Source organism: Miscanthus floridulus, chromosome 17 (assembly GCF_019320115.1).
Source record: "Miscanthus floridulus cultivar M001 chromosome 17, ASM1932011v1, whole genome shotgun sequence".
Classification (NCBI taxonomy): domain Eukaryota; kingdom Viridiplantae; phylum Streptophyta; class Magnoliopsida; order Poales; family Poaceae; genus Miscanthus; species Miscanthus floridulus.
The window spans coordinates 22,811,603-22,883,691 of record NC_089596.1 but is presented as its reverse complement, the minus strand read 5'-3'; the positions used below and the strand labels follow the sequence as shown (position 1 = coordinate 22,883,691).

Sequence of the window (72,089 nt, the reverse complement as noted above, 5' to 3'; positions counted from 1 at the left end):
TCTTTAGGCAACATCCCTTTACGTTCTTTTTCTTCTACGACAAAACCTTTTGAGTTATGCCATGTAAACTTTTCCATACAAATCCCCGTTGAGGAATGTGTCTTTACATCCTTTTGATGTAACTATAAATCATAATGTGCCACTAACACCATTATGATTCTAAAAGAATCATTGCATGCTTATTATAATCTATTCCTTCTCTTTGTGTAAATCATTTCACCACAAGTGACGCTTTATAGCTTTCAATATTCCCTTTTGATATCTTTCTATATTCCCTTTGGAGTCATCTTTGTCTTGTAGACCCATTACAGCCTACTGTTTTGGCTCCATTGGGAATTTTTCTTAGTCCCAAACATCGTTGGTATTTCATCTTCCTTTACTTCTTGCCATTTAGATGAGTGAACGCCCTCTCATGGCTTTTCAAATGAGGTGGAATTATCCTCCATTTGAATTTCTTTCTTATTCTTTGAGACCTTCTTGGGCCTCGTGGCACTTCTTTCGTATGGGGCTATTGTTGCTCTTTATTGCCAAAAGGCAAATGTTCTATAGCCTCCCGTATCATAAGATCTTTGTTTACTTATTCATCTTCTTTAAGAGCTAACATCTGGTGTTGTATATGTCATACAACATCAGCATGTATAAAGCAATTTGTTGCTCTAATAAACACTGTAGTGGATATGTAATCCCATTTCTATTCAAGCCTTAGGTATCTACATACCATGCTCCCCCAGATTTCTCCATCTTCAGTAAAGATGGTGTATCTTCAAATTTCTTATTTTGGGTTTAATCAGCTAAAAATTCATATGGCGTCATCCAGTATAAATACTAGCTGACTATGCTATCTTCCTATCGGAGCTATAAAAAGGTCCAGGAATTTAGCTATTTCTTTACTTTAGGGGTATCGTTATTATGACCGTCTTACTCCCTCAACGATCACAATCATCTTTTATAGATCACTTTTACCTTCAATGCATAGTATGCATTGCATTATTTGAAGTATGGGGAAGTATCTTTCTTAATTGTTTTTCTTAATTAATCTTACATTTCTCCCCCTCGAAATGTGGTATGAACTTTTCTACCATAATTTTGAAACATTCAGAACTCTTGTGAATGAGGAAACTTTGATTACTTACTTCATCCACATGATTACAGCATGCAAACAAAATTTGTATGGGAGTATATTTTCCTCATTACACTTCAAAACTCAATATAGTCTATTATTATCAATACTTCTGCAAGTCACACTTGCATATCATTCTTATCTCTTGGTTCACATGCAACTTTCTTTTGTTCTCAAACTCATTGAGTACTTATGACCATGACACAATCAGAGTGTACGGTAAATACTAGAATAGCATAAGAGCTATCCCAAACTTCTCTCCATGTACCCCGTCATGCGGGTATTTTCTCAAACTTTTCCCGCCATGCGGGTACTATTCCTTTGAACGGACATAATTGCCAGGATTGGCTCGTGTTCAATCATCAAATTTAGAAATAAATCCGAATATTCTTTTAACACACATGTTTAATGTATATGACTTTTACAACTCTCATAAGTGAAACAAAAAAAAAATTCTTCTCCACAGAGAGTACATAAAAGACATTTCTCAATGAAGACTCTCATTGATCTATCTCTTTTCTTGGATCAATATCCTAGAATTCTTTTCTTTTGAAGCCATTCTTTAAAGAGAACACAGTCCCTTAACCAATGGCATTCTTTCATACATAACTTGCCCTTAGGCATTTCATCATCTGAGTTACAAGTACCCAGCTCATTTCTCTTTCTGCCTTCAAGAATGAAAGCATGTAGGTCTTTTGTCTGAAAAATATTCAACAATAATGCTCATTAAACTTTGAAAACTTTATGTTCTATTCTATATCACCGTTGGGCAGAAATAGAATAAAACATCATTCTTCTACATTAATTCCACATCACCGTTGGGCAGAAATGAAATTAACGTATAGAAATTCAATAATCTTGTAAACATAGAACTGCTCCTCAAAATTAAATTCTCCCGTTGGTTCGAATTTAATTAGAAGACAATTAACTTCATTGCAGCGGAAACATGAAAATACATTTATCTAGTTTAAGAGCATTCCTTGAACTTTATCTATTCTCTGAAAATTGGTCACTTTGATGCAAAATTCATCAGAGATTTAAACTTTAAACATAAAACACATAGAATTATAATATTGTTATCATCAACGTTGGTCAGAAAATAACAATACCATAATTTAACTTTAAACTTAAACTCATAAATAAACTTATAATATTGTTATCATCAACGTTGGTCAGAAAATAACAATATTATAATTTATCTTAACTATCAACCGACTATTCTTCCAATTAAAAAATTTCTAGTTGGTTCTAATTTTAACTGGAGGATAAACTTTTCATCATTTACTGAATAACTATAACTGCTCTTCAAATTAGAAGACAATTAACCTTTAACTTTGCAGCGGAAACTTGACAAAATTTCTTTTCCTACTTTTCAGAAGCATTTTACTTTACTCATCTGTTCTCTAAACAAATTATCACGTTGGATCAAATTTGAGTAGAGATAAAACATTTAAACTTAACTTTATTCATTCAAAATAGCTTCTGAAAAAAATAAAATAATAAACTGAAAAATTCTCCTTCTTGTTCATTTGGCCCGGAGGCCTGCTTGGCCCGAAGGCCTGATCTCTTGTTCGGCTCAGCAGCCGCTCGCGCAGCGCGCACCCGCGCCCAGGCCGCAACCTAGGCCTGGGCCGGGAAAGTGGCATCCCGCCTGGGCTCTATTCGGCCCGACCGTGCTCAGCCGTCGATGGAGATCGGACGGCCGTCCGCGCCCAGCGGAGGATCAAAAGGCACCCGCGGCCGCCGTTCCCCTAAAAACCCTAGTTCATTCCTTCCCTCCCCTTCTCTCTCTCGCGCCGCACGCGACAGCGGCGGCAGCCGTGGTGTCCGTCGGCGCCGATGAGGGGTGGTGCCGACCGAGCTTGTCCGGCTCCCCTTCCTTTCTTTCTCGTGCGTCTCTCTCTCTCAGCAGCGCGACACATCTCGAGCAACAGCGAGCCGCGCCGGAGGAGAAGACGAAGATGGCGCCACCGCAGGCCCTCTTGCCGGCGAGCGCGCTCCCCATCGGGAGAGCGCGCCGCCGTCAAGCGGCTCTGTGTCGGCTCCCTGTACCCGTACCCGCGCGGATGCATCTCGGCGACGAACACCGGCGCGGTCCGGTCTTTCCCGCACGACGGCGGAGATGGCAGCGGTGAGGTAAGCCACCGGCCTTGCTTTTCTTTTCCCCCTTCTGTGTTTCTCCTTTTCTACTCGGATCCAATCCGATTTGGGGACGGGGATTGGAATTAGGGTTAGGGTTTCGGCAAGTTAGGGTTAGGGCCGATTTGATTCACTGTTCTTCTTCCCCATGAGTTTTCACGGATTTAGGGAAAAACCTAGTCTGTATGCTCAGATCCGAAAGGATCTAATCCATCTCTTCCCGCGCGTCAGCAAACCGGCGGCGGGTGCTCCATCCCGCGTGAGGCGGTAATGACGGTGGTGGGGAAAACTTCCCCAGACCGTACAATATCTTTAGGGTTTCATTTTCTCCTCCGAACCGAAGTTCGTTTCTTTTTCTTTTCCTTCTTCTTTTCTTTGCCCCGATCCGGATCCACATACTAGAGAACCAAGCTCTGATGCCATTGTTAACTTCTTTAGATCGTCTAGGTGTGGATCCAGTGGGTGAGTTCTTTTCTATTTAGGATAATCAGTGACTTTGAGATTCAGAGGGAGTAGATAACAGAGAGAGAGGGAGATGTAGGAGCATCTGACCGTCGGAGGAGCTCCCTGCCTTCAATGGTTTGTTGGTGAAGCTCTGCACTAGGCAGCGACGGTCGGAGTAGCGGTGGAGACCGGCGGTGGTGGTGGAGGCAGTGGCGCTTCCCGCCGCTGGCAGTGCCACCCTCTGGATCGGATTAGGGTTAGGACAGTGGGGCTGTGGCGGCGGTGAACCTCGTACCATGTGCCGTTTGCCCCACCTCCTCTTTATAGGCACTGTGCGACGGGGGCCCACTAGCCACGAGATGGCTGGACGTCCCCGATCAGGACGCGGTCAAGGGGTCCGTCTCGACCGTTGGGTCAAGACGGATGAGATCAATTCTAACAAAATGATGCCGGTCATTGCAGCACCAAAACACCAAAACATCGAGTCTCATCCCATTGTGAGGCCATTGATGATGGTCATCCCGACAGTCTTGACGGACCTGCCGCCCTGCTCCAACACACGGAGGAGGCTGAGGAACACACGAGCCCGCAGCATATGAACGCGACGGAGCCTGCGTCGCTCGTCACACGGAGGATGGTGTGACGATATCTGAAAATGTTATCTATTTTTGGAGTCCGCTTCACTTTTTGCCAGCCTCTGTTAATCAGGACGCTTGTCTTCTAAAATCTTTTTTGTGGTAGTGGGAAATGAGGGAGAGAGAGAGAGAGAGAGGTGCCTAGAATAGGGGGTAGAGATGGATGAGTATACCACGTGCAAACATTCTAATCCGTTGGGCGTCGCACGGATCAGAGGGGGCGGAGCAAAGGTGTGGACGACCTCTTCTGTTTTTATTAGTAGTGTAGAGAAACTATGCAAAGTTCCGTGCTTGCTCCAATACGTTTTGCCTCTCCCACGTTACGCTCCTCTCTCCCACTCTTGTTTTAGTTACCTCCTCTCTCCCTCTAGTTTTCCTCCCCATCCAAATTTTGTCCCATCTCAATTATTTCCGTAAACCAAAAACCCCGTGATATTCTCACTTCCTTAGCCTAGAGATGGCAAGCATATTGTTTCCTTGATTTATTTCTTCTTGGATTCTTTCCTTTCAGCATGTTCCTAGTTTTCCTCCACACATCATTAACGTGATACTAATGATCCATCCCAAAGTCATAAAGCGTGGTTGATTGCTTTTTAGATATTAGAAACTTAGTGAGTACGCAAGGTTTCCTATTCATTCCTCTTCATTTCACCCCTCTCATTTCGCTCCATCAACAAGCTCCTCCACAATTTGCCATTTGCTCGTCCTAGAGTAAAGTTTTAGGGCTAAGGTAAAGATCATGACCTTATTGATATGAAGCTAGCATATAAGTTATTCGACGACATACCTAAAGATGTGAACTTTTTATAGTGTCTAGCCTTTTCAACTCCTCAAATGGTTCTCTCGAATCGCTCAAAGATGTATCACCCCTTACCAAGGCATATTTGTATTGCCTCTTCTTGATCCTACCATCTAAAAGGTTGTGGAGTTCAATGTATGGAATCATGAGGCGTACTTGCATCACATGTTTTGCAAAGTAAAAAAAATAGATTCTGTTGGAGAAAAACTAGTCATACAATCAAATCTAGATATACAAGTGTGTGGATAAGTGGGTGGTGCATGAAGACTATATGAAATACTTCTTTTTGGGTATGATCTTCCCCTCTTTTTATTTTGGAGAGAGTGGCCATCTTTTCTCATTCTTTCTTCTCTTTTTTTAATGCTGAAAGGAATGTTTTTCCTTGTTTTGATTGGAGCATGTTACTTTAACCTATTTTGCATAGCTTATGCCTTTCTCCCTTTTGAATACATATTTGGAGGGTAATCAACTGGCATCATGGGGTATTTTATTTATTGAATGTATAGTAGATGGACGGATGGCATGTTTTGCTTACTTTCAGTGTAGAAGTATAGCTTATTTTTGGTGGAGTATTCATGATCTCAATTTTAAAAACAAGAAAAGAATCTAGCAAGGGTCACAACAATTGGACAAAGCTCAATGCAGAAACAAGTAGCATATGTAGGGGTTTATAGCATGCAGATCACATGGCTTTGGTATGTGGTTTCTCACCATCGAGGAGTTGTCTAACTATATATTTGTTTTTAAGCTTTTCAAATTAAAATCCCCAAGTGCTTACTTAGAAATGAATTAGCCTTCTCTTGTGTGTTTTTTTTTTGAACTGCTCTTATCATGTCATATCTCGAGACTCAACAACTTAGATGTCATGATTTTCCTAGTGAATGTGTTCATAAGCAACGGGCAAATATGCTAGGAATAAACAATATGCAGACCAATAATGTAAGTTCATGTTTCAAGAGAGCAGGGGAGTTGTCTTTGTTTATAAAGGAGCTCAAATTTTAAGATTGTTTAAATCTGAACAGTTTTGAGCTCGGGATTTAGGGAGATTATTAAGCAAGAGTGAGCACTGATCATCACGTCTTCAACGCAGTTGCCATGGATCTGGCTCTGGCCTTGCTATATTTAATTCTTGTAATGTTGTTCTACTTTGCCATGTAAAATTACATGCCACATGACCTAGAAATTACATGTTACAATTGAATTCTACTGGATAGGTTGACATAGATTAATGTTTACTTTGCCTACATGACCTAGAAATTGCATGGCACATGGTATATTTAATTCTTGTAACAATGTGCTCCATTGCCAAGTAAAATTTCCCTGATTACATTATCAGTCTTTTCATGAGGGAGCAACAATCCTTCAAGGATGGTGGAGGAGTTGAGTCACTTTATGTTTCCTATGATAATGATATTAGAGATGTCTGAGCACCCTGTTAAACATGCTTTAATGAAGTATATAGAGGTGAGACTGTAGGACAGACGGTAGTGAAGGTGAGAATAATTCCAATTGCTTAGTAAGCTTATAACAATGTTTCCATTTACAATTAATTTACAGTCTCTAGATAAACTCATCAACTAAGAAATGATAACATACCGCCTGAAATGTTAAATAACTTTTAACTGGATATATTTGGGTAATCCCTGGATAAATTCACGAGCTCATTTGAAAGCGCAAATGTTAAAACAATGAAGGTGTTGAAACATTAGAATAGGTTGAGTTCTGCATGATATGATATATGTCAACAATGTAGACCTTTTTTTGTCTAGATAAGTTAGCAAAGAATTTGGATCAGAGATAAAGCAAATTATCAGCAAACTCATTAGCTGCATGTGGTACACTATACAGAGCATACATCACACACAATATATAACCTCAACTAACTGGCATAATGAAAACAGTGTTTTGACATATACAAACAATTAAGTGATTGTAAATCAGAATTCCACTATCATGCCATCATGGCTATCAACTAGAACCAAGAATCTCATGCTGAATGGATAATCAAAGAAAATACAAAAAAAAACTATCAGAAAAGAAGAGTAGAAGAGAAAACTGATCAATGAGATACTACTTAAAACTTAGTTAAAATAAACAAAACGAAGGAGCCAAAAAGAACAATTGGTTACTAAATGCCTTTAAGGTCTGACTATGTTCTAAGCAATTCCGTGTGATCTGTGATGCTCTGCCTCTCTTTCTTATAGGGTATATCTGGAGCACAATTTCCAAATTTATCATGTAAAAAACGATTTGTCATTTCAAATTGTGAGCCTATCTTTTTTTAATACAAGAATTCTTATAAACACCCAAACTAACCAACATGCTAGCCTACTATACTAGCAAAGTAGCAACCAAATCAGAATTGTGAAATATATCCAACATGCTAGCCTGCTATACTAGCAACCAAATCAGAATTGTGAAATATATTTATTGCCTCTTATCTTCAGATTATGTGATCATTTAGCCCTTAATAAAAAATATTTACTCAGAACTATTTTTTTTAAACCAACTCAAAACTAATTTAATGAACCTATCGTTAATCATTGGATCAAAGACGAAAATTAACAACATACCACACTGTCAGTCCCTGCTAGCCTTCTTGGTCTTGGCATTCTTCTTATCAATCAAAGACCGGATATGAGCAATGTAGTCATCCCAGTCAACGTCACTATCATACAGACACTGGCACTCTTCCTCGGTCCAGTCCGCGGTATGGTTTGTGACGAAGACCGCTCCACCCTGTGCGGTTGCCTTGTCCACCATATTCGCAAAAGCCTTAAACAATTCATAGCGCCGAGCCTTCTCCTCCTTGCTTTTGTATCTCTTTCCATACTCTCTGATCCATTCCTCGAACCGTGCCTTCATGGCCGCCTCGTCCCTGATGGCTACGCTGTTTGTCACCTCCTTGACAGCCTTCTTGCAAGACCTTTCGTAACGAGCCTTCTTCTGCGCAGCAGCTATCTTCGTCATCTCAGCAAGGTACTCCTCCAAGGAGAAGTCGTTACCATTGTGCTCTTTGGTTTCTGCCTCTGATATGGCCCCTTGCTTCCTGGCTTCCACCCCAGCCAACTGTCTCTTTGCTTCCTCCCCAGCCACTAACTCCTTAGTCACCTCGCCGGCTATAGGTAATAGGTACGCACAGATATAGGTATGAACAACGGGCGAAATTTAAACAAAAGGCGAGGAATTTGAAGACTATTTCATAACTGACTCATCTACACCTTTCGTGAGATACAGAATTCCAACCAATCCAGCTAACGCAGCCGCGGCTACACCACCATAAGCGCCTGCGCCTGCGCCATGACCAAGAGCGAAATCCCTCTGCATCGTGACGAGCAAAATGAGCCGCGAGCGCAAATTAAAGAGAGAAAGCGCTTTGACCTGGCCACCTGGGTGAACTAAACTCACGGGTGAGTGGAGAGGGCGTGCTAGCATGCCTGCCGCTGCCGCCGGCGCTAGTGCCTTCGCCTGCGCAGGGGAGATCCCACTCCCTCGTGACAACAACCATCGTGTGAGAAGGGAACCGAGAGACCGGAGGGACATCCTCTCGACTGCTTGCTCTTCCTTTTGCCGCTTCGATCTCCTCCTTAATCGCTCGCCGCCGCCTCGCTCTCCCGTTGGGCGCCGGCCGTGATTGTTCGCTGCCCGTGCACACCGACGGTCGAACGGGACCCTTAGGGCACTCCCAATGCACAAATCACCGTAGTTTCTATGGACATTAATTATACTGCCACATAAGCGCTTTGCTGATGTGGCAATGTAGTTAGTGAAGAGAGAGAGCAAAAATCATAGAAACCGGGTCTAAGTTAGAAACCATGTCTACACGAGAACCAAGACACGAAGGAATGTGATTGATGGAGAATGAAGAGAGAATGTATGTGATTGGATAAAAAATTGTTCCGTAAAAACTATCCATTGAGGCTATGATTTCTATATGTAGTGTCTATGGAAATTAATAGGTATAGAAACTACGTGTAGTTTCTAGCATTGGGACTACCCTTATTTCACAGTGGCGTGGCCCAACTTGTCCGAGAAACAGACCCAGGTCGGCCCAGTGTCGAGATTAATGTCAAATTTAAGGCAGGTGGACGGATCCAGCTTGGGCGTGACCCCTGCGTCATCTCTACGGCAGACTCGGGTCGCTCTATCAAGCTCTATGTGTGGGTGGTCTATGTTATGTTAGGTTCATCTCTACTAAGTTGGTCCAACTGCTAATTTGGGTCCTTGATTCGTGTTTTGATCGGGGGCGCTTAATCTAATCATGGTTGGTGGGCCTCCGTCGCGCAGCGCTATAAAAAGGAAGGTGGGGGCCAGGGCACAGGGTACGAGGTTCACCGTAGCCGCCAACTTCCCACCGACATCCTAACCCCTAGTCCGATCGAGAGGGCAGCGCTGACAGCGACGGGAAGCTCCGCCACCACGCCGTGCGCCGCCACTGTACTACGACCGACTTCGATTCCGCCGTCGGACTCCACTGCTACCACTTCACCACTGACCTAGGCTGCACCATACCTTCGCCATGGCTACATCGTCCTCCTCCGCCAAAGCCTTTCGACGATCAGTAACGCTTTCCCTCTCTCCTTCTCCCCTTTTTCCTTTTAGATCTACCGGTTCTAGGTTGTGAGTCGATGTTTTACTACTGCTAAGGAAGTTTTTACCCGCTGATCTACTCCTGGTTGATCCTAAGATTGTAACAATGGTATCAGATGAGCCTATTCTAGGTGTAGATCTAGTTCTTGGGATAGAAATCGAGAAGAATAAAGAAGGAGATGAACGAATAACTCCTCGTTGGCGTGCGTGCCACCGCCACCGTGTGGGGAGATGAGCCCAAGCCGCCGCTCCACCGCCACACGGGAAGATTAGTTCGACGACGCATCGCGCGCGTGCAGGACCCCTCGACGGTGGCGCGCTTAACCGTGGTTGAACGCGCGCGTCGGTGAAAGGGCCTGCGGTGGCGCCGCCATCCTTCTCAGGCCGTCAGTGGTGCTCGTTGCCGCTTGGCTCGCCGCGTGAAGGAAAGAAATGGAGTTAGGGTTCTGGGGAAGCATGGCCGGCCGGGGGTTTTGATCTGGCAAAATGCGCGGAGGTCCGTCTGATCGCATCCAATGGCTGACAGCGACCGGATCGATTTCGGCCCAGGCGGGGAGGTGAAATCCCGACCTAGGCCCAGGTTGCGTCCTGGGCACGGGGGAGGCGCCGCGCGCGCAGGCACTGTTGGGCCATGGGTTTTTCGCTGCTAGGCCGTGGGCTGCTGCTCTGCTGGCCCAAATGCACAGTATGCTTTACGATTTTCGTTTATATTTTTCAGAAGCATTTATGTGATGTTTTATTCAATTTTGCATGTTTAAACCTCTATTCATTTTGCACCAACGTGTATATTGTTTAGAGAGTAGATCAGTACATAATGCTCCTGAAAATGTATTTTTTTTTATGTTTCCGCTGCTATGTTTTAAGTCTATCCTCTAATTAATCTTGAACCAACAGGAAATTTTAATTGGAGGAGTAATGACTTTTTTGGTTAAGTTGGATTATGATATTTTTATTTTCTTATCAACGTTGATAATAGCAATATTATAATTTTTATTTATGAGTTTTTCCATGCATTAGTTCTATTTCTGCCCAACAGTGATGTAGAATTAATGTAGAAGCATATTGTATGTTTTAATTTTGACCAACATCAAATTACAGCATGCAATTATTATGTCAACTGTTTCTCACTTTCTATGACGTTGTTTCAGGCTACAACCCAATGACGTTTATCTCATCCATTCCGCCTCTCAATGGAAGCAACTATAATGTATGGTGAGAGAAGCTTGAGATAGCACTTGCGCTGTCTGACAATGATCTAGCACTTATCTCTTCGTGTCCCACTGAGCCAGTGGATCTGGTGAGGGAAGCAAATGAGACTAATGCAGCTTTTGCTACTCGACAGCGTGACCATGCAGAAGTGAGAATGAAGTACGACCTTGATCGTGCGAAGTGGGATAGTTTAAACCACAAGTGTTTGATGGTGATTAAGGGCTCCATTGAGAATTTAATAAGGGGTTCAATCCCAGAATGTTCCACCGCCATTGAGTATCTCAAGAAGGTGGAGAGTCAGTTCACTGGCTCTTCAAAGGCTTATGAAACACTCTTATTAAGAAGTTAGTCAATGAGAAATACTCTGGTGGAGGGATTAGAGAGCACATATTGAAGATGAGCAACACGGCATCTAAGCTCAAGCCAATGGACTTAGGGCTCAAGGGTGAGTTCCTAATTCATTTAGTTTTTGCATCTTTGCCCAAAGGGTATGAGACTTTTGTTGTTAATTATAACTTATAGCCAAATAAAGTGGGACATTGAGAAGCTCATTGTCATATGTGTGCAAGAAGAGGAGAGGCTTAAGAGCTCATATGGTGACTCTGTCAACCATGTGAAGGAAAATAAATGAAGAATTTTAACAACAAGAATGCTAAACCACAAGGGAAACCTCAGTGGGACAATAGCTCCTCTTCTAAATCACAAGGAAATGCCCCTCAGAAAGATCACCATCAGAAATTCAACTATGTTCAAGTGGACAAGGACACCTATAGATGGTGCCACAAGACTAGATACTACCAGAAAGATTATCTAGAGTTCCTGAAGCACCTGATCAGAAAAGGTGAGGACATTATTACATTTGTAGATGAGTCCTTGTATTTAAGTTATGCAAAATCTACTTAGTGGATTGATTCAGGTGCAACTATTTATGTTGCAAATTCATTACAGGGATTCCATATGAGGAGGACCCTGCAAAGAGGAGAAAGACACATTAAGGTGGCAAATGGAGTCAAAGCTGAAGTAGAAGCCATTGGAGAACTCCCATTAGAATTAAATGATGGCTTTGTACTTAAGCTTACAGATGTCCTTTATGTACCCTTTTTGCGTAGAAACTTAATAAGTGTCTCACGTTTAGATGATGATGGATATGATTGCCATTTTGGTAATGGCCAATGTAAGATAATGTTTAATCATAAGTGTGTTGGTCTTGCCTTCCGACAAGACAAACTTTATTTGTTATCACTTTGTGAGAATGTGAATGTTGTGAGCACTGAGAATGAGAATGCCTCCCCATCTATGAATGCAAGAAATAAGCGAAAGAGAGTTCATGATGTATCATCGAAATTATGGCACTGTCGTTTAGACCATATTTCGAGAGAGAGAATAGAACGATTGATTAAGAAATCAATTCTTCTGCCATTAGAATTTTTAGATTTAGAACAATGTATTGATTGCATTAAAGGAAAGTATGTTAAAAAAATAAAGAAAGACACCAAATGAAGCGCAGGAATTTTGGAAATAATTCACATAGATATATGTGGTCCTTTTCCTATGAAAAGTGTGGATGGTTATGATTCATTTATAACATTCACAGATGATTATTCATGTTATGGCTATATTTATCCAATTAAGGAAAGATCAGAAGCATTGGATAAATTTAAGATATTTAAGGTTGAAGTAGAAAATCAGCACAATTTAAAGATTAAGGTAGTAAGATCCGACCGTGGGGGGGTGTACTACAGTCGACTTACCCCATATGGCCAAATTCCTAGACCTTTTGCAAAGTTCTTACAGGAAAATTGCATAGTTGCCTAGTACTCTACACCGGGCGAGCCTCAGCAGAATGGAGTAGCTGAAAGATGCAACCGTACCTTAATGGATATGGTGAGAAGTATGATAAGTTACTCCACTTTATCGATAAGTTTGTGGATGGAGGCGTTAAAAACCGTCATTCATATTCCCAATCGAGTACTAAGCAAGTCGGTGCCCAAAATACCATATGAGTTGTGGACAGGAAGGGAACCCTCACTTAATCACTTACGTGTGTGGGGCTATCCAGCTGAGGCTAAAGTTTTTAACCAAAACACTGGAAGCTAGACTCCAAGATAGTCAGTTGCCATTTCATTGGCTATCCGGATAAGTCAAAAGGTTATCATTTCTACTATCCTGACAGACATACCAAGTTTGTAGAAATAAGACACGTTGTGTTCTTAGAGGATGATATGATCAGGGGGAGCATGGTAGCGCGAGAAATTAACCTTGAGGAGAAGCGGGTATACGTGCTCACTCTGATGGTTCAGGTGTCATTCTCCTCGCTACCTATTGCTGCTGCACCAATAGTACACGACACTGTAGTGACATCACCTATTGTTAGTTCTCCCGTGGCAACAATAAATGAACATGAGAAACATGTCCTTCAAGATCCTATAGAACCAGTTTGTCGCACATGAGGAAGAGCAACAACAGCCCCATATAGAACAAGTGCCAACTAATGAGGCCCTCATAAGGTCTCAAAGAGCAAGAAAACTAGCCATTCTTGATGACTACGAAGTCTATAAATGTGAAGAATTTCAAATGGAGGGTGATCCCACCTTATTTGAAGAAGCCATGAGAAGCGCTCACTCATCGAAGTGGCATGAAGTCATGCAAGATGAAATGAGATCAATGAGGACCAACAATGTTTGGGACTTAGAAAAAATCCTAAAGGAACCAAGATAGGAGGCTGCAAATGGGTCTACAAAACTAAATATAACTCCAAAAGGAATGTGGAAAGATTTAAAGCACGACTTGTGGGAAAAGGCTTTACGTAAAGAGAAGGAATAGATTATAATGAGACATTTTCTCTAGTCTCATGCAAGGATTCATTTATAATCATAATGGCGTTAGTGGCGCATTACGATTTAGAATTACATCAGATGGATGTAAAGACGGCTTTCCTTAATGGGGATTTAGATGAGAATGTCTACATGGCATAACCAAAAGGTTTTGTCGTAAAAGGAAAAGAACATATGGGATGTCGCCTGAAGAAATCCATTTACGGATTAAAACAAGCCTCTAGACAGTGGTATTTAAAGTTTGATAGAACGATAAGGAAGTTTGGGTTTAAAGAGAATATAGAGGACAATTGCATTTATACAAAGTTCAAGAATGGAAAATTCATTTTCCTAATCTTGTATGTGGACGACATCTTACTCGCTAGTAGTGATGTTAATCTACTACTGGAGACGAAGAAGTTCTTGTCCTCAAATTTTGACATGAAAAATCTCGGTAAAGCTTCGTTCATTTTAGGAATAGAGATTCACCAAGATAGAAGAAAGGGAGTTTTAGTATTATCGCAAAAGGCATACTTAGAAAATATTCTAAAGAAATACAGTATGCATGCATGTAAGCCTTCGCCTGGTCCTATAGTCAAGGACGATAGTTTTGGGGAATTCTAATGTCCCAAGAACCAATATGAGATCGATTGAATGAAAGCAGTTCCATATGCTTCAGCTGTGGAAAGCTTACAGTATGCTCAAGTATGTACACGCCTTGACTTAGCTTTTGTTACTGGGATACTTGGCATATATCAGAGTAATTCAGTAATAGAACACTAGAGGTAAAGAAAGCTTTGCGCTATTTGCAAGGCATAATAGGTCTTATGTTAACATACAGAAGATCTGATTCCCTCCATATAGAGGGGTATTTAGATTTAGATTTTGCGGAAGATGTAGATGATAGAAAATCCACATCAGGCTATGTATTTACTCTCGTAGGGGGGAGCTATATCGTGGAAAAACCACAAGCAAACCGTCACTACATCGTCCACGATGTATGCCGAGTTTGTAGCATGTTATGAGGCCATGGGCAGGTGAACTGGCTAAAGAAATTTATGCCCAGGTTGAAAGTGGTCGATGACATTCATAAGCCACTCAAGTTATACTGCAACAATGAGCTAGCAGTATATTATGCTCACAACAATAAGTCAAGTGGTGCTGCCAAACACATTGACATAAAGTTTTATGTTGTGAAAGACAAAGTCCGGGATCATTCTATTGGTCTCGAGCATATAAGTACAAAGAAAATACTTGCGGATCCACTTACAAAAGGCTTACCACCCAATATGTTCAGAGAACACTTAGCTGGTATGGGTTTATGGGAAAGCCTATGATTCCTAGATAATAAGGGCCTAGTAGAGAATCTATTTCAAAACAAAGAGGTGTGTTGTAGTTGTTAATCCAATGGTACTAACTGTTGTGACGAGGCACGCTCTATGCGCTAATATGTGATGGAATGGGACAAGGAGATAAGTATTTTAAGTTTAAGTCATAAGGTGAGATCAAGGGGGAGAATGTTAGCTTGATCTCCACCAAGTTGGCCCAACGACCAATTTGGGCCTTCGATCCGCGCCCTGATGGGGGCGCCCAACCCAATCATGGTTGGTGGGCCCCCATCATGCAGCGCTATAAAAAGGAAGGTGGGGGCCAAGGCACTGGGTACGAGTTTCACCGCAACCGCCAACTCCCCACCGACATCCTAACCCTAGTCCGATCAAGAGGGCAGCGCTGACAACGATGGGAAGCTCCGCCACCACGTCTGTGGGGGGTACAACCCCGGATACTCATAGTAGACTACATGGGCTACGCCCCCAGGGGTGGCCCAGCCCACAAGACGAAGCCTTATGGAGCACGGCGCTGCTCGGCGCGCCCTGCAAGACACTAGGAAGATATCCTGAAGATACTACGAGATCTGTTAAGATACGTATGATCCCATGATTTCTGTAATCTGTTATTACTTTCCGGTTATCTCCTAGATCTATCCGACTTGTAACCCTGCCCTCTATACTATATAAGGTGGGCAGGGACCCCCTCAAAACACACGTAATATCATACAATAGCCAATACAATCCAATAGACCACGGGAGTCGAGTATTACGTCATGCTGACGGCCCGAACCTGCCTAACTCTTGTGTCTCTATTACCTCCTTGTTCTCGATTACACGCATCCCTACCGATCAATCTACCTTTGTGGGATACCCCTCGGAGGACTGCCGATGATATTCTATCGACAGTTGGCGCGCCAGATAGGGGTGTGCGTGTTGTTTCCATGTCAAACAAGATGGTACGTTTTGTAGGCTCTTCATCCCTCCCACAGCCCAGCTAGATCTTCATGGTCGGATCGATCTCCTGGGTCATCAACGCTAATGGAGATGGAGAGCTCATCAAGTCAGTGTAGATCGATTCTGCACCGATCACCCCAACACCTACAACTACAGATCCAATCTCGAAACCACCTCCGAGGTTGTCTTCATCGACAATTCGCCGCCCGCTCCCCCGCTACCTGAGGAGGCAGATAAAAAATGACGATCTGATCACGTCCATCTATCAGTTTGGCCAGAAGCTCGTCGATTGCCTCTCCATCATAGAATCGGCTCTAACCACTCTGGTCTAGCGCCGACCACCCTCTGAGTTAGATCTATCGGAGGTTGATCAGGGTTTATGGCCCACTCCAGGGTTTATGGCCCTACACTTTGGGCTCACCAGCATCACCGCAACCTAACGAGGCGCCCTAAGGGGCAAATTCGCCGACCAGGCAGGAGATATCTATCCCCTCATCGACCAGATCGCTAAGCAGCTCCCGCCGACTGTCAACATGCAACACATTGGTCGATGCCCCGAAGCATCCGTCCAAACCATCCTAGAGGAAAATCCAAACTCTGAGTCCTAGGGCGCTACAGAGACAGTCGCCGAAACCACCACCGTACAACCTCCTCTCCCACCCTTCCGAGGAGGAGGGATTTTCAACGTCAGCGTCGATAGCCCTCCACGGCATGGAGAAACCGACAAGGACCATGCCACGCGTGTCAATAGGAACGCCAACCATGCGCAGCACCGAGCAAATGAGGCTGCCATTGTGCTAACCGAAGCTGCTTGCAATGAATAGCTCGACTCACAAGCGAGGCCACGCCCACTCCAACGCAACCTCGACGACGAATTTGTCCGTGTTGACGGCCACGATGTCTACAAGACCCCAAGCGCCAACTTGGCCGTGGCTACCAATGAGCTCGCTCGGCTTCCACAAACGCCAGAAGTCACCAAGGTCACCGCCATGCTTAATGCAGCGCACTGCCAGGTCAACGAGATTCGCCAGGATCAAAGACCTTCCTACTCAACGAGCTCAATTCGCCGATCCACCATGCCAAGATCTAATCGCCGCCCCAGCCGAAGTCATTTCGCCAACCAGCACCGCGATGATGGACAACCTATCTAGGGGAGCTAGGGGCAACCGCATCGACTACCCGCGCCAACACAACCAAGAAGTCGACCAAGACGTCCGAGCGCACATCAACAATCTCTAAGATGCACGACGTCATATCGATGGGTGCCATTTCTCTTGCCATGAAGAAGTACGCCACCGTCAAGAATACGAGCAAGAGTTTGGTAATCCAGACTTAGCCCTCCAGCCACTCCACGTCGGCAACGCCATAGATCACGACGGCGATGATCTCGAAGGGCCCTGAGCATTCATGATGGCACTTCGAACACTCCAGTGGCCCCATGGTTTCAAAATCACTAGGGTCGAGCCCTACGACAGACGGATGAACCCCACATAGTGGCTACAAGCTTATGCCACTGCTGCGCGCGCCGTCGGGGGAGATACCAGTGTTATGGCAAACTATCTTCCCGTCTTGCTTATGCCAACTGTAATGAACTGGTTCACAAGCCTCGCCCCGGACTCCATCGGATCCTGGGAAGAGCTGAAGAAGGTCTTCACCGACAACTACATTGCTACGTATACTCAGCCGGGCACCAAACATGATCTAAATCGCATCTACCAGAAACCGTCGGAGCTCCTCCATAGCTACATCAGACGCTTTTTCGAGATGAGGAATTCTATTCCCAACATCATGGAAGCAGAGGTCATCACCGGCTTCGTCCGAGGACTCCATCATCATGACCTCCACTCCAAGTTCAATCGCAAGCCGCCTAAGGGGATTAGCGAGATGATTATGACTACCGATCAGTATGCCGATGCCAAAGCGGCCAAAGTACGCTTCAACGAGGATGCGGGCTCTCATCGCCCAACTCGCCATAGCAACGAGTGACCCAACGACTGATGACACAGCGACCACCGCTATGACGACCGCAGTCACCATCAGGACAATGGCCGTGATCGGCCAAAAGGGTCCAAATCTAGTCAATATCACCACCGCCGACTAGACCACATTGTCGCTGCTATTGACAAACCTTGCACCAAGCGCAACTATGACAAGTAGTACAAGAAGATCCTCAAAGGCCCATGCCCCCTCCACAAGAATAGCAAGCATAAGATGAAGGACTGCCTCGGCATGGCTAAGGAAGTCCAGGCTAAAAAGCCAGACGACAACAACAACGACGGAGCCAGAGGCCGCCGACCACCTGGGGACAACAACAATGCCTTCTAGGATCATGACAAAGTGGTCGCCACTATCTTCAGGGGCCTCGTCACCGCCGAGAGCAGAAGAGATCGGAAGCTCACCGCCCGCCGAGTGCTTGTCATCAACACAGAAGATGCCATCGCCAACCCCAGCTATCGCCCCTGGTCCGAGGTCCCCATCACCTTCAGTAGGGCCAATCAGTGGGATGACATCCCTTATACAGGGCATTTCCCCCTCGTTCTTGATGCAACTATCAGGAAAGTGCTTTTTAGGAAAGTACTCGTCGACGGTGGAAGTGCTTTGAACCTCCTTTTCATAGGAGCCCTAAAGGAGCTGGGGCTTGGGATAGGAGACCTCACACCCTCTGACTCCTCCTTCTAGGGTGTGGTACCAGGCAGGGCATCCAAACTGCTTGGAGAGATCACCCTCCCAGTACAGTTCGACACGGCTAGCAACTACCGCGTCGAGCACATCAATTTCTATGTCGCCGACTTCAACACCGCCTACCATGCCATACTTGGTCAGCCAGCTCTGGCCAAGTTCATGGTTGTACCGCACTATGCCTATCTGGTGCTGAAGATGCCTTCGCCTGTAGGAGTTCTGGCCCTATGGGCCAACCTCTCCATCGCCTACGCCTATGAGACAGAGAGTCTTGCCCTCACCGAAGCCACCGACCTCTCCATCTAGATGGCTAGCGTGGCCACCGATGCCAAGACGGTGCCCGTCGACAACCTAGAGATCCTAGCGCTGGAGCCTCCACGTGCCTCTGCCAAGTCCAAGGAAACAAAGGAGGTCGGCCTCGACCTCGATGACCCCTCCAAGATCGTCAAGATTGGGGCTCACCTCGACCCCAAATAGGAAAGCACGCTCGTCTCCTTCCTACGTGCCAATGCCAAAGTGTTTGCTTGGAAACCTGCAGACATGACGGGGGTACCACGGGAGAAGATCGAGCACTCCTTGAATGTCTCACCGACAGCCAAACCGATCAAGTAGAAACTCCGACGATTCATGCCAGACAAGAAGGAGGCTATTAGGGTAGAAATAAAATGGCTCTTAGCTACCAGATTTATTAAAGAAGTGTGTCATCTCGAGTGGTTAGCAAACCCTGTTCTTGTTCAAAAAAGAATAAAGAATGGAGAATGTGCGTTGATTACACCGATCTCAACAAACACTGCCCTAAAGACCCCTTCGGTCTGTCTCAGATAGATGAGGTTGTAGACTCCACTACCGGCTACGAACTGCTCTTCTTCATCGACTGTTACTCTGGCTATCACCAGATATTCCTTAAGGAGGACAACTAGATCAAGATGTCATTCATCATGCCTTTCGGTGCGTATTGCTATACCACCATGTCCTTTAGACTCAAGAATGCCGGGGTGACCTACCAAAGGGCCATCTAGATGTGCATTGACCAATAGATAGGCCACAACGTCAAAGCTTACATCGACGATGTGGTCATCAAATCCAAAACCGCTAACAATCTTATCGCCGACCTCGAAGAAATGTTCACTAACCTAAAAAGATACAGATGAAAGTTGAACCCTTCAAAGTGCATCTTTGGAGTTCCATCTGGCATACTCCTAGGCTACATCATCAGCGCCCGTGGCATCGAGCCCAACCCTGACAAGGTCCCCGCCATCACCAACATGAAATGACCAACCTACGTAAAAGGACATATAGAAGCTTATAGGCTGCATGCTGCTCTCAGTCGCTTTATATCACGCCTCGGCAAAAAGGGACTACCATTCTTCAAACTTCTCAAGGCCTCCGAACGCTTCTCCTAGTCGAAGGAGGCAGATACAGCTTTCGAGTAGCTCAAGTTGTTTCTAACGAAGCCTCCGATCATGATGGTGCCTCGACCAGATGAAACCCTACTGATCTACATCGCTGCCACTTCTCGCGTCGTTAGCACAGCTATCGTCGTCGAGCACGAGGAAGCCGGACACACCTATAAGGTACAATGTCTAGTCTACTTCATCAGTGAGGTCCTTAATGAGTCCAAAACTCGTTATCCTCAAGTTCAGAAACTGCTATACGCCATTTTGGTCACGTTGCGCAAGCTCCTCCATTACTTTGAGTATTACAAGATCGCTGTGGTCACCGAGTTCCCTCTAGGGGACATCCTCCATAACAAAAAGGCCAATGGCCGCATCATCAAGTGGACTATCGAGCTCGGCACTTACTCTATCTAATTCAGAAGCAGGCCTACCATCAAATCATAGGTGCTCGCTGACTTCATTGCTGAGTGGACTAAGATCCAAGAGCCCATCTCTACTACTTGCCCCAAGCACTGGGTGATGTACTTCGATAGTGCCCTCAACATCAATGGTGCTGGTGCTGGCATTTTATTCATTACGCCGACCAAGGACAAGCTCTGATACGTTCTCTGAATTCATTTTCCAGCCTCCAACAACACCGTCGAATATGAAGCATGTCTCCATGGACTTCGTATAGCCGTCGAGCTTGGCGTCAAATGCCTCATGGTATATGGAGACTCCGCGCTGGTCATCAACCAGCTCAACAAAGACCGGTCTTGTTCTAGTGAGAAGATGGACGCATATTATGCCAAAATAAGGAAACTCGAAGGGAAGTTCTACGGTATCGAGTACCACCACATGGTACGAGATCAAAATTAGCTCACCGACCACCTATCCAAGACAGGCTCTTCTCGCGCCATGATTCCGCTTAGGGTTTTCATTCAAGACCTCTTTACGCCGTCCATTAAGGAAGAGAAGGAAGTTCAAGAAACCCCCCCCTGCCGAGCAGCTGGTACTTGTAGTACCTTCGTCGGCCACTGATTGGAGGGAACAGTTCATCAAGTACCTCACCAGCGCCGATGTACCCACTGACAAGACCAAAACTGAACGCCTAATCTGTCGTAGCAAGCATTACATGCTGGTAGACAGGAACTTGATGAGGAAAAGTGCCAAGAAGAGGGAGTGAAACTACTTCTCAAAATTCACTCTGGTTCCTGAGGTAATCACGCGGCCTCGAGAAACCTGGTTGGCAAAGCTTTCTGAGCTGGTTTTTATTGGCCTATGGCCATCGCCGATGCAGAAGACCTCGTCCGATGTTGTGAAGGATGTCAATTTTTCGCCAAGCAGATACACGTGCCTGTGTAGGAATTGCAGACCATCCTAGCTTGTTGGCCTTTTGCATGCTAGGGACTGGACATGATCGAGCCTTTCAAGCCAGCGCCAGGTGGTTTCCAGTACATGTACATCGCCATTGACAAGTTCTCCAAGTGAATCAAATACAAACCGCTTGTTTCAGCTACTGCTAAGAAGGCAATCGAGCTCTTTGAAGATATCATCCACAGATTCAGTCTCCCGAACAACATTATCACCGACCTCAGAACTACATTCACTGGTCATCAATTTTGGGACTTCTACAAAGACCAATGCATTTCCATCAAATACGTCTCCGTTGCCCATCCTAGAGCCAACGATCAGGTCGAACGGGCGAACGGCATGATCCTTGATGCCCTCAAAAAGAGGCTATATCAGAAAGAGGAAAATCATTAGGGCAGATGGCTCAGAGAGCTCCCAGCTGTGGTCTGGGGACTACGCACTCAAGCTAGTCGCAGCACCGGTGTGTCTCCATACTTTTTGGTCTATGGCTCAAAAGTCATACTTTCAGCGAACATTGCCTTCCGAGCACCTAGGGTGGAACATTATAATGAAGAGCAAGCCGCAGCTGTTCGGACAGAGGACATCGACAGGGCCAAAGAAGAACGCCTGAACACTTGCATCTGCATGGCCAAATACCTAGAAGGCTTGCAAAGATACTACAATCGTAACATTAAAGGTCGTTCATTTGCTGTCGGCGACCTCGTTCTCTGCAGAAAACAGAAAACCGAAGGGATGCATAAGCTCTCCTCCCCCTAGGAAGGTCCTTATATGGTCAACGACCAGGGTCTTACTGGCTATGTGACTTGGACAGAATCAATATCCCCAATTCATGGCACATCGAGCATCTTATATGTTTCTATCCTTGAAATGCTCCAGATATATACTCTCCACTCCATAATGAACAAAGTTTTTGTCACCATAATTTGTCTCCATTATTTCTCCACTATGGTTTAATCTCCATTTGCGGTCGCCAGCTCTAAGCTACTCCTTAACAAACTCCAATACATGATCTCCATAAACGCTCCGCCACGGTTCTCCATACTAAAATATCTATAAGATATTTCGCCAACCATCGAGCAGCACACATTCCGCTCTATGTTCTTTGGAGAAAACCTAGTCTCCGATCTCTCTCTACATGTGCTACAGGCTCCACAATTTGTGTTATGGATGGTCGGCTATGGTTCCTTGGTCACGTCTATTCCTCCTACATGTGCACGGGCTCCGCGCTCGATGTTATGGAATACGGGCTAGCCAAGGCCAAGAGCTCAGTAACGAACTAACTAATCGGACGCTACTTATACCATGTATAATCGCGTTAGGGTTAACACTACAACGATTTTTCATTGAAATATTGGCAAACTGCATAAACACGCACATGTCACTTTACAACATTTATACACATACATAAATGTTTGTCTACGCCCTCGCGCATTTAACTCTCCTCTCCAGCTATTACGTGTAGGTTACTCTCTGAGTAGGTCATTGCGTTTGGCCCTCTCCGTCCACTTCACCGAATAGATCGACGTCGCTGGCCAGCTTCTTCACCGTGTCCTCCACCTCATCTTCCAACTACTATGGCTTCGTTGCACCCGTACCTCTGGCGAATCCAGCCCTTATCACTTGAAGATCGATGGCAGGGTAGTGGGACCAGACCATCACTAGGGCGTGTGTCACGGCAGAGATAGTGGCGCCTCGGTTGAAACTCTTGAAGTTCTCCCATGCCGCCTTGCATCTATCGATGATGGTGTCCGGACATGGCAGCCTATCGTCGGGCTGAGGAGCTACCCCCATGTCGATGCAGTCGAGCACATGCTTGATCCTGGCAACCATGGCCTCAAGTTTCCCCCTCTAGGTTCTGGCCTCCAGCTCCAACACATTGAACTATGCCTTGGTCCTCTGATGGTATTCTACAAGCACCGAAAAGGTCTGTCAAGTGAAGAAGTCACTTCAGCAACAACTCCGACCACGAACTACTCACCTTTCAGCTCCTCAGCTAGCTTCTCCGCTCGCTCAGATGCCTTCTTCTCCTCATGGAGTTGACCGACAACTTGATGCAACTGACCAAGCTCCACATCTTGCTCTACAAGCATAACGGTCATCAGCAACAATAAGACTGTTCGGTAATGCAAAGCAAATTCACCGATCCACCATACTTTTTCTTTGCTCGGAGACATTTCTCAGCTGCTCGGATTTGCGCTCTAGCTACTCAGAAAGACTTGTTAGCTACTCAGAGATTGTGGACAGCTGCTCAGATAGGATGCCCTTCTGGTACTCCAGTTCCTTAGCGTTGGACTCAGCAAGACCCCGCTCGCGCTGGGCCCTCTAGACGTTCTTCTCCATCAGCTTCACCGCCTCCTTTAGCTTCATGTTCTCCTCGGCAAGGGGCTCCATCCTCTTGATCAGCTATTGCTGATGTATGGTAGTTCGTGCTATGCCCTATAAAAGCACCAAGATTATGAAGAACTCCAATCTCCAACGTTAAAGACAGACATTGCCGACGCAATACTAACCTTGATCTACTTCATGGCTGTGGAAAGGGTGGACTCTAGCCTCCTGACCTCCCTGGTGGTGTCCTCCTCTTCCATGACCACCACTTCATCCCCCCGCTTGTGGAGGATCCGGATGGCTTAAGGTCGTGATTCCTCATGCTCAATCTCCTCTACCTCGTCCTCTTCCTCCGCAGCTGGTGGCACAACCTAGGGGCTCGGTGGCCGCACAGCGCGTCCGACCATGCCCTTTGATGCCTTAGGGAGTGCCGCCTGCTCTTCCGGCACCACCGGCCTCCCTGCCCAGACTCCGGCGTGATGTTGGCAGCTCCAGCTCCCACCTCCAAAGATTTGGCGGCTCCTGCCATCGCTCCTGGCGCCTCGGTCACATCAGCCACCGTCATCATCAGTCGTTCTTTGCCGCCAACTCCATCACCAGCGGCGGTCGACTCCTCCGCAGGCCGTCGAGCGCCTGGGGACTCCGGGACGGGGTCTGCCGGCATTGCCTCCATGCTGGGACTAGCCCCCGGCTGATCGCTAGTCTGACAGACAGATTTAGATCCTTCGTACGCCTCGCTCTACATCAGATTAGCTCGTCAATCGCCGCAACTATAAGGATCCGACAGCAAAATGAATCCAATGCAAGGATACTTACACATCGGCCTCCCGGTACATGGTTCTGAACCAGCGCTACCTCCCTGAACACGCAGGCATGGCTCTAGGGTCAACCCGTGTGCCCTAGCTAGAGGTCTTGTGGCCCCGCCATCGGCCTATCCTCTGCCTGTCGCTTGGGGACTCCCTCCGCCCATTGCTCGAGGACTCCCTTCACCCATTGCTCGGGGACTCCCTCCCCTCCTTTTGACTACACCTCCGAGCGCGTGTTGCGCGGTGGCGCCTTAGTGCTCGGAGGAGGAGCTACTAGAGCCCCATCGTCGTCCGACCACTCGGACATCGCCGTGCTCTACGTCCGAGTGGTCTGACCACCGCCAAGCGAGATGCCGACTGGCTTGCGGGGTGTGCACCCACCGTCTTCCTCTTCTTATGGGCCAGCTCATCTGTCACCGCCCTTTTCCCCCGAACCTTCTCTGACACCGAGGGGGGACTCTCTGTTTGACCAGCACCTGCGCCTTCGGACTCCGATGAGGCGCTAATGGCACCTTCCTCTGGCTGAGTGGTTGGTCGGGCACTCACTGCCTTTGGCCAATCGCTCCTAGGCATGCCCGAGAAGTATGTCACTCGTTCCTATGAATGGATCTTTCCACAAGTGAATCAGTTTACTGCTCGACACCGGTACAGGATAAAAAGCATTAGGAACAATAGTTGAGATTTTTACCTGAGGAGGTGGGTTCGTGCAGTTGAAGGCTCTCGTTTGCCCTAGCACGTTGAATGGTGCGTTTTGAGTGAATAGTTCGGCCGCTCGGCATACCACAGCCTCCCTCGACAGCCTCTCCGTCCTCTCTCGGGTGCCGTCAGTGTCCCCCTTGAAGTCAAAACCCGCATGGGCCCTCTCCTTGCAGGGCTAGACGCGACGCACTATGAAGCTCACCGCCACCAGTGCGCCGTTCATCTTTACGCCCTTTATCAGGCTAAGGAGCTACCTCACCTGATCCATATTAGCACTGCTTGGTTTCTCTGACCAGCTCTTCTGGTTCTCTAGAATGTGGTCGACGTCGTAGCGGATGGTAGGATGGCTCTGCTTCATGTAGAACCACCTAGCGTTCCACCCCTTCAGCGAGGTGTTCAGCGGTACAATGATGTACTCGCCCGCCATCCCATCATGGAGTTGCAGATACACACTGCCGACCACTTTAGAACCACCGCCGCCTTTCTTCTTCAGCCAGAATAGGTGTTGGGAGAGGTTGAAGTGGGGAAGAATTCCGAGATACGCCTTGCAGAAATGGATAAAAATAGAGATGTGCAAGATGGTGTTTGGATGGAGATTGCACAGACTCACTCCCCAGAACTCAAAAAGATCCCGCAAGATAGGATGAACAGGAAATCCTAATCCACGCCAGAAATAATCTTCAAATACTACGGCTTCATCGGTATACGGCATCGGGTAGGGCTCACCGTTGGCCGGCTGCCATCCGGCGGTGACACGGTTAGGAAGAACGCCCGCCTCCACCATCTCATTGATCTCCGTCTCCCCCATGAGCGACAGCACCCACTCATTGTCACGGCTGGCTCCGGCGGCCGCTTTCTTTGGGTTACCAACTCCCCTCTTCGGCGCCATCTCTTAGATCTGGTTTGGGATTGGCGGTGGAAGCACGTGTGAATACGAATCAGGAAGCGCGAGGGTTGAGGAGGAAGACGAAGTGGCAAAGGTGGGAGCACGGATTGCGGTGGCGCAGTTATAAAGCACTCCCTCCACTTTTCGCATTCAAGGGTTTTTGGGAAACCGCTCCACGATTTGCGCCTCTCTGAATTCTTCAAAGTGGTATGATGGGCTGTTACTTGGGCTTCCGTGCAACTGCAGCCCATATCGCCCATTTTTCGCTGCAATTTGTTACTGCTCACCCGAATATCCGTCGACTTCTTCGCAATCCATTAAGGCTCAGTAACTCCTACTGTACAACCATTACTCCAGTTTTTTCTCCACGGTTTGATTTCTCCAAGGTTTTCACTAGTGGCTCGGGGACTGCGTCAATCACTATAACTTGGTTCCTCACCACACTGGGTACTTTCTTCTGTTTACTGTTGTTTCTGACCCTAGCACCACGTGACCACGTCACCTACTATCAGGCTCGGGGACTAAGTGGGCACACTTCACCTTGCGGTGAATGTGCTTTTCTCATTTCGGGGCTCCACCCAGGGACGGACTGCCTGCTCGGCTAGTCTTCTGCTTTTCTTTTACTTTGGACCCTGGCACCACGTGACTACGTCGCCTACTGTTAGGCTCAGGGACTAAGTGGGCACACTTCACCTTGCGGTGAGTGTGTTTGCTATAATCTGGAAGACTCCGCACCTCCTAAAGTTGAAGAAGATTATCTCCCTTTCTCGTGGTCGGACTCTAAGTGGGCACACTTGGTCTACCGTGGGAAAATTTTCGATTTTGAACTTGAACTCCTTACATCCTTCTGGCAAGCCTTATTTGGGAAAGCTTGTGCTTGGTTGGACAGTTAAGCTGATCGGCTATGGTCCACAACTGCTCGATGACTCATTACGGTGGTCGGACCATGAGTCTAACTGCTCGGCTTTGTTCACACCTACTCGAACAAGCTCAAGACAGCGTTGCACAGCAGATACAAGGCGCTCGAAGACTAGATGTGGGGGGTACAACCCCGGATACTCACAGCAGACTACATGGGCTACGCCCCGAGGGGTGGCCCAGTTTGCAAGATGAAACCTTGCGGAGCACGGCGCTGCTCGACACACCCCGCAAGACACCGGGAAGATATCCTGAAGATACTACAAGATCTGTTAGGATACGTATGATCCCATGATTTCTGTAATCTGTTATTACTTTCCGGTTATCTCCTAGATCTATCCGACTTGTAACCCTGCCCTCTATACTATATAAGGTGGGCAGGGACCCCCTCAAAACACACGCAATATCATACAATAGCCAATACAATCCAATAGACCACGGGAGTCGAGTATTACGTCATGCTGATGGCCCGAACCTGCCTAACTCTTGTGTCTCTGTTACCTCCTTGTTCTCGATTACACGCATCCCTGCCGATCAATCTACCTTCGTGGGATACCCTTCGGAGGATTGTCGACGATATTCTGTCGACAACGTCGTGCGCCGCCACTGCACTGCGATCGACTTCGATTCCGCCGCTAGACTCCACTGCTACCACTTCACCACTGACCCGGGTTGTACCACACCTTCGCCATGGCTACATCGTCCTCCTCTGCCAAGCCTTCCGACGGTCGGTAACGCTTTCCCTCTCTCCTTCTCCCGTTTTTCCTTTTAGATCTACCGGTTCTAGGTTGTGAGTCGATGTTTTACTACTGCTAAGGAAGTTTTTACCCGCTGATCTACTCCTGGTTGATCCTAAGATTGTAACAGCCTACACTTACCTCCGATGGTAACGGCCATGATAAATGAAGGGGACAAAGCAGATGTACAAACTACCATGTGGGCATTTTTTGCGACCTAACGAGGAAAGAAACCCTGCCCAATTTACACCCGTTGAATTACATTCTTGCTGCAGGTTGTCATGTACTCATGTTCTATCGTCAAACTTCTTACGAAAAGTAAGTTTCACACACATTTGATATAGCAACACAGCAGTGAAAAATAACGAGGTGGTAAAGAAATTAAGAGAAGAGGGAGAATGTGTTTCGCCTTAATAAAATGGAGGAGGTTAATGTGCGATGGGTCATGGTTTATGAGAGCGTGTGACCCGTCGTCTTCGTCGCGCCTGCCCGCCCCACCCCCGCCTTCCTCCACTAATCTCAACTGAAGGAGGAAGAATGGCCGGTTGCCTCGCCACGAGCTCTTCCCAACCAGTTGTCTTCCATGCCCACTCGATGATGCCCTGCTGCCTCGCTCGCTACCCCTCAACCCGCCATCACCGCCGATTCGACCGTCCCAAGGCCCCTCCCCTTCCTAAGGTTGTCAATAATGGATGTACCCTAAAGCCCCCAAATCCATACCCTGAAACCCTAACCCCACCGCCACCGCCCCCGCTGACGACGACCTCAATGTGCTAGCCACTCCCTCCCTCCCTCCCTAATTTCAACGGCATCGACCGGTCGCCAAATAGAGTTTACGTAATAAAACTAGCTGGTACTGTTTTAAAGCGAATCAAACTGCAACAAAATTATATTGAGAGCTTCTGGTTTCCTTCCATGGCGTTTCAGCCAATCTCGTACAGCATTTTACCACAATATCACCCAACAATTAAATGTTACTGTTTTTCCTATGAAACCTTGACACGATACTATTGGAAGGATTGTGTCATACTCCTACGTTAATAATAAATCAATAAATAAAATATTATCGTGGGCATGCACTCGTGCTTCCAACAAAATTTTAGTGGCCTCTCGTGTGTGTGCTGTCACTTCCCCTTCCTCTTTCCCCATCTCTCCCGCTCGCTGCTGGTGGCCCCGTGATTTGGCGCCGGTGAATGGCGGGCGGAAGCGGCGAGGCGGCGATGTCTCCGCCGTCCTCCGGCGGCAGCGGAAGCGGCGGCGGGAAGCGCGGGCGGGACCCGGAGGAGGACGTGTACGTGGACAATCTCCACTCACACAAGCGGTACCTCAGCGAGGTCCGTCGCCCATCCCACGCCCTGCTCCTCTGCGTTCCCTCTCGTTTCGGTCTGGGTGGTTGCTTCTCGGGCTGGGCACCGAGAGTGTGCGGAAAGGGAGTGCGGGTTCCGGGTGGTTCCTTGGCCAATTCATCGGATACAGCCGTTGCCAGTCTCGAATCGATTGTGTTGCTCTGCTTCTCAATCTGGGCTCCAGGGTTTGGGTGTTAATTCCTCGAATTGGATGGTTCCTGGGTGGAGGTCCGGGTTGATTTGACTGTTTGCGGCCAATTGCTGCATTAGTCTTCTGCTTTTGTTTGGATTTGTGTTTCTTTGGCTCCAACGTTGGGTGCTGTTGAAACCTAGTTTTGGACTCATTGTGGAATGTTGGGTTACTTTTCAGCCCCTGCTCTGTGAAACCGGTACTGTTTTCCCCCCTCCAATTCCTTGGGGAAACTTGGTGATTTGGTAGTTCCGGAGCCGCACATTGCTCTGTATCCATCATTTCTCCTCTCCAAATCAGAATAGCTGACATTTCACCTTCAGATGTTTTGATTATCTATCCTCCCGCTCCCTGTGTGTTGTTCGTTGATGATAGGCTAACATTTGCAGATAATGGCGTCCAGTCTGAATGGACTGTCTGTCGGGGATTCACTGCCTGACAACATCATGGAGTCCCCTGCAAGGTCAGAGACTGCTTCCTGCTTCAGGTCATTGTGCTCTCATCTCGTCTGCGTTAACTACAAACAATTTATCTATGATTGTTTACGTACGCGTACTCCATCGTGCATTGCGGTATTGTCAAGCAGTAGGCTTGAAACTTGAAACTGACAAGATGAGAATAAATTGCAATACTCAATCTCACAATGTCGCCCATTAATCTTAGTGTTATTCAACAAAATTGTTTCTCCAGAAATGAATCTTTCAAAATTGATGGTTCAGACTAGTTGTGAGATGACAGATGAGGCAAACAGTGTTAGTGTTCCATTTGTTTTAAGTTGCTAATCCATCTTCCCCTGAAATGCATGATCCTTCACTCTCATCCAATTCCATATCATGCATTTGTAAATATGTAGGCACCCCAATTTCCCTGTTTTCCTAAAACAAATTGGAGAAAGCCTGTTCATTAGCTGAGAATTTAGGTAACAGGAAATATTTGTGCAAGTCAAGAAATCTGGCTTTTGTTTTTGATACAGTTAGCAAGCAACAAAGTTTATGTTAGAGAAGGCTTTAGTGCAATTGCTTCTGAATATAATTCTAGAATAGCCTTTGTAGCATGGATGCTAGTTTGTTGTCAGATTCAATTGCCATTTCCATCTCATTTCTGCCTCGAATTAACTGACACATGTTTGCGATGTAGCCGCACACCACTGCAACTTAGTATCTTCTAAAATCAATAGTTGATTCTTCATACTTTTTCTTATTTCATACTAAGTTACATGCTATAATGGAACATGTATGCATGGTTTCCACTATGCATTTACAGAAAATATTCTCTCTCTATGTTAGTAAATCTGGAAATTCTGGAAATTGTTATCGCTCACACATAATTGCTCCAGTGGTTGGACTCACATGTAAGCAATTAAGTATTGAACATATTTTAAACATAATAGGTCTCTTTAATGTTCCAGATCATGTCAAGTTATCGATATGTAGTTAATGTTAGTACTTGAATGGTGCATGTGGCTACGAACGTTGATGTCCGTCACACTTTGTTGGTAGTTGGCTACCATGTGGGAACTGTGGTCAGGAAGCATAAAAATACACTCGGAGAGATCATCTTGTTTTTTGTGGGTTTTACTTCTGTTGATTTGGTACTTTTTGAAAGTAACTGTTGATTTGGTACTTCTACTTCTCAGCAATTATATTGTGATGCATTGATGATATGAATTTCATACTGAATGATCATACTTGCCTCCTTTCAGGGATGAGATATTATCCCAATACTCGCCAATGTCAGAAGACTCGGATGATTACCGGTGCTATGACACACAATTAAACCCCAGTGGGAATCATCATGATGCGATGATCAGCCCTTCAACTAGTCCAATGTCATCTCCTCACCGACACCAGAGACCACAATCTCCTTTGTTACCTTCAAACCCATACCCTCTCCCAAGCTGCTCCCTTTCATCAGTAGTCTGCTCTCATGCTCGGCGTGGCTCCGATAATGAAGGCCGGTTCCCATCCTCACCGAATGACATGTGCCATGGGGCAGATTTGAGGCGAACAGCACTACTGAGGTCAGTGCAAATGAGGGTGCAGGGACCCCATTCGTACGACCTATCATTTGGCATGAGACAAGGACAAGAACATGTACATGAGCATGAAGATGAACATGAGCATGAACATCTAGAGGATTTGGAAAGGACAGAAAGATCATCATCTTGCAATAAGTCAATCGTTGACGAAATCACGTACCAGCGACCTGACCATGATTTTGGTCGACCAGAGCATGAGATAGATTACATCAACTGCACATCAGATGATTGTCCAAGTGACCTAAAATTTAAGCAAGAAGATAAGAGCCATAGTAAATTTGATACCCGTATGGACAAGAATACATAGCACAGGAACATGCTGTATCACTTTCACATTAATTTTTTGGATTATAGCTCTGCTTAACTTTGTTGTAGTTTTGATGGTTGTCTTATCTACTGTTGTCCGTGGTTTGAGCATCAGCGTTCTGAATAGCGACATTGTAATATTTGAGTGAAATTAACTTTTGGAGTGTTGCAATGCCATCAGATTGTATGTAAGCTCACCAACAAAATTGTTTGAAATGGCACATTAGTCCTTGTAATGCAACTCAAGTAGCAAACAGGAAATTTGTTCTCGCAGAAACTGGCAAAAACTAATTCCGGTGATGCGAATGGGACCTTAAGTATTGTGAATAAGCACATTGACTAATTGTTTTTTCAGAACAACCGCAACTGGCATCACAAGCACATGAGTGACCCTCTGGCCAACAACTAAGGTAATTCCCATGTTGCCAGCTAACAGAGTGACCAATCCAAATAAGATGCATCAAGATTTCACCTTTCACCAGATTACATTAGGGCAAATAACTTGCAGAAGCTGCATAACTTATTTATTGGATCAAAAACAAAGTATGGGCTATCATCACAGGATGGCTACATAAACCTTGTGTGTGAAGTAAACTGTGAGTACTAAGTCAATCCCTGGAACCAGAAAAGACAAAAGGGGTCTACGTGCGTGAACTAGCTCTGCCACTACTGGACTCTCTCACTACCACCTCTCTCTCATCATCCGATTTCTTCTGTTTTCCTTTCCTCACAAGTGGTGGTTGTGCTATCAGCTCAAGTCACTGGCAGGCCGTGGCTGTGGATCATCATCTTCAAGAAGAGAATGTCGAAAGAATGTTCTTCTTAATGATAAATTCATCAGCTTTGGAAGGACTGATCGACTGCAATACGATGAAATATGGAAATTAGCTTCTGAATTAGTAATATAGTGGACAGACTGAATGGGGGGTGGAAATTTATATGCACACCTTCTCCAGCAAGCGGTGAAGCCTCTCAGTCTCCTTCTTAGTGTAGTCAGAGCCCTTGTCCATAATCTTCTTTGCAGCTGTCACATATATCTTTCCGTGCCTGGTTTAGAAGCAAAATAGTTAATACTAGTAATTTGACAATGGTATTACCAACATAAAAATGTTAGACCAATTAAGTAGCCTGCAAACATGCTGGAGGGGAAGGTGGAAGAAAGTACTTGGCAGCAGAACCGCTGAGCTTAGCAGCATCCTCTTCTATTTTAGAGAGGACTTCCTTCCGTTTGTCATCAGCAGCATTGAGAAACTCTTTCACAAGAGGATTCAAGCTTGCCACAAGCCCAGCCTACAGAAGTGAACAGAATGCATCAGATTCAGAATTCATCAGCTTCATTCCAAAGTGAATTTGCTTAATTTTAACCAACCTCTGAATTCAGTTGGCCCTTTGAATCCCGGCTGGTGCCACACTTCTCATTAATAAACTTGACAAAGTCATCCAAGTCCCGGCCACCATCATAATCTTCACCAGCTTTGTTTCCCTTAGGGAAGAACTTCAGTGTGGGGAAACCAGAAACACCATACCTGCAAAGGTGACATATATTATTAAAATTCTGCCTCATGGAAGAAAGGACAGACGTAGCAAAACTTGTTATAAATTCAGTCATAGGTTGTGTTATCCTAAACAGTGTCAAATTATAAAAGAACCACTTTCGTATTTCCTCACAAAAAAAATCCATCACAATCACAGTATAAGATGAAAAATCTAACCATGTTAAACTAAAGACAGAAAGCTAATGTACATAACAACCACTGAAATAGACTAGTCAGAATCCATACTTCTCAGCCAAGTCACTGTGCTTGTCAGCATCAAGATTGGCGATCACAACACCATCGTCCTGCTTGAAAACTGAAGCCAGCTTCTCATAAACCTAAATCAAGTACAAGTATATGTTCAGTCCACTAAAAAATGAAGATCTGCTGCAATAATTTGGAAATTTTCAAGCTAATACTCTCTACTAACCGGAGCAAGATGCTTGCAGTGACCACACCTGTAAACAGAAGGGCCATCAATGGAATCAAATTTCAGTGAAGTAGTGTGATGAAAAGAACTTAGTTGGACATAAGTTGAACACGATAACCAACCATGGGGCATAGAACTCAACAAGAACATCTTTGGTTTCATCAAGGACAATTGAGTCAAAGGTCTCTGGAGTCAGAACCACGACGCTTGAAGGAATGGCAGCTATCTTGACATTGGTACCTAGAACAATGTGCAAATTAGTTGACAGTAGTAGATTCTTCAACAAGTAGCACTTGATAGGACTTCGATCAAAATAAAGATGCCATCATGTGCGTAAACATAATTAACTAGAAGAGATTTTGCATGATAGCAAATGGCTTAGGGGCTTATCCATAATTAAAGTAATGAACTTCAGAATAGAAAAAAAAATAGAATATGACTAACAGCATCTATAATAAGTATCAAAGGGGATGGCAGTAAATAGCATGTTGGTAATTTCACTTGATGTTCATTGCTCAAGATTTAGTGCTTTTACAAATAACCTGTTTGTTTCTTTTGAAAGAATAACACTAGGGGAAGCCCCTACTGTGATAAGTGTAAAATATATGCTTCATTGTCCACCAATTTGATAATTAGAAAACAACACAACATGGTTGAGAACTGTTCTTAGCAACAGGCGAGGCCTACCTGCTTCACTGTTAACAAATTCTGCAAGGGCTTCCACAGAACGTTGACCCTCATACCTGCACAAGAGTAGATTTAACATTATTATCACAGTAAAAAAATCCTGGAAAGTACAAAACAGAAGTTATGCACTCTCACTTCTTTGGCTCCAAGGAACCTTTGGGGAACCATTGAATTGTGGGGTACCCAGAAACTCCATACTTGCTGCACAAACTCTTGTGCTCATCGCAGTCAACCTTAGGTAGTAGATACAAAGAAGAAAAACAGTCAATTCATTGTAGCAAAAAAAAATGTAATTAGATATTCAAAAACAAGTTTTGATAACATAGAAAATCCTGGGATGTAAATGATGAAACCTGTTGCAATATCAACTTTCCACTAGGGAGACTAAACATGATGAGACATACCTTTGCTATTAATACAGATTTAGCCTTCTTGAAGCTTGCGCCAAGTGTTTCATACTCGGGGGCAAGCTTTTTGCAGTGGCCGCACCTAAGAAACAGAAGATGGTCAGAAAAACAGTATCTGATGAAAAGATCACTAAAAACAAATGGTCATATAAAGATTTCCAGATAAGTGAGTTGTGCTCACAGAAAGGTTTTTGGATATCCGAGAGATTGCAAAAGAAGACATGATTTTAAGTGATTGATTCTACAGATTACAGTATACTCTAGAATATTTCAATCAAATATTACTTATTTGAAACACTCGTCTGGTTGGCAACACTATCACTTGCTGAAAACTTTTGTTAACAAATGGAATTCAGACAATTGAGTTCCAGAAGAACTACCCAAGTATAACAGAACCACATCCTGAGTTCTGATTTATATGCCTAACAAAAGGCATTTAAATAATCCATGTGATTCATTTTCATCAGATTGCATAACAGTTTTAGATCACCTTAAAGTGGATGTTGTACTCACTAACGCAATGAAACAAAATATCCAGTGCTTCATGAACTACCAGCAAGTGATCATGAGCACAGCACAACATAAGATTTGACCCTTCCCTTTCTACAATCAAGCACTGAAGATCCTTCTAGCAGTAAGACGTTCCCCGCTCTAATGAACATCTACTAATGAGCCAAAGCACTAGGCAGACTACAGCCACAGAGAAAAACAATCGATTGATACGAATTGGTTACAGGATCAGATCCCGTGAGTCTCGTGTAGCACTCGCCCATAACCACTACGCAAACGTTTGGGATCTCAATCCCATTTGGCAACAAGGATCTGAAACACATAGAACTACTAGCCTGCTACTTAGCTACGAGAAGCACGAACACACGCAGCCGAAGGATCCAGGCTTTCTGGCTCCGTAGAGCAATGGCTACCCGATCCATCTCGCCCGAGAATCCGAACTGGTCAACTCAATTGTCAAGTTGGCACGGATTCATAGCTAAAAAACATGCTACAGACTCGAGTAAGGACGAGCACAGCAATTTCCAAAGGATGTACTGTAACACCGGCCCGACACATTCCAGCCTCTCGGCTCTGTCCCAGACCCAACGAACCACGGATCCGGCCCGACAACGAGATAGAGAGAGGAGGGGAGAGGGGGGCGAACCATGGCGCGTAGAACTCGACGAGGGCGCCGCGGTCCTGGCCGACCTCCTTCTCGAAGTCGGCTTCCGTCAGGGCCACCACCTCGTCGGCGGTGGCCGGCGAGACGACCGCGGCCGCGGCGGCGAGGAGGAGCAGGAGGCCCAGAGCTCTGCGGGAGATCTGAGGGGACGCCATGATGCGACCTGCGAGCTCGAATGAAAAATCGGGAGAGAAGTGAAGCCGATTAATAGTACAGTTACTTGGTTATTATAAAGGGAGATTAGAATTAGAAGACAGTGGGCCCGGGGCACGTGAAATGCATTGCCTGTAGGCCCCGATGTTCCGTTTCTTTCGGAGTCTTTTATTTGTATTAAAGTGGCCTGATAAGCTGATTTTTACTGGTTTATTATAAAAGAAAAATACTATAGATTTTAGTTAAAGTCGTTGATAAATTCTAATGAATAGTCCGTCAGTACTCCAGCACGAATTCACAAAAACTGTAGTACTCCTATTGGATTGGAATTTGGAATGGGTACGTGTGCGAAATAGAACACATTTTTTCCTATTGGCAAGCATTCGATGGACTGAAAATGGAATACATTACAAACTTTTATTAAGTCACAAAAAAAACTTTTATTTAGCTTATCTTTTTTAAGATGTTTCCATATAAATTGACACCACAAACACATCAAGAATTATTATACAATAATGAACTCTTCGGTTCTAACTATATATTGTTCAAGTTCTCGACTTATATAGTTTTACCATGTACAACATAGATATATATCATATATATGTAAGTATACAGTAGAAGCTATATAATTTAAATTTCAAACTATAAAAGAAATAAAAACAACATATATCGAGATCATCCATACGGTTAAGACTATATGATGAAGGAATTAGTATGATTTAACTCCTTGTTGAATCAAGAGAAAATCACCAAGAGTAGATCAAAGAAAAGCAAAGGTCTAAACACCATTATCTAATAAGCTATCTATACTTTATAACTCATATTGTCGTTTAATAATAGATGTGTTATTCTTCCTGTTCTAAACCAAATTCAAGAGCTTTGTTGGAGTTGCACACATTTTGGTTTTGTTTATGTAAGGAGAGAAACGAATATGGCTGCATTATATAGCCAAGTTTACTTTGATCTCAGATTCTACATGTAGGTGGACGTAAGATATCCCTAATTTTTTACTCCCATATATTCAACATGACTCTCATACTAAGAATTGAAGTAATTTAAAGTCTTGTTTCAAAAAAAAAAAACTCATATGTTGTTTATCAATCCAACGGTCAGAGTTTCCCATATAGGTTGGATGAGAGTAACTTAATTATGTGTACCAAGTAATTTTGTTTCGTTTCTTATTTGTGAATTTTGAATGACAGTGCCACTAAAAAGATTGACACGCCACCCTAATAATCAAGACTAAACTTTTCCTTACGATAGCATATATTTCAACTAAACTATCACAAGTAAAAGCATGCAATAAGACTTTTAGCATACACAATTTACCTATCAACATCCTACCCTAGAAACTACTATACATTTACACACGAGTCTCATCCTTATAGACAACGTCTATACAATAGGATACGACGACTTTTGGAATTTCAAACTAAATGCATCCTTGTACAACTTTGTGAGTGATGATGTAATACACAGTTTTAAGATAACCTTTTCGCATAATAGACCCTACAAAAACATCCGTCCAACTTCCTCGGACAAATCAACAACAAGAAGAATAAATTTGTTAGCTTCAATTGTAGTACTTTAAACTCAAATCGATAGCAATTAGAAGCATGATTTTTAAGACTTTAAACTCAATATTTTCAAATAATAACGATGGAGCTAATAAGCACATGGTAGCGCTACTTAAATTTATGTAAAAAAACTTGAAATATATTATCTTCTCTTTAAGAGCATCTTCAAGGGTCTTTCTTAAACTTACTCTCTAAACCCTTATCTGGAGAACTATTTGAATAAAAATCACTCTTCATATATTTTCACCATCCAACAACTTCTTTATATCTTGTATGCAATCTACAGAATCAATCTCGCTCTACATCTTTGACTAGCAAAAAAAAAATATAGAATAGAGGATTATTATATAGGAGATCTAATTAAAAAAGATGTTGAAAGGTGTTTTTTTCACCAAAACACTCCGTTGTTTTTTACGTGTCACGTTAGATTTGTCCTAAGTTTAAATATTATTATCATTGACCATCTATTTTGAAAAATTCTTATAGTTTCACTGCCTATATATAAATTATATTATGCAAATATTTTTCATGGTGAATCTAAAAATACAAAATCTTATGTCATGACTCTATATGATTTTTTTTTTTTTAAATCAATATCAAATATACAAATATTTGACTTAGGACAAATCTAATACAACATGTAAATAAAAACAAACCAAGTAGATTAAGAGAAGGCTTTAAATCGGCATTACTTGTTTTCGTCGTTCCACGGCGGTCGTCACACGGTTTATACTCCACAAGGTCGCACCGTGTGAGGTGTGAGTTGTGACGCATGGCAAACCGTTGACCTGACCTCCACGTCAACGCACCGCTTCTCCCGTCCATTGCTGACGTGTATCGGTTCGCGGTGCACCTAGCAATTCCGGCTGACCGCAAAAGCGCGAACCGTGTCCACGTGGACCCACCGCATTCGTCAGAGACGCCAGCATCCCGCACCCTATTGGTCCACGTCATGCGCTCCACGTCCCCCGCGCGCTTCTCCCACGAACAGGCACCCGATCCCTTCTAGAAAGTTTTAAACCGCAGGAACCAAAAGGCCACTGCGGAAGACGGAGGACGGCGACGCCGGCGGCGAGGAAGAGGAGGAGGAGGGATACGACGGCGAGGGAGAAGCTGTCTCTCTCCACGTGCGGGAGCGCTAACCCTAGCTGCCAACCGCGCTGAAACACCGGATTGTGAGGGGAGGCCGAGGGGAGAGGGGCGACGAGGCGTCTCGAGGAGGCGGGAGCGGGATGGCGGCGCCGGGGAAGGGAGCGGCGGCGCGTTTTGCGGCCGCGCTCTTTGTCCTCCTGAATCTCGCTGTGGCGATCGCCGGGTAGGTTTCTGGGCTCGGATCACCTGTTGTTTCTCGCGTGGATTCTTCGAGATCTCAAAATCCCTTCCGTTACTGGCCGATTTTGCGCTCGAAAACACCCACTTCGATGGTTTGATCACCCCCCCCCCCCCCCCCCCCCCCCCCCCCCGATTTCACAGCCTTTTTCTACTGATTCATTTATTCTTTATTTGTTATGCGTCAGGTCGAGATCTGTGTGCTCGACTCGGTCCTGTTTAATCCATAGTAATGCTTTTTAATTCGACTGAATATCGATGGCAATGGTGCAGGAAGAGCTACTACGACGTGCTGCAAGTTCCCAAGGGCGCGTCCGAGGATCAGATTAAGAGGTCGTACCGCAAGCTCGCGCTCAAGTACCACCCCGACAAGAACCCCGACAACGAGGAGGCCAACAAGCGCTTCGCCGAGATCAACAACGGTACTAGTCGCTGAGTACTTTACAATTAAATGGATAACCTGGAATTGATAAGTTGCGCTGCAAATTTAACAAATGTATTTTGTTGCAGCGTATGAGGTGCTGACGGACCAGGAGAAGAGGAAGGTCTATGACCGATACGGCGAGGAGGGGTTGAAGCAGTTCCAAGGCGGGAGAGGCGGTGGCGGCGGAATGAACATTCAGGACATCTTTAGCAGGTGAGCTCAATGCTAAGCATCATGCTTCAACAGATCAACTAGAAGTTTTGATACTGAAACATCAATGATCATGCTTGTATTGCCCACTTGCCCCTATGTTGGTGTGTATGTTTCAGCATAGATTTTGCATCACGTGGATATCTAGCATACGGATGGTACCCCAAAAAAATTGTCAAAATAGCAGGTGCACAGTTTAGGATGAAATTCCAAATGTAGCGAGTAACCTGGCTTGTATGCACTTGATTATCCAAAAGAAGACTCATTGGCATGTGTTAACTTGCAAGATGGAATTTCCGATATGACAGCGCCATAGAGTATACCACATCAGCAGTGACGAAGCCAGAAAAAAATTTAGGAGGGGCTGAACAAAAGAATAGAGGTTTTTTTATCTTCTCTTAACCTTAGTCCCTCCTACCTAATACATGTATGCATAAAATTTTAAGGAAGGACTTAGGAAAACTCCACGTGCTCAGGATGGGTAGGGGGGGGCTGAAGCCCCCCTAGCCCCACTGGTGGCTACGTCCCTGCACATCAGGAATGTGTACCTTCCATTCTGTAGGATTTGAGAGCACCACGTTAATGATTCTTTTATCAGCAAATGTGTCACTTGGCTGTTCATCATTCCAGTGCAAGATGAGTGATGTCTGGGAATATTATGGAATGTTGGAGAAACGAGTGTCCTTCCTGCATTTCCTAACAAGCAACCAACTATGTGTCTAATCCACCATAACCACATATCTACTCCCTTGGGTCATAGAGAAGTGCCCTTTTCGGCATTGGTTATGTTCCCTTAATACAATCATGGGCGGACCCAGTGCCGGAGGCTCCCACATGAGTGGGGTCTGGGGAAGGGATAAACCGAGACATGCCTTTCCCTTAATACAATCATGGAATCCAAATTTTGTAATTTACTTACAAAAGGTGGAAGACAAAAGCAGTGACAACAACAAAGCCTTCACTCCAAAGCGAGTTGGGGTAGGCTAAAAGATAGCAAAAGTATAATGTTTCAATTTTTTAATCTCCACGTAGAAAATGTACTGATGGTCAAGTTTAGTCGGCTTTCAGCAATCTAAAATGATTCATTTTTTCTGGGCTGGAGAGTATCATTTTGAAGCTATGACTAGAATAAGCTTGGTTGGATGCCTGTTTGTTCATAGGAACATGTCTCTTGCAAAGCTTCAGCTAGATGCACCTCAATTAGTCATTCCTAATAATTTTCTGTTCTTACTGCATCCCAAATGGTTGAGCATTAATGTTTCAATTATTTAGTGTTCACCTTGCTGAATTTTTTTCCACAATTTTCTTTAGCTTTTTTGGTGGTGGTGGTGGTGGGATGGAAGAGGAAGAAGAACAAATTTTAAAAGGTGATGAGGTGATCGTTGAACTGGATGCTTCATTAGAGGACTTGTACATGGGCGGTTCATTAAAGGTAACATGATTTGCCTAGCTGACAGACTGTAATAAGTATATAGCTAAGTTTTCGTCTTGCTTTTAAAATTTTTCTGCTGTCATTCAATCATGCTTTAGCAAAATGCTTCCACTAGATAATGTTTCTGGTTTATTTTTTTAGAAAGTTGTACTGTGTTGTGCATAAGGGAAAAGTATAGTATTTATATTTACTTTTCTATTTTCAATGTATCTTAGGTTTGGAGAGAGAAAAATGTCATAAAGCCAGCACCAGGAAAGAGGCGCTGCAACTGTAGGAACGAAGTTTACCATCGACAAATAGGTCATGGAATGTATCAACAGATGACTGAGCAGGTATTTTTCTAGTTACGTTGTTCATGATGTATATTTTAATCCATTGAGAGTTTTGATATACTGAGGATGTTTCTTATTTCTAAGGTCTGCGACCAATGTCCAAATGTGAAATTTGTACAAGAAGGTGAATTCTTGACTGTTGATATTGAGAAGGGAATGAAAGATGGACAGGTATAAGCTGTTTTATATGTCCTGGGTCCTCCAGTTCTAACCGTGGTTGGGCTGTACCATATTGACATTGTTGTATGTGCTATTCATCCTATATTGTAATTTTGATATAGCATACAAATTAAGCCATGTAGGTAAATGATACATGCCGTGTATATTATGTACTACTTGATTACAATACTACAGTGAATGTCTGAAACTATATAACTCAAACTTAGCAATTCTTTGGATTATTCAGACAAACTGGCTGGTTTCCTGCTTTGCTAGTGCCAACCACTGCTGCTTGTGACTTGTTAGGGTTGAATTGCTACTAGTTATTGCAGCCTTATCCCTTACTTCAAAACATAATAAATTAATACGACAGGTTCTGATGTATGTTTAAGTTTCCTTAAAGACAGCTCTGCAGACAAGATGCCATAGTTCTGATTCGTGACACTACAAAGGACATGCTCTTTTCTAGTTCCCCTTCACAAGCTAATTTAAGGGTGTCAGCTGAATGTCTTCCTTTGCCTTTTGATGTCATTTTTGTAGTGTTCTGCCTTAACACTTCCCTTGTTTTAGACATCTGATACATCCAAGTGTCACTTTTTGTGGACTGTTAAGTTTGTACGCTTGCCTGTTACAGTCGCATGTTAATATGCCATAATCTGACACTTGGTTAGAGACATTTAAAGATCTTAAGTGGTTCATTATGAATCCCCTGTTATGTACAGGTTCTCTGCACTTATATTTTTATATTTTTTATTTGATAGAATCATATGATTTTTTCAGGAGGTCTTGTTTTTCGAGGAAGGCGAGCCTAAGATTGATGGCGAACCTGGCGATTTGAAGGTTTGTTTTGTCCCTGTCTCTATTTGGTTGAAATTTACTTAGTGTACCGCCATGTTTACTAATTGTGGGCTTCCATTAAATAACCTTACAAGCAGTTCAGGATCCGAACAGCACCACACAGCTGCTTTAGACGAGAAAGCAATGACCTGCATGCAACAGTTACAATATCCCTGGTATCACATGAACCAAAAAAAAACATTTTTGTTTCCGATGACTTTATTAATTCAATACAAGCCAGAATTATAATTTTGCTACTAATTTAGCATAGACTTGATCTAAACAGACTACTGCATCTTAAACTTTCCCTCTTAAAGAACCAATATCACCATTTGTACTTTTGAAATTGCATTATCCTCTTAACCTACTTCTACCTATCCAATGATTCTATCTAGTTGTTTTCCATGCAAGATGCATTGACTCTTTCGCTGTAGATCCCCTATAATCACAGTTTTCTGTGCCTTTTTTTCTGGGCATATTTTGCTATTGCAGGTGCAAGCTCTGGTTGGTTTTGAGAAGACCATCAAGCATCTTGACAACCATCTGGTAGAAATTGGCACCAAGGTAAAGACAGCCACCCATCAACATGATTTTATCATCTGCAACAGACCGGCTCAATTTTGTCGCTAATTCACAGGGCATCACCAAACCGAAGGAGATCAGGAAGTTCAAAGGTGAAGGCATGCCACTATACCAAAGCAACAAGAAAGGTGACCTGTATGTGACATTCGAGGTGTTGTTCCCGAAAACCCTAACCGATGACCAGAAGGCCAAGCTTAAGGATGTTCTCATGTAGAGCATTGCTGTTCACATCTATGCTACTGATAGTTCGAGGCGAGCGCCTCGAGGAAAATTTTCCGAGTAGCTTGCATAGGAAGCAGCAGCTGCTGCGTTTCTTGTATGTGATTATGCATTGCAAATACTAGCAGCCTGGTCTTCTTTTTCTTTCCCTTGTGGTTTTGTCATGCGCCCTTAACAGCTCAGTGTAGTTTTAGAAAGCACAACAAAATTGTACCAGAATATTTGTACTTTTGGAGTTCTGAATACATAGATTGTAGAACAGCTCGGTTGCTTGCTTGTTCTACTAAACCCATGGCCACCAGTACATGTCAAATTTACAGATAATCACTGCTATGTATATGCTTATCTGTACATTTACGAACAGAAGATGATAACTTAGATAAGAGCTCAAATCACCAAGCTGGAGAAATATATTGTAGTACATTATGAAAAAAAAGAAGGAAAAAACACAAGTAGTAACAAAGTTGCACAAATGGGCTGTACCAAGTTATTTTTATATCTTGCAACCACAAGGCCTGCCTGTTTTAACCAACCAGAGCTTGCACCTGCAATAGCAAAATGTGCCCAGAAAAAAAGGCACAGGCCTTGGTCTTTAACCAAACGTTTAAGGCCTGGTTTAGTTCTCAAAAATTTTCACCCCAAACTATCACATCGAATCTTGCGACACATGCATGGAGTATTAAATATAGACGAAAAAAAACTAATTGCACAGTTTGGTTGAAAATCGTGAGACGAATGTTTTAAGACTAATTAGTCGACATAAGTGCTACAGTAACTAACATGCGCTAATGACGGATTAATTAGGCTTAATAAATTCGTCTCGCAGTTTCCAGGCGAGCTATGTAATTAGTTTTTTTATTAGTATTCAAAAACCCTTTCCGATATCCCCGAAACATTCGATGTTACATCAAAAATTTTCATTTCGCGAACTAAACGCAGCCTAAAATGCTGCAACCAAACATTCTACGTCAACATCAGTACTCGAACAGTCACGAAACATGCATGACCATGACCACCAGGTGCCTGCAGTTGCATATTTGGATAACCAGCAAGACCAGCATGTAGGAGGCCATGTTAGTGGTGGTCTGGTGGAAAAGTTGGGGGAACTCTTTCAGAAAACTGTGAATTGCTCTAATGGCGCAGTTTCAGAACTTCAAATTGATGTTAGTAACCCTTTCAGACTTATCATCAGTTTATTTCCAACCCCCCTCCCCCTTCCAAATTAATGATCAAATTAACCTGCATGGGTAATTATTAGTTGGTTGAGGATTATGCTGACAGGGATTTGATTGAACTACTCAAAAAGATGCAAAGTGTATATACTAGAGATACTGTTGGTCCGTTAAGGAAAAATAATAGAACTTGCAGAAACTATAGGAAAAAGCACATTCTTATAGTGAAGTCGTCTTATAATCGATCATAGTTTAAAAACGAAACCAACGTTCATGTGCTTTTATATATTTGCAAATGACTCTCCCAATTCAGGAACACTGGATTTGCATTTAACAAAAAAAAAAAAGAAAGAAAGAAGAAGACCTTAGAAGGTGTTGAATGCTTCGCACAATGCTCAAACTGTTTTGCAGCATAGCACAGTGTTGAATGAAAAAGGGACTTAAACAAAACAGCATGCTATCATCATAAAGGGAAAAAAACAGCATGGGAAGAAAAATGGAAAAAAGGGACTTAAAGAAAACGGCATGGTATCATCACAAGAGAAAAAACAGCATGGTAAGAAGAATGAAAATAAATCTGTATCCTTGCGAATAAAAGTTAAGGCAACTATTAATATTTTGGCTAAAGTAAGAAATGATAAGTATTGCAATACTAGTTTTCACGAAATCATTAGTATTACAATATATATATATATATATATATATATATATATATATGATGGTAAAAGTTTTGTCGTACTTTTTTTTTGAAAGGAGATATTGCCCTGCAAGTGGACCTCCAGCGGCGCGAGACAGAGACAGAGGGGGAGGAGGGAGCAGGGAGTAGGGCTAGGGAAAATGTTTTTCAAAATCATATTTTCAAACAAGAAACTCTAGCAAACTTGTTCATCCTTGGAGCAACATAAAGTCTCTTTTTTTGTCTCGCAAAAAGAATGTAGTGTTCTTTTAGACGCATGATATAAATCGGTGTACCTATATATGACTTATCCACCGACGAGGTGAGAGGTGCGTGAAAAAGACCATTACGTGATGCACTATATTGTTATGTAGCAAGAAGTAATACCCCTGATGGATGCACTAGATACTTAATAATCAAACAAAAGGATTTCATAGAGAATCATGGGTCAGTGGGTCACACCTTGGAACGGGAAGGATGTTTACTTGACCATATATAAAAATGGTTGGGATTTGTATCGGACCCTAGCATGATCAATCAGGCAATAGCTTTTCTTTTTTTATTAAAAATAAAAAATTGCAAGGTGTACGAATTAACTAGTACGAGCCACAACCACAAGCCCACAACAAGTTTGGAGCGTGCGGCAAGGCAGACCATAAGTCTACGCCGGGGGCCCAACACCCAGTTCCCCTTTTGATCCACGTCACGCGGTGCACGTCCCCCGGCCCGCCTATGGCCCACCACATATACATTTTCCCAGAGGTGGGCCTCCGCCGTGCCTCCATCTGCCTCTGAGCGGACGCGACGCGAGCTCCACGAACGCCGCCTTGTGCCTGCTACTGCCGCTCTGCGGCGTGCTCCAGCGCCTCCATGCCGGCAGCTCCTCCGCGCCTTGCCGCCATGAACCTCCTGCTCCATGGCCTGGTTGTCCTTCAGCTCCTCCAGAAGTGGTGGTCCGGACTACTGGCTGCCGCTACCTCTTCTCCTGCTACAACCCTCCGCGCTGCCTGCATCCAGGCAGGGACCGGCAGTGGCAGTGCTCCACGATGTGGCCCGCGGCGCCACCGACCTAGCCGGTAGCGATGGCCGGCCGGGTCCTTCTGGTTCTGGGCGAGGCCCATGGTCACCTTCACACCGTTCAATTTTAGTTTCCTCTATACTGCTTCTTGTGATTAACTTTTCAATTTAGATGAATCTGTTACAGGGAGCCCCATGTAAATGCTGCTGCTCCAGGGACTGTTGCCCAGGGATCATATATTCTTGGTGGGTTTGTGTGTTAGGGGCCGTTTGGATCTATTTATTTTAGAGAAATTAAAATCTACTTAATAAATTAGACAATTTTGGTTGCAATTTAATATTCCACAATTTTACCAAGCTCACAAATAAACTTATCTCAAATTCATATGGTGGGAGATAGAAATGGATTTTATAGATCACCATGCTATATTTCTAATATCTAACTTATAGCACACTCTTCAACTCGTTTCCCTACAATAAAAATACAACATATAAACTATGTCCCTTGTATGGCTAACAATAATATACAATTATATTTCATATACAACCATATTAGTTTAATTAATCTATGACTAAATTATAATTATTAAAATGAATTCAATTCTAAAATCCAAACGGGCCTTAGTTAAATCTCCATAGCTGCACTGCAATTTTCAGATAATGTTGGATTATTATACGACAATGCTGCATTATTATTAGTTTTTTTTTCTTTTTTGGTCTTAACAAATCTGTCTGTGCTGTAACCTTTACCTTGTGCTATTTTCAGATAATGTTGGAAGTTCAAATGTTTCTCTGCTCTGCTGCAAGCAGATGGAACAAGGGAAGGCACCATTGTTGAAAGCTTTGTTTGACTATACAAGTCGAATTGAAATAATGAAGGAGGCAAAACATGACTAGATAAAGGGACTTAGCGCCCGGACATCTGATCCAGGGCACTAGTGTCGAGCGGTACCGGCTCAGTTAGTGAGCCAGCACCCCAGCGCGTTGGGTTCGTGGGCAAGCGCCCCAGCAGCGGAGAATTTTTTTTTAATTTTTAACACTTTTTAAAACTAATTTTAAATTTAATACTTTTTTTTTTCAAAACTAATATTTTTTGTTGCGCCTATTATTATGACGCGACAAAACATCTATGCCGCATCATGTATGGTGACGTAATGGGAGGATGACATGGCGACGACCGAACTACTAACCGATGACGTTGCAGGATGTACCGCGCCACCGATCTAGCACGGCGCATGGCGGGGCCACCTTTGCCACGGAGAAATGGAAGGTCCATGCTTCCCTAGAAATAATCTGGCAATTCTGTCGCTTGTGTCACGCGATTTTTTGGGCCGTCAGATTGCGGGGCTCACACACCATGCCGCGCTCCCCTCCGACACGGGACGGGACTGGACGGGGCGCTGCAGAGCTGTGAGACAGTGGAGAGGGTGGAGATGGCGTGCATGGCGGTCAGGCGAATCGATTTTGCGGCCGGTGCTGTGTGCTACGGTGTACTTGTACTCCTACTCTGTTTTACAACCAGAGATGTGCATGCTGTGCGCCTCGTTTTTTCTGTCCCAAGACCAAGACCACCGGCTAGTGCAGCTACCTAGTACTTTTCTCCGTTACTTTTCTTCGTTTGTGTTTACTTGTAAGTAAATTTGACCCTCTAATTTTTCTTCAAAAAAATCTTAAATACTTTAATGTATATAATATTAATGAAGTATGTTCAATAAAAAATTATATATATGAAAACTTAATGTACCTAATTTTTTTTTAAAAAAAACATAGGGTCAAAATTACTATAGTAAAAATTTGGTGAGAAGTAAACTAAAACGGAGGAAGTAGTGTCGCAGGAAGGCTGTTTTTTTCCTGTCCCAAGACCACTGGCTCGCCACTAGCTCGGCATGCATGCATGTGCTGATCCGTCGCTATCACGTCACCTCGTCCTTGATACAGATTTATTTCTTTAATAGGGCCTTGTTTAGATCATCAAAATTCTAAGTTTTTTCACTATTTTTTCATCACATCAATTTTTGGACACATATATGGAGCATTAAATATAGGTAAAAAAAATAACTAATTACACAGTTTAGTTGTAAATCACGAGATAAATCTTTTGAGCCTAGTTAGTCCATGATCAGACAAAGCTTGTCAAATACAAACGAAACGTGCTACAGTGTCCAGATTGCAATTTGCAATCTAAACAAGGCCCTAGGAACAGATTACATTATATTGAACTGCATTTTACTCTTTCTAGTTAGGTGTAAGTTTTATATTTAGGCCCCGTTTGTCGCGGTTCGGGTTCCAGCTTATCTGACAACAGACTGTAGCAACACTATAGCGAGGTTCTGTAGCGAGGTTTTCTCTCCTCTCTCACTAACATCGGCACTGTTCATCGAAATCGGAGAAACCGTTTCTCTGGCTTCCCCGCGTGCTACAGTCCCGGTGCTACAGTGACACAGAAAAGTAGGGGATAGAAAACCGGTTTTTGCTACAGTGTTGCTACAGTAGGTAACATTGGGAACGATCCAAAGGGCTGGAAAAGTCGGCTAGGTATGATTGGGATTTCGAGGCATACAGGAAATAGAGAACACCAGGCCCTCTAGGCCTTGTTTAGATTGAAGATTTTTTCAACCCGATGAATAGTAGCACTTTCGTCTTATTTGGTAAATATTGTCCAATCGTGGACCAACTAAGTTCAAAAGATTCATCTCGTGATTTCCAACTAAACTGTGCAATTAGTTATTTTTTTTACCTACATTTAATGCTCCATGCAAGCGGCTAAAAATTGATGTGATGGAGAGAGAGTGAAAAAACTTGGAATTTGGGGGTAATCTAAACAAGGCCCTAGTTCGAAATCATTGATGGAACATCAAGAAAAGAACACCTCTGGCTTCTGGAGGTCATCACCACCTCGTGGTGGTGGGATTGGGAACCTGGCAGCGGACAACACCACCGGCAGCGGACAACACCACCGCCTCCACTTTGACGGCATGCTGAGGGAAGAACACTATGGCACCCGTTTGGATGCCAAAATTTTTGGCAAAGTGCTACTGTAGTATTTTCGTTGTTATTTGGTAAATAGTGTCCAATCATAGTCTAATTAGGTTTAAAAGATTCGTCTCGTGGATTTTATCTAAACTGTGTAATTAGTTTTATTTTTTATTTATATTTAATACTTCATACATACGTCTAAAAATTCGATGTGACGGAGAATCTTAAAATTTTTTGCAGTGGAACTAAACTGGCCCTATATATGCCTTCGGTGACCAAACGTCAACGTCGCCATGCGGTGGCGGCGATACCTGTGCTCCCATCCACATATCCTCTGACAAGGAAACCCGAAATGCACGTTCCTACCACTCCTTCCATGCAGCTTACCTAGGAATACTAGATTTAAGAAGAAAGGCACCTGCATGGTGTGTTGGAGTGGGAGGCCAAAGGAAAGTGGACACGACACGATGAAGATGTTCGAGATAATCCTACTCATGGGCCATTGGTGTTCGGCTCTTTTTTGTTTGTCTGTATCATTTTTTTGGCTCTTTTTTTTTGTCTGTCTGTATGTCTTAAGATTTCAAAGGGAACCAAATGAAACATACAGACAAACTCAATACAATCTAATCTGTTCCTATTAAAGAAATAAATCTGTATCAAGGACGAGGTGACGTGATAGCGACGGATGAGCACATGCATGCCGAGCTAGTGGCTAGCCGGTGGTCTTGGGACAGAAAAAAAAAAAAAACAGCCTTGCGGCAACATTACTAGGTAGCTGCACACATGCATGCCTAGCTAGTGGTTAGCCGTTGGTCTTGGTCTTGGGACAGAAAAAAAACAAGGCGCACAGCATGCACATCTCTGGTTGCAAAACAGAGTAGGAGTACTAGCCCTCGTTTAGTTGGGTCCCTGATTCGGCGCCGCCCGATTTGGGGCTATACTGTAGCTACAGTAGGTTTTCGTTTTTATTTGGTAATAATTGTCCAAACATTGACTAATTAGACTCAAAACGTTCGTCTCGTAAAGTACAACCAAACTGTACAATTAGTTTTTAATTTCGTCAACATTTAGTACTCCATGCATGTACCGCAAGTTTATGTGACAGGAAATCTTCTTTTTGCATAGTGCTAAATTTAGAAATTTAATAGAACTAAACAGGGCCCCAGTACACCGCAGCACACAGCACCGTCCGCAAAATCGAGGCGCCCGACCGCCATGCACGCCATCTCCACCATCTCCACTGTCTCACAGCTCTGCAGCGCCCCGCCCAGTCCCGTCCCGGAGGGGAGCGCAGCATGGTGTGTGAGCCCCGCGATCAGACAACCCAAAAAATAGAGTGACACAAGCTGACAGAATTGCCAGATTATTTCTAGACTATTTATACGGTGTTTAAATAAAGTTAAATGATCTAAACAGTTTTATACTTAAAAAAATATAATTATATATGTGCATATAAAAAAATAAGTTTTTTAGTATTTATACATATTTATCCAAGTAAAAATCAATTATTTTGGTATGTATATATATTTATGTACGTGAAAAGAACCAAATATAGATATTTATGCATGTAACATATCAAGTGTACACATTTATAAATATAATAAATTTAAGTATATAAATTTATCCATACAAAACTGAACTAGATTTACCTTGTGTTCGCCTAAACAGTCGTTTAAACAACTGTTTAGCCCGTTTAAAGCTGTTTATCTCTGTTCCGTTTAGACCGTTTTTTTTTCGTTTTTTACCGTTTAAACGATCAACCGTTTAATTTTCGTTTACCTCCTAAACAAAACAGTTTACCACCGTTTATCGTTTACTGGCCGTTTAGGCCGTTTAGGCAAACACTGATTTCTATGGAAGCATGGGCCATCCGTCTCTTCGTGGCAGTGGCCGCGCCATGCACCGTGGCGCGGTGTCGCCGCGTCAAGATCGGTGGTGCGGCAGACCCTGTCACGTTACTGGTCAGCAGCCCTGGTCGTCGCCACGTCATCCTCCCGCCGCGCCACCATACATGGCTCGGCACAGGCGTTTCGCCGCGCCATGGCAATAGGCGCGGCAAAAAATGTTAGTTTTGAAAAAAAAACAGTGTTAGATTTAAAATTAGTTTACAAAAAGTGTTAAAAATAAAAAAAAAATCGCAGCGGACCTGTGCCGCCCCCGGACGTCGCCCGCGCCGCCAGTCGCTTTCCACGCACAACCAATGTGCAACACCCGATCTACTTTTAAAACATCCGGATACAACTGTTGCAACATGCAAAGAAGACAAATAAAAAACACTTGAAACATGCGTTTGACTAAAATACTTGAAAATCATTGCAAACATTCAGATAAAACACTTACAACAGACGTACAATACACTTGAAATCACTTCAAAAATACGCTTACAACATGCATGTATATCCAACATCTGGATCTACTTTTACAACATCTAGATGAAATACTGCAACATACGTCTTATACAGATGAAACATTTGGAACATACACTTGAAACATACATGTATAGCCAACAACATGTGCAACATCCAGATATACTTTTACAATACTGATACGAAAGACTTGCAACATACCTCCAAAACATTTGAAACACATAAAACATATGTTTTGCAACATGCGTTTTGCGCCTTCTTCTTTCGTGCGACGCATAGCAGAGCAGGAAACGGTCGGGTCCGGTCAGTCGGTGGCAGAGGATGGTGGCGCGGCCTGGCAGCGACCAGCTGCGTTTGCGCCTGGCTTGGGTCTGGCCAGCAACGACCTTCTCTCTTGGTCGCCTGGCCTAGGTGCGGCGGACGATGGGGCACGGCATGGCGCGGCAGGGGACAGAGGTGCCACGGGGGATGGGGGTGGTAGCGCGGCGGAATAGGGCGGGATGACGCAACCATGAAGCCGCGACGGTCGAAGCAAGTGAGGAATTTCTATTGTAGCGTGCTCAGCGGAGAGTAGAGAGATCTGTAGAGCAAAGAGGGGAGTAGGCCGGTTGCGTCTTGGGACAGACTGCTGCACAGGCCCACGAAACGTGGTGCCTGGACAAACGGATGCTCGGTCGTGAGCATTACCGCTAGATAAAATGCAAGAACAGCCTGCTGCAGAGCTTTTTTTTTTAAGATGTCACCGGAGGGATGAGAGCCCCACCAATGGTTTTCCATTGATCCCGGCAAGCCGGCGGATGGAGGGTGCCTAAGCACCTACAGCGGTTCCGAGGACCAAAGTCATTATGATTACAACCAAAATAGAATGGGGAGAGACTAATGCATTACAAACATTTGGCACCAAACATCAACTATATGCCTGTCTCGTTGGCTTAGCCGGCAGCCCCACAGCCGGCAGGCTTCTTTGCAGGCAGCGAGTAGGCGACGCAGGGAAGGTTGCTGATGGCGGAAGACAACATCATGTCTATGATTCCAGATGTTCCAGCAGCAGCATCGTGTTGAAGTGTTTAGAAGGTATCGTTGGAGGCCTGGGCATTTCCCAGAATTCCTGAACTGATGGGAGCGGCATTCCCTGAAGCCAAGGTGGTTCCAGAACTCTTTAGCTACCGTGCAATGGAAGATAAGGTGGTCTGAAGTTTCCGGGTCTTGTCTGCAGAGCTCACAAATGTAGTCGTCGAGGACATGCTTGTTATATAAGGTCCAGTTTAGTTCTAAAAAATTTTACAAAATTTTTCAAGATTCTTCGTCACATCGAATCTTTGACGCATGTACGAAGCATTAAATATAAATAAAAAATAAAACTAATTATACAGTTTAGACGAAATTCACAAGACAAATCTTTTAAGCCTAATTAGACTATGATTGGACACTAATTGTCAAATAACAACGAAAAATACTACAGTGGTATTTTGCAAAAAATTTTGCCATCTAAACCGGGCCTAAATTAGCGCGGCACTGGAGGCAACCGCGCAAAAGCAACCAACCAAAGAAGCATACCCTTTAGGAGCCCTGCTTGTCCAGACAAAGGGCGTGTTTAGTTGGCGAAATTTTTTAGAAAATGATACTGTAGCGCTTTCGTTGTTATTTGGCAATTAGTGTCCAATCATAGTCTAATTAGGCTTAAAAGATTCGTCTCGTGAATTTCGTCTAAACTGTGTAATTACTTTTATTTTTTATTTATATTTAATGCTTCATGCATGCGTCCAAAGATTCGATGTGACGAAAAATCTTGAAAAATTAACACTACCAAAGTCGTAGATCCTACTACAGATACCCGAGTGGGTTGAAGATCTGTAGATTGCACCAGTGTTGAGCCTGCCAGCGGCGGCAAACTTGCAAGTCCGCCTATCAGGCTGTCGAGATAGAGTGACAGAATCGAGCAACTGTTGGACCTCTGACTTCTCCTGCGTGGCTTGTAAGGATAGCCTTGCTGTCAAGTTATTTGATATGCCCAGTTGTAAGATTTGCTGGACCGAAGCGTCAGTGTTTGTGGAATGGCTGAGTAAGCATGGAAACTTTGCAGCAATGGTGAAGGCGCCAAGCCATGAGTCCCACCAGAAGGAGGTAGAAGTGCCGTTTCCCACCTGCACTCTGGTGATGCATCTGTAAGCAGGTAGTAGTGCCCGGAGCCCTTCCCAGTGGTTGCCATCAGCCGGGACCCTTCAAGGTGATCATGTCAGTGGACCTTCTTGCCCAGGCAGCCCAAGCGGAGTCCTCCGGGTGATGCAGCTAGTGAAGCAGTTTTAGGAGTAGGCAAGCATTATGTGTGGACAGGTCCAGCACACCAAGACCTCCTTCACGCTTAGGCCTTTGAGCCACCTCCCAACTCACCAGACATTTGGCTCCATTTGTTTTATCTGTGCCCGTCCAGAGAAATGCGCGTCGACGGCTATCAATAGTTGATATAATTCCAGGCGGTAGCGGTAGAGCCTGCATCATGTAGTTGACAAGACCATCCAACATCGAGTTGATCAATACAAGCCTTCCATGGTGGTTTAGTAGAGATGCCTGCCAACTTGCTAAGCAGCGGTCCACCTTGCAGATTAGAGGAGCAAAAGTAGCAAGGTTGAGCTTGACATTGGACAGTGGCAGCCCCAGATACACCTGAGGGAATGTTGATTGCTGGCACTGGAGGATGCGGACAATCCGATTTAAGGTTGGGGCGGCCACATGCATTGGGACCAGCCTGCTGTAGAGCTGGAGATAACAGACTTGTATTTCCAAACATCAATATTTATTTCACTATGGCAATATCATTTTTGTAAGGGACATATATCCATGCTCTTGTACACTAGTATGTCCGAATGTCAGACCATTTATCAAACATATTTTTGGTGTAACAAGTATATGTCATTCGTCCATATGTATTTCATTGACAGCAAACAACTCTATCTGGATTGGGATTGGTACCTCATTATATTATTTGTGTCACTACAAGTCCTCTTACTGCTAAACCTCTCTACGACAAATCTCTGTGCTGAACTAGTTCAATCTCATCACTTCTCATCTCGACACACTGCATTGTTCTTGTCCCCAGAACAAACTGCATTGTTACCTGAAATTCTTAGTGTGGGTGCTCCCATGCACGCTTCTGCCTGAATTGACAGAGCGGGAACATTTTAGTACTTGGCACGGCAGAGATGATCATTTCAATATTCAATGGTGGTTCAAAAATCATGCTATAAGTCAGATAATATTTCGATGTAGAGGTTAAGAAACTTTAACACTAAAAGAGAGACTAATTTGCTTTTTCAAAAATAAAAATAAGTTGACGGCCTGACCAGGCGACCACAGCTTTCTCCACTTCTCTTGTTGTCCTCCTCATCCCACTCGCTCAAAATTGGCAGCCCGTTTCCCCCGCCCGAGTGTGACGGATGTTCCATGCTGACTAGTGTCATTGTCGATTATAACACAACATATGTGTTTTCGTCCGGTTGAAATATAGAGTAGTATTTTGTCTGAAGAGAAAACATTTAGGCACTGTAAATGCGTAAGGTTGTTAGATTTAAACGACCTTGTTTCCCTGCATGGGTCAAAGAGGACTCTAAATTAATGAGCCACAAATACAATTTGTGTAAAATGTCGCAAATCAAACTAAGGCAAAGTGAACAGTGGAAGTGTTGCTATTGAGATGGACTCGTGTTACTAACAGGGTGTCAGGAGTCAGTACGAAAATACAGACAGACAGAGAGAGAAGGGGCATGCAGCAAGAGACCAAATCCAGCAGATTAGTATATATGGCAGGCAAAATGTTTCAATTAGGGCCTGGTTTCCATAAGTCAGGTGACTTATTAAGTCAGGTGACTGAAAATCAGTGACTTATAAGTCATGACTGTTTGGTTGTAGATGACTTATAAGCTCATTAAAGGTGTGGGCCCCACGCGAAAAATGGTGACTTATAAGTTTTAAGCAGGGGTGAACCAACTTAAAACTTATAAGCAGGGGTGACTTATAAGTTGGTGGTGTTTGGCAAAATAAGTCACTTATTTCACTTTTTAACTTATAAGTAGGTGACTTATTTGGAACCAAACATACTCCATCCCATCCATCACCTTGAGCCTCAACTTCTATAACATCTCTGCAAGAAAGCATGTATAGAAGAAACAAAACACTGAGAAGTTCATGTCGAAGAACCAAAACACTGAGCAGTTCATGTCTTAGAACCGCCATTCCTCATGTCTTAGAACTCGGTGGGCTGAGATTTGGAAGTCAAAACTCATTTAACCTCAGTGCGGCGGCTCGATTCCCGCCGGCTGCTCCTCGTCGACGCCTTCCATTCCATCTCCTGGCTGTGGGCCGGGCTCTCCAGGTGTCACATGCCCAATGTTGTTATCTGCTTCAGAGAATAAATGGTAGTCAGACAATGGTGACTCAAGTTTAAATGTCAGAACCGAGCACCAAACTATTAACACAATTATATAGTCACAACGAAGTTAAATGCGACTGTAGGTTGTCTTGTAAATAATCTGCTATGACAAGAACAATTGTGTTTACTGCTTATGCAACAATAGCACACAAGATACATGTATTATATCTGTCATTACTTCATGGGGAAAACTATTAACCAGCACAATCTAGTTTCTGACAAGTGAAACAGATAGTGAGAAATACAAAATGGCCAAGAGAAAATCTGTAAAAGGTTGGTGATCATACAAGTGTCTCTGTTTCGATAGGGAAAAAGAAATCCTCCATGTAAGAACAGATTGATTATAAAGAATGAAGTTAAATGCACCCAGTAACTCTTCTGCGACAACATGGAAATGTGTAATTTATGGAATAATCAGAGATTGAGAGGCCTCCAAACTTCATTTGAAGCATTAGCACAATCAAGTTATCTGTATTGACAAAAATGTGATCTCAAACTGCAATCATGATGTTCCTAACATCAATTGGTATATATACCACTACCCTCCTAAAAAAATGGGCATCACTACTAGTGAACAGAGAATCATAACAGGACATTAAATGGTTGATAAAGCACTCATGAGAACAAGATTGCCCCTAATATGAAGTGCATGCTAGATTGCTAGCTTTGACAAATGTGTAACTTCAACTAATTCAGCTAATGCGCTATTGACAGGTTGATGATATCCATTTTCAGGCAATAGGGAACAGAAACAGAGAAATAACTCAATTAGCATATGCATCTGCTTTTGGTAAGGAAAACAAAACTAGATTATGATCATAACTCCATCTCTCTCTCTCTGCATTTTGCATGCTTATTAGTTACAGTCGGCAAGACCACTGCATTCTGCAACGTCATATAAACTCAAACAAATTTATAAGTCAGCTACATCTGTACTTCTCTCGGGCAAACCTCCTAAAACAGAACAGGGAATGCAGTACTAGACAACTACATGTCCCAGAAAAATTAATCACGTAATGCTGTTGAGATTTGAAGCATGTAATTTCTGAACATAAGTACTAGCACTTGATAAACAACTCCAGCAGTAATCATTTGCATGAAACGTAGATGCTGTTGAGATCTGTAATTGCAGAGCACAGGATTAGATGAGCAGAACACATTGCCTTACCTCCGCCTGGGTGCAGATTCCAGGTGAGGAAGTGCCGGCTGTTGGTGTTGGGGAATCCCAATGCCCTCCCAATGGGCTCGACTGCACAACTCTGCGCTCGATGACATTGACGCCAAAGAGGCGCTGATTCAAGGTGAAGTAGAGTACATTTGGGTCGACCGGACTCACGCACGCGACCATGGGCGTGTTCCACAGCAGCCCGGTCACGACGTAGCTGTCGTCGGTCCAGATGTCCTCGAAACTTACGCTGTAGTTCAGGGCCCATTCCCATCAGTTGACACCCGCCCGGCGCCGGCGACACCACATCGACACCGTCGGTGCCTCGCCATCAGGGACGATGATCTCCACGTAGCGCACCAAATTCGCGCTCACGGTGATGCAGCGCCTGCTGTAGATGTCCGGCGTGGCCTCGTCGGGACCAAGATCACGACCGGGTGGGAGGCTGGAGAAGTCCAATCGAAACTCCGATTTCTGCAGATCGAAGTCCAGGCTGAGCAGCCCCCACGAGAGGTCGAACCAGATGACCGTGCTGTCGAGCGCGACTGCACCGTGGGGTATCCACTTCCGGTCGCGGTCGCCGTCCACCTCAGGCGGCAAGGCGGCATCCAACGCGTTCCGTGCCCCGCCTGCGCCTGCACGACGCGGAGGGCGCGGCCGAGAATCAGCCAAGGCCTCTCCATTGCCGCTTGGTGCGGCTTCCCGCAGCGAGACGGAGAGGAGGCGAGGGGAGAGAGAGCGCGGTGGGGGTGATTTGGTGGTAGCGATTCGGTACAAACTAGAAATGCCAGGCAGGGCGTTCCAAAAAAAAGAAAAAGAAATGCCAGGCAGGGCAGGATAGTAATTTATAGCAAGTTACCCACAAACAGATTTTGATTTGCGATACAAGAATGGGCTATTTGGTGACTTATTTTTTTTTTGAAAGGAGTAAACATTTGCTTTTACTAGAAAGCAGTAGAATATAAAGTTTTTACAAAAGAAAACGTTGGGGACTCTAGCTACCCAGGCAACCAGAACCAGTACAAACAAAAGCAAGAACACTCTGCTACCACCATATTACATCCCCACTACGCCCTGCTTGTTTCCGCGACGGTGTCACGTTTGAGCAGGAATCGTGAGATAAGCCCGTCGAACAAGTCGCGACGGCCTCCATCGCGAACGCGCGTTCTCGTTCAATTATCCCCCCACAAAGGCGATTTGAAACGTGAGCCGCATTCCGTGCTTGCCCCTCCCTCCGCTTGTGCGCTCGTCCTCTCCTCGTGTGCGGTTGCGCCCCCCCTTCATCCAGATCCCCACCACTGTCGGCAACGCATCCCTATCGCCGCTTCCCTCGACCCTCTCCGCCTCCCTTCGTCACGGCGGCCATCTGTCGTGGCCCAGATCTAGCTAGCGACGACAGTTCCTCACCGCCGCCGGCCGATTCGCCTCCCTTCCCCACCGTAAGCACGCCTCCCTCTGGGCTATCAGCGGTCTCCTCCAGGACGCCTCCCTACCCCCGGCTCTGGCTAGCCTCCACCAACCTGCCTCTGCCCCGAGCTCCTATCGGCCGCCTCTAGGATGCCACCACCCTCTGAGCTCCTACCGGCCGCCTGCAGGACACTGCCACCCTCTAATCTCCAGTTAGCTGACTCCCTCCAGACTCTAGCCATCCTCCACCAAGCTGCCTTAGGGGTATATACTAGAAATAATCAGGGCAGCCAAACGCCCCGCTTAGATCTCCATATCGTGGCTTATCAGATAATCCTGCTCAGCTTATAAACGAATCTCAGGAAAGTTCAAACAAACAGCGCCTACATCCGACGCCACAATACTGTTGGCACTGAAGCTTTGTCACGGTCCTGATGATCCTTGAGCAGCGGGCAACATTTCTGCATAAAGGATATTGCAAGATAAAGAACTTTCAGGGGGGATTTAGGCAACTTCTTTTCAATCAAAATCTTTATTGCGAGTGCGCCAAATTATCCAAGTGATTCCTTAAGAAAAGAGAGAATACTAAGACGTTGTGGTGTTTTCATCTTATGGAGACAATGACCCCAAAAATCATCTATGGAAGTAGGGATCCCCTCGACCCCTCCCACATGAGTACTCCATCCGTCCCAAAAAGAGTGTCGTTTTTTAGTTTCAGACATCTTGTTTGACCATCCATCTTATTCAATTTTTATATAAATATCATATATTTTGTTATGACTTATTTTATCATTAGAGATACTTTAATAATGATTTATTTATTTTGTAATTTATACAAATTTTTTGAATAAGACGAACATTCAAACACAATGTCTGAAAGTAAAAAACGTCACTCTTTTCGGGACCGAGGGAGTACCTATTTTATACAACTTGCAGATAAAGATAGCCAATGGGTACCAAAAAAACAAAAGTGGTTTGCATATTCAGCTTTGCCACATAAGCAATAGAACTTGCTTCCATGCTAACCGCGCCTTTTTAGGACCGCATCATGTTGCAACTTGTGATGAACCATTTTCCAGAGAAATATTTTGATCTGCAGAGGTATACAAATGAATACTCGTAATAAGAATTCTCTGAAGAATTAATGTGCCGGTGTGTGCACCCTTTTGCAAACTAATTTGAACAGCAAACCATCAACTTGTCCCGCACGGATTTTTTTTTATGAAAACTGTATCCACAATTGCGCCATGCATACATGCCAGGATGCCGAACACGTGTTACTTTTTATGGTGCATGCACGCATGCGGTGGATGAGCGTGGCCGTATGAATAAGGCTGGCTGGAGTCCAATCTATTTTTAGCGGAGGACCACTCCGTGGCTAGCGTTGGATCGTTGAAGTCCAACAGATGTCAAGCATCCACGTCATATATGTATGGGGCAGCTATGTATACGGTATGCACAGAATTTTTTTCCCCAGCAAGCTTGAGCAACCGGCGCTGCTGCTGCACACGTCCAGGCTGGCAGCGTGACGTTGGCCGTCTGTAGGGACGGACCGGACCCCACATGGCCCATGCATGGGCGCGCGTGAGCACGGAGCCCGTGGGCTTGCTCGCTCGATCGGTGCGTATTCCGAGCGTGAGGAATCTGGGCCTGTACTGTGTCATGGTCGTCTCAGCCGTTGCACGTTTTGCACTGCACCCACCTTGGAAAAAGTCTTAATTAACATCCTCAACTTTTGAGAATGTCTGTTTTTTTCTCTATGAACTCTAAAACCAGGTAAAGAGCCAGTTTTGAAGGCCCTGTTATAAAACTATTCATCTTACCTCTCTGGCCCTGTTATAAACAGTTTTGAAGGCGGTTTTATCTTTATCTTTTTTTTATTTATTTTAGCTGAATCTTTGAAAAATCATAGTAAATCACAGAAAAATCATAAAATGGAAAATCTAATTCTGTTGGACTCCACATGAGTAGATCTACACAGTGAATATATAGGATGGTATGCTTTAGTACAAAGTTTTTGTTGTAGCTTTAGATCTATGTTTTTTTGTAATTAAATAGAATAATTCATAGCTGCAGTTTCTATGGTCCAATTGTAGTTAAATTTTTATGGTGGGCTAATTATTGTATGCTTAAACTGTAGTAAAAAATTTATACTCATTGGATCATGTATAACTTAGCTATAGATTTTATTTAGCTTTATGCTTGTTAAATATAAGTAAATCTATAACTAAGCTATACATGATCCAATGGGTATGAAAGTTTTACTATAGTTCAATCATACAATAACTAGCCCACCATAAAAATTTCATCATAATTGGACCATAGAAACTGCAGCTATGAATTATTCCAATTAATTACAGAAAACATGGCATATATACATACACATAGTTCAAATATGTGCTTGGTCTCCGTGATTTATGGGTATAAACTAAATACTATACGTACACACATCTTAACGGACAAGCCATTGTACAGATTGTCTATTCTATTGTCTATGTACCTTACTCAAAATACTGATGGAAAACATCATGTGTGTGGTTCAACATGCCCTAATTATTTCGCAGGCATAGTGAATGGAGAGTGAACACATGGTACGCCCTACTGCAGACTAGTGGTACTTTGATATATATCCACTGTGATACACTACCATTTCAAGGCATGAGTATGGCCATTGAATTATCCTGAATGTTGCGACTATCTGTAGTATGAGATCTACGCATCATGCATCTATATGTAACAGCAAGCAAATAAAATGCAAAAATTACGCACCACCTACCAACTCCTCATTGTTCATGATTTGACGCATTGGTAGTCCTAGCTTCATGGCACCTCTGCCTATAAGTATCTTCACTTGTGTGTGAGTAGCTTAAAGCCAGTCCAAAAGAACACACACAGGTACACATGCGCGTGCGCACACGCGCGCACACAGAGAGAGAGAGAGAGAGATTGTAGAACAATTTAAGTGCATTGAGAATAGGAGGCATCTGGAACAACATCACCACCTATGATGCTCAAAGAAGCTGTAGAAAAATAATCAAACTGTTACAAGTCTGCTTGTATATCTGGAGTAGACCGGCAAAAGACCTTCTAGTTCTAGGACATCGGTTCACTTGATGGTCAGTTGTACCCACCACGGCGCTCTGGAGTACAACATGGCAGGGCGGAAATCAACCGCTCCACTTGGGGCACCGCTTCATCTATGTTGGCAGCGCACCCAGAGGGAAGGTGAGTTAACTTTTTTGAATCATCTCGACAACCCCATTTCCATTGGTTCAAACGAAATACAGAAATTTGGGGTACCCAAGATCGAAAAAGGACGTGGAATGACCACGATTAGCCACCTAACACTATCCACATGGAGCGGCTAATTCAGACTACTCCGTCCGACGGAGAAGACAACAAAAGTACCGGTTTAAGCTACAACATCCGAGTATTATTGCCTCAGAATACAAACCCAGGGAGGGTAAACAGACAGAAAACCACATCATCTTGGTGCAACACATCATATGGGATCACGCTCTATGTGTTACTAGTACAGAAAACACTCTATCTGTCACTCCATTGGCGTCACTTAAAAACCACCATTATAAATAATTACACAGGCCAAGGGCATCCTTACACGCGCGTGCCTCTGCCGCCTTGCCGGGAATCAAACTCACAACCTCAGGCCTTGTAACTGAGTAGCGCTTGTTGATACAATCCTTTTGTGTATTCACTCTAGTAAATATTGCAATTCATATTTTAAATCCTAAATGAATTCAAATGAAAAAAATTGAACTGAAAAGTTTTAGATCTACTACAACTTTAGTTTATGTCATTTCTCCTACCGAGGTCATTTGAAAAATTAAAAAAAAAAGAATTAAAAAATCAATAATCTTAAAACATAATTTCAAGCCCTAACTGATTTCAAATAAAAAAGTGGTCCACCACAAAGTTTCAAATCTTTTCTAGTACTACAAGATTCTTTTAGATCATTTCCCCATTTGAGATCATCTGAAAAATTCAAAAAATAAAATAAATTCTAATTATTTGTACTAGCACTAGGTTAAGAAAACAACTAGCGTAAATACATTTTTACACGATTAGTACATGATACGACCTCAATCCATGTACGGGTTAACAGAGAGCATATATAAGTGGCAGTGCAACCCAGCGATTACCAACAGTCCATTGTTTAAGGCTTGCCGCACTAATCCTCTCTCATTGGTCTTATACCATACAGGTCTCTATGCCATACCTTTATGCATATGTGTGAACAACTAGTATGCATGGGCGATTTAGGATTAGGACGCATATGGAACAACATAACAAGTTGTACTTCGAGGATTACGAGGCATCTGTGCTTGGAGAAGACCAGCAGCAGACTTCCGATAGATTAGGCCTGGGCCTTTGGCTGTCTCTCATTCATCGAAGTGGCACCCTCAAGCTAGTAGTGGTGTCCTTTGTACCATGATGCCTAGCTCCACTTTCATTTCTCGACCTGCTCAGTAGTACACGTCCCCGTGGTTTAGGGGGTGTTTGGTTTCCTGGAGTAAATTTTACTCCATATCATATCGGACGTTCGGATGCTATTTAGAAGAACTAAATATGAGTTAATTATAAAACTAATTACATAGATAGAGACTAATTTACGAGACGAATTTATTAAGCCTAACTAATCCGCCATTAGCATATATTTACTGTAGCACAACATTGTCAAATCATGGACTAATTAGGCTTAAAAAATTCGTCTCGCAAATTAGCCACAATCTGTGCAATTAGTTATTTTTTTGATCTATATTTAATACTTCATACATGTGTCCAAACATTGACATAGACTAAAATTTTTCTGCAGTAACAAACACCCCCTTAGCCTCATGCTTTTTACCATGGCTCAGGAGCAATGAATACTGACTCTCAAATAACCGGATGCGATTTGAAGCGAGATTCCGGACTCTGGTATCTTAATTTTTTTGCCAGGATTTGTGTGTCAGGTTTAGCCCTTGTTTAGTTCTCCAAAAGTGCACTATACAAAAAGAAGATTCCCCGTCACATCAAACTTGTGGTACATGCATGGAGTACTAAATGTAGACGAAATCAAAAACTAATTGCACAATTTGCTTTAACTTTGTAAGACGAATCTTTTGAGCCTAATTAGTCAATGTTTGGACAATAATAATTCACAAATACAAATGAAATGCTACATTGGAGAATCGTGCACTATGCAAAATTTGCAGGTGCAAACTTTGCCGAACTAAACGCGCGCTAAGAAATTTGTGTGTTTAGATGAGTACCCTGAAATGACTGATTTGAGATTTTTTGCCAGGATTTGTGTCAGAGGTTTAGGAAGTGTATTTAGATGAGTACCCTGAAATGACTGATTTGAGATCTCAGGATGAGTACTCGATTCTGCAATGCCATCTTTATTGGTGCCTGATTAGTATGTTGGGTGTTCATCAGGATGAGTATATGATTATGTTTGCACAAATTGAATGCCTAGCTTTTGCTATTCCTTCATAATATCTGAATTTCTAAAACAAATCATCTAATAGTCAGATATGTTCTCTAGATGCTTTTCACTTGCAAATCGATTTGTTGCTTTACTCCCATCTGACCTTTTGCCTATTGCTGCAAATTAAGCCAGCCATAGTTCCAGTCAAGGTTTTCATTCACCAAATTTACAATTTCCTTCTTAATCTAAACATCTGAATTCATGTCCTTATTATGAACTTGCGTAGTTTTTAAGACTAGTACTACTCATCTGTCGTCAAGAACACATGTGATTGATGTCCTAGTAGCGCTAAATCCAGTCCGCTACATCGTAGCAGTAGCGGTAGGAGACGGCTACTGCTATTGCGGCCGCCATAGCGGCCACTACAACCTCTATTTAGTACCTTGGTCCTAGATGCACATATGAGCATATAATAACAGAGACATTTGCTTTAGTATAGGCAGTCTTACTTACCATCCCAATTCATGCTTTAGTGATTGCAATAGGACGACATTTGCCTTAGTAGCATCAGTGGTAGAGATTTTTTGAGAGGCCGCCCCCAGAAAGCAAAAGGCTAAAAACATTTTTCTAAATAAATCTTAAAGTTCATAAGACATATTTGGCCTCAAATTATCTAATAAAAAGTTGTCAACTATAAAGTTACACATCATAAATGCTTTATGGGAACTCTCCCACTGAGGCCTTGTTTAGATTGCAAATTTTTACAATCTGGACACTGTAGCACGTTTCGTTTATATTTGACAAACTTTGTCTGATCATGGAGTAACTAGGCTCAAAAGATTCGTCTCGTAATTTACAACCAAACTGTACAATTAGTTATTTTTTTTATCTACATTTAATGCTTCATGCATGCGTTCAAAAATTAATGTGACGAAGAGATAGTGAAAAAACTTAGAATTTGAAGGTGATCTAAACAAGGCGTGAACTTTTTTCTGGCCAAGGACGGCAACATCGAATGCTCGATTACTCCCACGTACAGCCCATGACTCTCTCTATCTGACAATCAGCCTGCGTCACAGGCCAGGAGTGGCCACCGTTGCTCTACCAATCCTCCGTTTCCGATTTCCATCAAGGCTGAACCGTTGAATGCTCCAACAGGCGTCAGGCAACAAAGGAGGTTTGGATTTCCATATTGGTTCCTAATGAATCTTGCTTTAAATGACTGAAGTTCTGACTATACATTGGATGAGCAGATATGCTCAGATGTTCTTTTCTCCTAAATTAGGGTCCTAAACTCCTAATTTCGCAAAATTACCTAAGAAGCATTTATTAGAAGGATGTCTTGTACACTAATCTCAATAATGCCCCCTTTTTTTTAACGAGAATTAACTCTGCTTTTACGAAAGCAACAGGTAACAAATTATGCCAGGGTTACCGGCCACAATAGAAGTCGAAGCTTGACATTACTCCCTCCATCCTATAAATAAGTTTGTTTTGACATGATTTCAGGAACCAAGGAGTGATGAATTAGAGTCTATTTCTGGCGCGCTCGACTCAGGCGCGACGCGCGAGCGCCATCTCCTCCGTGTCATTCGGCGTCTTGCAGCGCGAGCGACTCCGGCGTTAATGCCCTCCGAGTTAATGACTGCTCTAGAAACGAAGAGGCCGCGAAGGGCAAAGTCGTCTAAACTACGGTGGTTCTCTTGAAACGAACTGCTTTGTGAAAACGTAAACAGCCACCAGAACGAACTTATTTTAGGGACGGAGGGAGTACAAAGTTTCATAGAACTAAGCCGACTAGATTTCAAACACATCAGTTGCCTTCATCGTCCTAGGCTTAAAATCCTTCATCCATCCCGGAATTGCTTCCAAAGCTTGAGAAACACGCTCCTTGTCATTTTGTTTCAGCAACACACTCCATCTCTGCATAAATGATATTGCAATATATATCACATCAGTTGGCGCCTTAATGAAAGATTTTCAATTGCCATTTTTATTTCTCGTGGTCCAATGCGCCCATGCAAAACCAGCAAAGAAAAACATGATCAGCCTATTTGGCATAGGCCCCTTGCCCTGCATCCATGTAACAGACAGATCTTCTAGAGAAGAAGGACAAGAGTCCAAAGTAAACATATTCTTAAGCAGACTCCATACTAGTTTAGCTAGATAACATTTAAAGAAAAATGGTCAATAGATTCAACATGTTCACACAAACAGCAGCCCTTGTTACCTTTCCGGCCACCCTCTCTTCACCAGGTTCCCAGTGACCTGGAGTTTGTTATGAAATACTTGCCACAGAAAGAATTTAATCTTTAGAGGGATTTTACATTTCCATATCAAACCAGCAACTCTACTAGGCATACCCCTGTTAGTCAAGAATCTATAGAGTGATTTTGTTGAGAAATGCCTCTTTGGCTCTAGAGCCCACAAAACAATGTCAGCCGCCTCACCTTCAGGCTTGTACTCTTGCAAGGAAGCTATCAGCTCTAACTAGCAATTATACTCCTGAACAGATAAAGTCCTTCTAAAGTGCATCTCCCATTCTTCCTCATCCCAACACTCAGAGACAGAACAATGTGGATTCCTCACCATTTTATAGATATTTTCATGGCTTATACTAAGTGGGACCTCCTTGGCCCAGCAATCCTCCCAAAACTTACAATTTTTTCCAATCCTTACTTTGAATACCAAGGTGTTTTACTCTGTGTAAGCCTTGCCAGAATTGAGAAACTCCCATAGTCTTAGAGTAAAAAAAAACCCACCATCACCCAAATACTTTGCTTTGATAATTTTGAACCACAGTTCATCAGGTTCCTTAAAAATCTTCCAAAACAATTTAACTAATAAGCAATCATTCATGGTTCTGGTGTTTATAATGCCCAGGTGTCACACCCAATTTTAGGGATAAAATGGGGTGCAAAACCTTATGTGCGCCCAGAGATCAGTCACACACATAAGCCGACAAATTATGAATAGTATCATCACCAATGTTTATTACATCACGAATAAGACAGAGTTATTACATAAGTATAGCGGAAATAATAAAAAGATCTCTCGCGGAAGCTTCAATTCACATGGACGTCGACTGGTTGACCACAAGTCTAGTAGTCCTCAGGGAAATCATCATTCTCAAGGTCATCTGTTACCCATCCGGGATTTTTATCCAAATAATGAAAATAAACAAGCGTAAGTACATGTCGTACTTAACAAGTGTAACACGGGGTTCATGAGGCTCAAAAGGCTAGACACAGGTTTAACAGCGTTCAGCTTTTAGTTGTCACAATTTTAGCTTATGAGTAGCATCAAGTTGTTTCAGTTCCCAAGGTAGAACACATGATCAAATGTAAACATGAGTAATGAATAGCATAAACAAATAAAGTTTAATGTTCATCTATTCCATAAATGTTCCAAGGCCGCTCGTGACCGTGAGCACGGCTGATATACCAGTTTTACACTCTGCAGAGGTTGTACACTTTCACTGTGAGTCGTGATACCCATATGCCCGGGTTTATAACTCCCAAAACACTTCCAAGGTGAGCATGCAGGGGTCACTATGAAGCCTTTCAAAGGTTCGTCTAACAAGTTAGGGCCATTAGATTCACTCGGCACACAGATATAGAGCCCCCCTTCCCGATGGCACATTGACACGCAGCCTATACACATAAGGCTAGAGGCCGCTCTATACCCGATTCGGCAAGCCATTCTTACGCCAATGAAGGTAACCACTAATAAGCTAGAAGATGTCCTTATACTGAGCTAAAGCCAGAGCCATGTAGCCCTCACAGCTGTACTGTAAGTCTCGGATGATCACTTACAGATAAGTCCTTAGGGAGAGGAAACTGAGGCATTTAGAAAGTAGCTAAATACTCCAGCCCCCTGTTTCCATGTTGCTAAAAAGTCATATTTTATGTTTATTGCATATACCATTAGTCAAGTTACAAGATCATGGTTTAACTGAGCTCTAGCAAAGCTACCCATATGCATAACCCATAGGTGACAAGGCAATAGTCCAATTCTAGAAAATTCCTAACAAGAAGACACATGCAACATGAATTTAATGAATTAAAGTGAATAGGAAACAATGATGATCCCATGCTATACTTGCCTTGAGCAACGTACTCCTGCTGGTCCTGCTCGTCAAAGTCGTACCCTTGACCTTCCGAGAACTGCTCACCGTCTATACTCGATAACCACAGCAACATACAAGCATCCAGGGGCAATCATGCAAAGCAAACAAGACTACAGATTAGAACAGTACACTAACAGCAAAGAATTAAGATGAAAAGTTTGGAAAACGAATCTACATCTCGCTACGAACACACGGACATGAAGATCACAAAAATCGGATCTAAAACGGAAGAGTTATGGATTAAACAAGCTTTCCTTTAGCAAAATAATAGATTAAATCTACTCTCGAATTTTGAAAGTTGGAAATCTACTTTACGGTAACATAAACATGTAGATTACTTAATTACGAACCTAACGCAACTTGAACGGATCAAATCGGAGTTAAAACGGAGAAATTATGGCAAAAACAAGTTGAATGGCAAAACTGTAAATAACTGAAAACGTATTTCAGTCCAACCGAACAAAAATACGCTTTTGAAAGAAAGAAACGTAAACTGTGAAACGCGCAAAGGACCGCGGGTTAACACCGAAGTAATTATAAGGGTGTAACTGCAAAATCGGCATCGAAAGGGTATCTTTAGATCTGAGCCGTTGGATTAGAAACCGACGGCTAAAAATAAATCCGGCGGAAATAGAAAGAGAGAGAGGGCACCGGAGCAGTGCTCCGGCGGCTTGAGCAACGGCGGCGCCATGGCCGGCCAAACGGAGCTCGCGGTTCCCGGCTTGCAGCGCACTACTCGACGAAAGAAAAATACAGGGGAGAGAGGAAGGGACGGGGATCTCACCCGAACTAGATTACGCGAACGGGAAGTAGCGACGACGGCTCGGTGGCAGCGGAGGTCGGCGGCGGCGCTCAAGCGAGAAGCGGCTGCGGCTGCTTGGCGAAGAAAAACGGCCGCCAGATGGGATAGGGGATAGAGGGGAGGTGCGGGCGCTATTTATGGGGACGGAATTTCTTGGGCGCGACGGCACTCGGATCGTGGAAGCTCCGGACTTCGGCATCGGCGCGGAACGGAGTCCGGCTCTGCTACGGCGAGAGGAAAGGGGCGGGTTTGACTTGCGGGCCCGGCCGGTCAGCTACGGAGGAGGCTTGCGCGGGCGTGGCTTGCGGCTAGCGTCAGCGAAGCTGGGCTGCGCGAGTTGGGCTTCGTCTTGCGGCGCGGAAAGAAATACTGGGCTTCGGCCCGAGCGGAGACAAGAAGCTGCACAACGGCTTGGAGAAGGGAATGGGTCGCGCGGGAAAACCATGGGCCGCGGCAGCAGCAGGCCTTTGGGCCGAAAAGAGGAAGGAGGAGTGATTCTATTTTTTCCAATTCCTTTCCAAAGCAAATTTTGAAAGCAAGAATTCAAATCGACTTCAAACTTGAGTTCAAATCAAACCATTCCAAAAATTGATATGCAGCAGCATGAATGCACATTCATTGTTGTTAACCTTTATTAAATTTTAATTTAGCATACTTTATTATTCTTCCTAAATTTAAATGCTCACAAAAATACTTAGTAAATCAATTTTTCTCTAATTTCAATTGTTGTAAAATTTAGGGTGTTACAATTCTACCCCCCTTAAAATGAATCTCGTCCTCGAGATTCGGACGATGCTTACTCAAATAACTGTGGGTATGTTTTCCTCAGATTCTCTTCTCTTTCCCAAGTAGCCTCATCTACTGTATACTAATTCCACTGAACCTTGCACATCTTTATAACTCGGCTCCTTGTAACTCTTTCTACCGTCTCCAAAATCCTTACCGGAAACTCCTCATATGTGAGATCCTCCTTAACTGTAAGCTCTTCTAATGGTATCTGCTCCTCGGGTACACGCAGACACTTCTTCTGTTGAGACACATGGAACACATCATGCACACCTGACAAACTCTCAGGCAATTCCAATTGATAAGCTACCTCTCCACGTCTCTCTAAAATCTTAAAAGGTCCAATATACCTTGGCGCTAACTTCCCTTTCATGTTAAACCTCCTCACACTTCACATAGGTGACACCTTCAAGTACACATAATCACCTACTTTGAAAACCAATTCTCTTCTTCTAGTATCGGCATAGCTCTTCTGTCGAGACTAAGCCACTCTCAAGTTATCCCTGATCAACCTTACTTGCTCTTCTGCGTCTCTCAAAACATCTGACCCAAACACTTGAGTTTCTCCCATTTGGTTCTAAAACAACGGGGTTCTACACTTTCGTCCATACAAAGCTTCGAAAGGTGCCATATTGAGACTTTTCTGATAACTATTGTTGTACGAGAACTCTGCATAAGGCAAACTCTTGTCCCAACTTGTACCATACTGCAACGCACAAGCTCTCAACATATCCTCCAATATCTGATTAATTCTCTCAGTTTGCCCATCTGTCTGAGGATGATATGTTGTACTAAAATTCAACTTGGTTCCCAACGAACTATGTACTTGCTGCCAAAAATGAGATGTAAATTGGGTACCTCGATCAGACACAATTTTCTTGGGAACCCCATGTAGACAAACTATTCTCTCCATATATAGCGTAGCCAATTGGGGTCCAGTATAGGTAGTCTTAACCGGTAAGAAGTGGGCAACCTTAGTTAGCCGATCTACTATTACCCAGATTGAATTATATCCTCTCTGAGTACGTGGTAACCCAACTATAAAATCTATACCAACTTCTTCCCACTTCCACTCAGGTATCTTCATTGGTTGTAACAATCCTGCAGGTCTTTGATGTTCAGCCTTGACTCTCTGACAGGTATCACACAAAGCAACATATTCAGCAACATCTCTCTTCAGTCCGTACCACCAATACTTCTCTTTTAGATCCAAATACATCTTGGTACTTCCAGGATGAATAGAATAAGCAGACTTATGGGCCTCACGAAGAATTGCCTCTCGTATAACCTTATCCTCAGGCACACACAACATTTTCCCAAACCACAGAGTTCCATTGTCATCCATACTAAAACCTGGTGCCTTACCAATCACTATGTTTTCCGCTATCTCCTTCAACTTCGCATCCTGTAACTGTCCCTTACGTATTTCTTGCTCCAATTTAGGCTCCAACACCAACTCCACTGCATTGGTAACAAAGCCTAAATTCAGTCGCTCAAATTCAGCACACAACTCACTTGACATCGATGTCACTTGCACCTCATTGACATAACTCTTCCTACTAAGAGCATCGGCAACAACGTTCGCCTTCCTAGGATGATAGTGTACCTCCAAATCATAATCTTTGATCAACTCTAACCATCGACGCTGTCTCATATTCAGATCTGTCTGAGTGAAAATGTACTTCAGACTTTTGTGATCAGTATAGATGTCACTCTTATGTCCAATGAGATAATGCCTCCATATCTTCAAAGCATGAACCACTACTGCTAACTCCAAATCATGAGTAGGATAATTCAACTCATGCTTTCTCAACTGCCGAGATGCATAAGCCACTACTCTGCCTTCTTGCATAAGAACACATCCAAGTCCTTGACGAGATGCATCACAATAGATCGAAAAGCTTTTGTTCAGGTCTGGCAAAGTCAACACTGGGGCTGTAGTCAACCTCTTCTTCAACTCTTCGAAGTTAGCCTGTCACTTCTCGGACCACACAAACTTAGCATTTTTCTCCAATAAGGCTGTCATTGGCTTGGCAAGCTTGGAGAAACCTTTAATGAACCTTCTGTAGTATCCAGCTAATCCCAAGAAACTACGAATCTGTCCCACATCTGTTGGTGGCTTCTAATTCAACACATCTTTCACCTTACCGGGATCTACTGCAATTCCACCGTTAGAGACAACATGACCAAGAAAAGAAACTTCCTTTAACCAAAATTCACACTTGCTTCGCTTGGCATACAACTTGTGTTCTCTGAGCTTCTACAAGACCAACCTTAGATGTTCAGCATGCTCTTCTTCTGTTTTGGAGAATATCAATATATCATCAATGAACACCACCACAAACTTATCCAAAAACTCCATGAACACCTTGTTCATCATGTACATAAAGTAGGCAGGTGCATTGGTCAAACCAAATGACATAACAGTGTACTCATACAAACCATACCTCATAGTAAAAGCTGTCTTGGGTATATCTGTTGCACGAATCCTCAATTGATGGTAGCCCGAACGAAGATCAATCTTAGAGAAAACAC

General features: G+C 43.8%; 3 protein-coding genes across 5 annotated transcripts; 2 read left to right on the top strand and 1 right to left on the bottom strand.

Moving 5' to 3' along the window:
• Positions 1-28,919: 28,919 nt before the first annotated feature.
• On the top strand, positions 28,920-32,055 carry LOC136517153 (uncharacterized). 2 transcript variants are annotated; one of them, XM_066510672.1, is made up of 3 exons: positions 28,920-29,168; positions 29,760-29,833; positions 31,073-32,055. In XM_066510672.1, the coding sequence occupies exons 1-3, from the start codon at positions 29,028-29,030 to the stop codon at positions 31,713-31,715; spliced, it is 858 nt and encodes a 285-aa protein (XP_066366769.1). In that variant the 5' UTR covers positions 28,920-29,027; the 3' UTR covers positions 31,716-32,055. The 2 variants fall into 2 exon arrangements, with proteins under 2 accessions (XP_066366769.1, XP_066366768.1); XM_066510671.1 differs by having other exon boundaries at positions 28,921-29,168; positions 29,760-29,857.
• A 147-nt stretch (positions 32,056-32,202) lies between these two features.
• LOC136517152 (protein disulfide isomerase-like 2-1) lies at positions 32,203-36,163 on the bottom strand. Its single transcript, XM_066510670.1, has 11 exons — positions 35,930-36,163; positions 34,771-34,855; positions 34,502-34,599; positions 34,367-34,422; positions 33,802-33,919; positions 33,680-33,707; positions 33,496-33,587; positions 33,084-33,240; positions 32,880-33,004; positions 32,662-32,761; positions 32,203-32,574 (listed from the first exon to the last, which is right to left on the bottom strand). The coding sequence occupies exons 1-11, from the start codon at positions 36,100-36,102 to the stop codon at positions 32,506-32,508; spliced, it is 1,101 nt and encodes a 366-aa protein (XP_066366767.1). The 5' UTR covers positions 36,103-36,163; the 3' UTR covers positions 32,203-32,505.
• Positions 36,164-38,687: 2,524 nt separating this feature from the next.
• On the top strand, positions 38,688-43,489 carry LOC136516849 (dnaJ protein ERDJ3B-like). Of its 2 annotated transcripts, XM_066510344.1 has the most exons (10): positions 38,689-38,992; positions 39,280-39,428; positions 39,517-39,643; positions 40,952-41,072; positions 41,288-41,404; positions 41,489-41,575; positions 42,344-42,403; positions 42,499-42,576; positions 42,893-42,964; positions 43,038-43,489. In XM_066510344.1, exons 1-10 carry the CDS (start codon positions 38,910-38,912, stop codon positions 43,194-43,196), a joined length of 1,053 nt encoding a protein of 350 aa, XP_066366441.1. In that variant the 5' UTR covers positions 38,689-38,909; the 3' UTR covers positions 43,197-43,489. The 2 variants fall into 2 exon arrangements, with proteins under 2 accessions (XP_066366442.1, XP_066366441.1); XM_066510345.1 differs by lacking the exon at positions 42,499-42,576 and having other exon boundaries at positions 38,688-38,992.
• Positions 43,490-72,089: the final 28,600 nt, after the last annotated feature.

Excerpts from the sequence above, each read along its gene's own strand:
- LOC136517152 (XM_066510670.1), bottom strand. The coding sequence starts at position 36,102 with ATGGCGTCCCCTCAGATCTCCCGCAGAGCTCTGGGCCTCCTGCTCCTC. Across the intron at positions 34,423-34,501 it reads GGTTCCTTGGAGCCAAAGAA|GTATGAGGGTCAACGTTCTG; the intron begins GTGAGAGTGCAT and ends ACTCTTGTGCAG. Across the intron at positions 33,005-33,083 it reads AGGGCCAACTGAATTCAGAG|GCTGGGCTTGTGGCAAGCTT; the intron begins GTTGGTTAAAAT and ends TCACTTCTGTAG.
- LOC136516849 (XM_066510344.1), top strand. The coding sequence starts at position 38,910 with ATGGCGGCGCCGGGGAAGGGAGCGGCGGCGCGTTTTGCGGCCGCGCTC. Across the intron at positions 41,576-42,343 it reads AGGGAATGAAAGATGGACAG|GAGGTCTTGTTTTTCGAGGA; the intron begins GTATAAGCTGTT and ends TGATTTTTTCAG. Across the intron at positions 42,404-42,498 it reads GCGAACCTGGCGATTTGAAG|TTCAGGATCCGAACAGCACC; the intron begins GTTTGTTTTGTC and ends CCTTACAAGCAG.
- LOC136517153 (XM_066510671.1), top strand. The coding sequence starts at position 29,028 with ATGGCGGGCGGAAGCGGCGAGGCGGCGATGTCTCCGCCGTCCTCCGGC. Across the intron at positions 29,169-29,759 it reads ACAAGCGGTACCTCAGCGAG|ATAATGGCGTCCAGTCTGAA; the intron begins GTCCGTCGCCCA and ends TAACATTTGCAG. Across the intron at positions 29,858-31,072 it reads GAGACTGCTTCCTGCTTCAG|GGATGAGATATTATCCCAAT; the intron begins GTCATTGTGCTC and ends GCCTCCTTTCAG.